A 60,991-nucleotide genomic window follows, 5' to 3' on the forward strand; every position below is an offset into this window, starting at 1 on the left:
CAGGGCACTGGGCAGCCACCACCCTCCGCGGCTGCCTTGTCTGCTCACCTCCCCCAGCTCCCAGCACACTGTGTTCCTGTTGTTTAATTTTGCTGAACACTGAGTCCCAACCCCATGTTAATTGGTTTTACTCCAGCCTTTTGTATCTCCCATTAAATGAGGAAATGCCACCTATAAAAATTTAATTTTAAAAGCCAACTTGTTTGTTTTATATTGAAATTCCCCAGGCAGCTCCAGCAGAGGAAACAGACACATTTTCGTTTCATTAAAGCAACTTGAGTGAAGATAAAAAAGAAGCTGAGAAATTAGATTTAAAAGCAGAGCGAGAAGCATTTAAAGAAAATGAATGAAAATAAGCTGCCGCAGAGGGCGGCAGAGATCTCGCCTCCACCTCTGCCTGCCTGCGCCTCTTGCAGGGAGACGTCGGAGCAGAAGGGGTAGTCAGTGGACACTCTAGGCTGGTGCCCTGAGAAGGCTGGACCATGGACTCTCTCCTCCCTGGAAACTGGCACACTGGGCATCCAGGAAGAAGCAGGCTATAGGGACTCCACCCGGGGCCAGTAGCATCCGCTTCCTCAAGGATGGTTAAACCAACTGGGTGGCCCTGGATCTACCACTTACCAGCTGTGTAATGGAGGGCAAGTGGCCTCAGTTTTCTCATCTGTACAATAGAAATAATAATGTTACTTCATTTAAGATTAAGTAGGATAATTCCCTGAAACTCTTAAAACAGAGCCTGATGTGCAGTAAGTGCTTAATAAATGTTAGCTTGTATTATCTAATCCTGCTGCTCCCCTTCCACTCCATGCTCTTACCACAGTCCCCTCAGCTGAGTGCACCTGCCTTCCTCCCTTGTCTACACATTCCCTCCCCACTCAGAGATCCTTTAAATGATGTCCCTAAGCTAAAGACAGCTAAGAGAGGTTGGGAGAAGATCTGAGGAGAAGCTTGGGGACCCCCCATTCTGTGGCACAATTCCTGTGGCCCAAACCAAGTCATGAAAATTTTATTATAATCCTTCCAAGGAAAGCCAGCTTCCCTGGGTTCAAATCCCAGCTCCACCATTTACCAGCTGCACATTCTTGGGCAAGAATCTTCTGGGCCTCAGTCTCTCCAATAATAAAATGAGAACAATAACTGGATCAGCCCCGGCCGGCATAGCTTAGCGGTTGGGCATCAACCTATGATCCAGGAGATCATGGTTCAATTCCCGGTCAGGGCACATGCCCGGGTTGTGGGCTTGATCCTCAGTACGGGGGTTCAGGAGGCAGCCAATCCATGACTCTCATCACTGATGATTCTTTCTCTCTCTCCCCCTCTCTTTGAAATCAATAAAGATATATTTTTTAAAAAAATAACTGGGTCAGCCACACGTTGGCATGAAGATCCGATCAAACAGGCTCTGCAGAGTGCCCCGCACAGCCGAAGGCCCAGGGAATGGCCACTGCGGCACCTGGTCGGGGCGGCGGAGCCGGGGCGGGGCAGGTGGTTCCATACGAGTGACCTCACCTCCCGCTTCCTGGCTGTTGCCATGAGGCAGTTATTAATGGTGTTCCCTTTCTTTCTCCAAAGTGTCCTAATCTGGATGACTAATTATAAGGTCACCACACTCCAAATCCCCCACCAGAGAGGGAGGCCTCAGAGCTCGCCCGGGGTGTTGGGAAAGGGTCCTAACCCTCGATCCCTTTTCCGCCCGACTGCTGAGCGCTGACCCCGAGCCCTAACCTCACCCTTGGCTCCAGCGGAGGCAGCTCATTGCCTCACTTAGCATGAGAAAGAGACGGGGTAGGGAGAGGCCTGGGGAAAGCCGAGGGTGCTGGGTTGGGGGCTGGGACTGGGGTCCAGTTTCGGCGGCTCAGAGCAATTTACGCAACTCCTGCTCCTCTCCTGGAGGAAATTAGGAACAGTACTGTCTCACCAACGGTTGCAAAGATCAAATCAACCAGTAAGTGGAAGTGAGAGTGTTTTGTCAAGTGTTGCTCACAGTCTGATGAGCATCCTTAGAAAGTCAATGACGTCTGCTTCAGCCCCCAAAGCGGAATATCCAGTATCTGTTCCCAGAGGTGGCCAGAGATGGGGACCTAAAGAGTCGCAAAGAGCCGCAGAGCTGGAAGGGGTAGCCTGCTCAGCTCCTCGGCACCTGAGGTCCCTTAACATAGTCTGTGTCCTGCAGACCTTGATCTACTTCCCACCAGCGCCCAGGGCCTGCCCAGGGCCCCTCCTCCAGGCTGGAGGCCGGCAGGCCCAGGCTTCACCCCGCTGGCTGTGACGGCTGCCTCAGGATGGAAGGTAAGTGGGTGGCCTCATGGGTTGCTTCCCAGAAAAGCTCAGAGAGGACGTCTTAGGGGCTGCAAATCAGCATCCTTTTCATTCCAGGCAAAATCCTTTCCCAGTGGTTCCCAAATTGAACACCAGGACCAAATGACATTTCTGAGAGTGGGACCAAGTGGGTGGGGCTCCAGGTTCTCTCCCTACCTCTTCTGGCTCTCTCTACCTATCTCTCTCCCCTCTGTCCCCTCTGTCCCCTCTCTCTCCCCTCTGTCCCTTCTCTCTCCCCTCTTTCCTCTCTCTCCTCTCTCTCCCCTCTCCCCCCCCCCCACTCTTTCCCTCCACTCTGTCTCTCTTCAACCAGAGCAGCTCTATTTTACATATTCCTTCCAAGGTTTTGCTTGCACAAAAATTTCCATCTTTAAAATGTTTTTTTCAAAAGCACTGTTCTGCGGCTCCTCTTCTCCTCCTTCCTTCCTTCCTAAAGCCATTAGGTGCAGCAGAGCAAGGGAGACATCTGCATGGGGGTGGGGAAGCTCGGAGGACCAGAGCAGGGAGCCAGAGCAGGGGGGCCAGGGGGGGAAACCAGAGGCTCAGCTGGATGAGGAGGGTTCAGCCCAGGGGAGAAGGTAGGAAGGTGTCTCTAAGTGAAGGGAGAGGGTGACCCTGTCTGGGAAGTCACAGCCTGGGAGGGGGCAGTGCAGACAGAGGAGACTTTGCCCAAATCACCCATCAGTCAAGCCTCGGGCTCTGCCTCCTCCGCTGGCCAAATCCTTCCTAAAGCCAAGGAAGACCTGGAGCACCTTCCCGAGTCAACTGAAGTCATCTATTCACTGAGCACCAGTGATGTGCCAGGCAGCATGGTTGGTGCCAGGGAGAGAGCAGGGCTGGGGCACAGCAGACAGCTCGGCGGGGCGGAGGCCTTGGAGCCACCGTCATAGAATGTGAGTGATCAGAGCACTTGGGGGGGGGGGGGGAAATCGCATGGCTTCTGGGGGGAACAGAGAAGAGGCCAGCTGAGAAGCAAAGGAAGATGAGTTTGCCAAGTGGGGATGGGGGTGGCAATGACTCTGGACCCTGCTTCTTCCCCTGCCTGTCCTTACCCACCAGGTTCATCCCATCCCCAAAGGCCAGAGCCACCGAGAACCTCACGAGAGGCCTTTCCATCCCAGGACCCCAAGGACTACGCCCTAGTTATGGCCCCTCTGGAAGACAGGGAGCTCCGGGGGGCTGGGTCAGTTCTTCGTGCAAATCACCCATCAATCACCCACCACTTCAGCTGGGGACTCACCTGGATGGGAAGGTCCCGCCTCTGCTTTCCTCCCTGAGGTCCCACATCGTCTTGAGAAATTCTGCCTGGTGTTTAACTCGGGTCCCTCCTGCTTTTTCTGTTAAGAGGCGTGGCTCACTGAGGCCCTTCACCAGCACCGCTGGGACACCGCTCAAATCCATCGGGGGAGATGAGGGGGGGAGGGAGCCAGCCCACCAGCTCAGTGAGCTGGGGGCTGTACCAAACCCCTCCCCTAGGCAGAGGCTCCCCCATACCCTGTTCTTATTTTTTCCTCAGAAACCCTAGTCTACCATCTTTCCTTTGAGGGTCCCTCTGCCCTTCCCCAGCTTGGCTGAAAGCCCCACTCATGCACCCCCACCAGCACCACAGCCCTCAGTCTTGCTCCCCAAAGGGCGCTTTTAGCATAGAAACCCTGCATAGGTCCCACTCTAGGTGGTCGCCTCCGTTTGGGCTCAAGATGGCCCAGCCTGGACTCCAGACGACCTGATTTGCATGCTTCAAAGGGCCCCAGGAGTTGAGGTTAGACCCCTGCAAAGTACTTTCTTTTGTTCAGAAAAGTGCCCCTGGCGTCCTCAGTGCCTTGCCTCCCTACAGTCACCAGGAAGGGGCGCCACAGGCCAGCCCACGACGGGGTCGTGTGATCTGAGGGCACAGCCAAGTCTCCGAGGAGCGAGGGAGGGTCTGGAGGGCCCTGGAAGCCCTGGGGTGCAGGGCAGCTGGGGGAGCCGTGGGTCCGAGGCGGCACACCCGCACCAGCCTGGACACGAGAAAGGGAGTGGCATCGCTTTTTGCCTAGTCATTGCCTGCGAAGGTTCGTGTCACTTCTGATGTCAGGGCTTCAAGGGGCTTCTTTCCAGCCTCGGGCTCCAGGAAGGGCGTCGCAGGGCCAGAGGTTACACAACTTCCCCAAGGTCTGAGTGGAAGGGAGGGGCAGGCCAGGGGGTTCACGCCCAGGCCGGTGGCCCAGTGGCCGCCAGCACCGCCTGCAGGTGGCCGGCTCCCGGCACCACCCTGTATAAAACCACAGCGGGAGCCCCGGCCTTGGCCTCGCTTCCCTCTTTCTCATCTCAAATAGTCTTTCATGGTAAGATCTCCTTGGCAGCTTTGTAATAAAATAGAGCCTCCTGAAACCACAAATGCTTATTAATGAATTCGGGTCCCAAATTCCGGGGGAAGGTGAGGAGCGCCCTTCCTTTCACTGCGCGAGTCAGAAGTTAGATGTGCGGGCGCCGGCCCGCAGGCCCCCAGAACCGCGCTGGCCGGCCGGCGGCTCCCGCCTCGGGAAGTGTCTCCTTTTGAAAACTCACCGGTCCTTGTGGTCTGAGTGTTTTGAGTTCAGTCCATTATGAGAAATCTCCTTTTGAGGATGGACATTTTCAAATCCAGGTGTTGTCCCTGCAGAACAAAGAGCTCTCTCCAAATTCTCTTTATGGAAAAGCAGCTCCTCATCCATTGAAGGAACAGCATCTCTTGATAAGTGGAATGCTGTATCCCCAAGCCAAGGACCTGCCGCTCTGAATTGATTAAAAATGGCTCAATAGCCTGTCTCTGTTCCATTTCAGATGCAGCAAGGAGAGCGGTGACAAGGTAGACTGTCACGGCTGATGGATTCAATAGATGGAATATGGCTCCACTAAGGAGAGAATGCTGGATTTTTAAAATATACATCATTTATTTGGATGGATTTCTTCTCATTCAAGCCAGATAGTCTAATGGGACAAGTGTAAGATGAAACTCAGATTGTCAAATAACTCCCCGGATCATACACTTCAGCTTGCTAATTCAAAAATGCTTGAATAACAACTTTTCAGAAGGAAGGGTGCATTAAATGTACACATCCCTTGCAAGAAAGTCTCGATTTCAGAAATACTCATTCTTAAAGTATACTTTTAAAGAGGGGAAATACGGATTACATATTTGTTGACTACAATATGCATATATATAGCAAGCAAGGATTTTCGTTGGCAGGTCTAGAACTTTTGCCGAAACCGCGAGCCTGAAGCAGGCGGCCTTTCCTCACAGTCCTTGCCCACCGCTGGCCATGGGGCGCCCACTGCCCCTGGTCACAGTCCTTTACGTAGCGGGACGCTCCGGCTGCCAGAGTCGGTGCTCAGCCCCTTGCTAGCCCCGTGGGCCCCAGCTCGGCCCTTGCAGCCAGGCAGGGTTGTGCTATTTGCCCTGGCCCTGCCCCGCCCCTCTGTCTCTTCTCCAAGGTCAGTGTCCCCAGGTCCTCACTATCCTTTGTCCCCCACAAGCTGGGCTCTGGTTCCTCCTGGTCTCCGCAAAAATACGGCAACCAGCCCCTGCCAGGTATACCTCCAGTTGGTTGGAGTGTTGTCCCATGCACCAAAAAGGTTAAGGGTTCAATTCCCAATCAGAGCACATACCTGGGTTGTGGGTCAGAGTTGGGGCACATGCAGAAGGCAACCAGTCAATGTCCCCCCACATCTCTCCCCCCTTCCTTTCTCGCTAAAATCAATAGAAAGCATGTCCTCGGAGGATTAAAAAAATCCAGAATTGAACATAACCCTCCATCTATCACCTCCCTTATCCTCAACCTTATATCTCTATAGATGCTGCCTGAGATCACATTAGTTTGGAATGAAACTAAAATGTGATGAGATCACATTAGTTTGGGGGCTAAAAACGTGGCCCAGAGAGGTCATGCAAGTTACCCAAGGAGTCAGGGCCAGAAGGTAGTGAAGTCAGGATTCAAACTCTTAACCCCTTCAAGTGAACCCCAAGGGTTTGAGGAGTTTTCCCAGGGGGGATTCATGTCTTTAAATGCAGTATTAGCATGTTTCTACTTACATATTTTAATCAATTAATAAATACTAATTTATTAATTTTTTAAGGGAACTGTTTGAGAGACTCTGAGTGCTTATCAAACGGGGATTCACAGCTACTCAGTCCCTTTTAAAAATATATTTTTTATTAACTTTTTAGAGAGAGAGAGGAAGGGAGAGGGGGAGAGAGAGAAACATTGATGTGAGAGTGAAACATCAATCCATAGCCTCTTACACGCCCCCTACCGAGAATCTAGCCCAAAATAAAGGCATGTGCCCTGACCTGGAATCAAACCAGCAACCTTTTTTGGTGCACAGGACGATGCCCAACCATCTGAGCCACACTGGCCAGGGCTACTTAGCCCTTTCATCACTCAGCCGAACAGTCCCAGCCCCTGCGGTAGTTTTGCCTATGAAACAGTTTTAAATTGTTTTTATTATAATAACAAGTTTATAATCTATACACATAATGGGTCACTGGTTAAAAACACAAATTCTTAAAAAAACTGATGCTGAAATACAAGTTAACAGGAAAAAATTTTTAATGAAAATATTTCTGCAAATTCCCCATATCTATCTCTATACTGCTTACCTCTGATCACAGTTTCACACAGATTTGATAAGTGCTGTTGGGACCACCATGTATCCACCAGGATAACTCAGTTGGGTCCCTACCTTACACCTATGCCCAAATTAATTCCAATAAATACCCAAAAAATGTACATAAAAAAATGGAACCATAAATGTGCTAGAAAACAATGGGAGAATTTGTGTCAGAATCTTGAGTAAAGAAGGCCTTCATAAGGAGCATGGCAAACCCCCAAGCCATAAAGAGAATGATCTGTTTGTCTACCTAAAATTGAAATTGTTTCCTAAGAAGGAAAAGAAAAAAGATATTCATATACAAAACCAAAAAAAAACAATTGACTAACAGGCAAAGAAAATATTTGAACTATATCACAAAGAGCTAATTTCTCATCTTTAAAGACCTACACATCAACAAGGATAAAAGACCAATAATTCAACAGAAAAACAGGCCAAAAATGTAAATAACTGGTCACAAGAGCAATGCAAATTGGTCTTAAAAACATGAGAAAAGTGAAGTTCCAGCTGGACTACAATGAGACAGCATTTTTCATCTACCAGAATGGCAAGGATAAAAATGTCTGATGTGCTGCCAAGGATATGGTGACATAGGCTGTTTTCCTCATTGCTGGTAGGAAGGCAATGGTACAATTTCCATGAAGAGCAATTTAGCAATCCATTTCTAAAATAAATTCTCATATCCTCTTCGTTATGGGTTGAATTGTGCTCCCCCCATCCCAATTCATATGTTGAAGTCTTAACTCTCAATACCCCAGAAAGTAACCTTATTTGGAAATAGGGTTCACTGCAGATGTAATTAGTTAAGATGAGGTCATATTGTAGTAGCCTGGGCCCCTAATCCAATATGACTGGTGTCCTTATAAAAAGGGAAATTAGAATAACACACACAGACACAGAGAGAATACCATGTGAACATCAAGGCAGTGATGTGTCTACAAGCCAAGGAAAACCAAACATTACGAGCAAAATGGCCAGAGACCATGGGAGAGGCCGGGAACAGATTCTCCCTCCCAGGTCTCAGAAGGAATCAACCCTGCTCACACCTTGCTCTTGAACTTCCAGCCTCCAGAACTGGGAAATACTTTTTTTTTTTTTTTTTTTGCTTAACCACCCAGTTTGTGGTGCTATGTTACAGTAGCTCTAGTAAACTAATATACCCTTTGACCCAGCCAGATGAGTTTATCCTATTATGTATTTGCACAGTTTGCAAAAGTGGTGAGTAGTCCAGGGTCTACACTGCACTATTGTTTGTAATAGCTCAATGTTTCTCTCTCATTGATGTTTCTTTTCTTTTTTTTAAATATATCTTTATTGATTTCAGAGAGAGGAAGGGGGGAGAGAGAGAGAGAGAGAGAGAGAGAGAGAGAGAGAGAGAAACATCAATAATGAGTCATGATTGACCGGCTGCCTCCTGCACGCCCCCTACTGGGGATCGAGCCCACAACCCGGGCATGTGCCCTGACCAGGAACCAAACCGCGATCTCCTGGATCCTAGGTTGACGCTCAACCCCTGAGCCATGCCCAGCCGGGCCTCATCAATGTTTCTATCTATCCCTTCTCCCTTCCTCTCTAAAATCAATAAAAACATATATTTTTAAATGGCCTAAATAATCCTTACAGTGGAATAATTTTCAGCTGAATATTTTTCAGTAATGAGGCCATGTAACATGTGTACTTATTGGAATTGTCTCAAAGGTTTATTATGAGTTGAGAAAAGCAAGGTTCAGATGGTTGTAAAGAGGGACTCATTTGTATTAAAATAAAAAGAAACAAAGCAGAATCTATATGTGCAAATATTTGCTTGCAGCAGCATAGATTCTATTGGGAAAGATACATAAAAAACTGCTAACTCCAGTTGTTCCTGGAGAGCAGAATCATTTTAAGGACCATGAAAAGAAGATTTTGGTTCTACTATAAACACACCTGTACTTTTTGAATATTTTACATTGTTTATGTATCACCTGTTCAACAAAAATCTTATGTAGAACATCAAGATGTCTCTGGTACTTCAAAACCCAACATTAGAAAGAGAAAATATAGGCATTTTAGCTTTTCATCTTTTGGAAATAACAGCTATTCATACCTGAAATGGGTTATTTGAAGAGATGATATCTTCTCTCTTATCTCCTCATTTAGAAACAAAGCCCAAAATTTGTTTTCAAAATAACTAGGTAAATCACAAAAATGGAGTGTAAGATGCAAAAATTCTAAACTCCCATGTATTGAAAGCAAGTACATCTATTTTTCTAATTCATAGCATGTAGTTAAATTTCAATCTATAATGATAATTTCAGCATACATTCAGTCCCCAAACCAAGCCTGATGAAATACTTTTAATTTACTTGTCTATAAATCTTGATTTTCCTCACAAAATTATTTAAATTCTATTAAACAGTACGCATAATTTATGAAATAGAAAAAGGTCAAATGTAGCCTTTAAAAATAGTAAATCTTATTAAATACAAACTTTTATTACAATCTTTGGGATCAGACTGATCTAAAATAAATTTTCTCAGGACGGAGGAGGGCAGGTAGGTGGAGGGGGAGAGATTAACCAAAGAATTCATACGCATATATGCACAACCCAAGGACACAAACAATGGTGTGGAGAGGGACTGAGGAGGGGGGTGGGACGGGGTGGAATGGGTCATTGGGGAGAAAAAGGGACATCTGTAATATTTTAAACAAAAACAAACAAACAAAAACAAAAAAATAAAACTAAAAAAATAATTAAAAAAATATAAAATTTTCTCAAGATATTCTTCATCTTACAAAAGCAAAGACATTATTTTTTTATTCACAAAAGGGTTTGTAAGGTCACTGACTGCTGTGAAACCAATCTGAGTGTCCAAACGTGTTGAGAACTGCAACCTGGGCTCGCAGTGTACGGTCGGTTGTGCAAGCTGTGAGCTGCACAACTCCAGGGGGTGTCATTCAGATCATCATCCATATTGTACACTGCACCACCTGTCCAGCTGCACATATCGGCCCTGAGGCTGCTGAAAATGCTGAGGAAACTGTGGAAGGCTCTGGGCAGGGGAGGGGAGGCATCAAGAGCTGAGGACACATGGATTGTGGAGCCAGGATCTCATCCACACAGCACCCCATCTCTCTAGGTCAGCCTCCCTCTTGGAGGCTCTGGCAACAGAAATATCCTCAGTGTTCTCTGAGCTTCACAACCGTGGTTTTCCTAAGGTTGGGAGAAAGGGCCCATCTGCCAGGGCCCACAATCACTTTCTTGGCCCATGCAACTCAAAGTCCTCTAATCACAGGCAGCTGAGAAGGAAGACAGAAGAAGGAACCCACCACGCTCCTAACCTCTACTCCTTCCCTAATGGAGGCAGAAATGGCTGGCACAAGGGGAGAGACAGAGGGGTTGAACCTTAAGGGACATGCAGGACTTTTGGCCTCTGGAACCAGCTCTACCACCGCCTTTCTGTGTGACTTTTGGCAAATCTTTAAGCCTCTCTGGACTCTGCCTTCCTATTTGCAAAATGAAGGGGATTATTGCCATTCTTTCTCTGCCTCTTGGAAAAACAGATAAGAGAGGAAAACATGTGATTTCACAAGGAATGCACAGACATTCGAGCATTTCAATTAGTATCATGAAGCGTCAAGAGTTAATGGACCGAGTCGGGAGGCCCTACTGAGCAGCTATAAAACCTCAAGTAAATCTCATGACCTTTCTGAACCATGTGCCAAACAGTAAAACTAGAACTTGATCAGCAATTTGCTGACCTTTCATCACTGTCTGTTTTACTATTTCTAAATCATTCCCACAGACCTCACATTTTGTAAGGTTTTATCCCCTAAGCTGTACTTAGGTAATTATTATACATTTAATAATTATTAAGTAATTATTGTTACCATTATAAAGGATATTTTTGGTTGTGACAGAATTTATGAACTCACATAGCCAAAAAGTCTAGAACTGGGAATAGTTTCAGGCAAGGCTTGATCCAGTAGCTATTACCAAGGCCCTAAGTTCTTTCAATCTCTTGGCTCTGCCTCCTATGTCTGCCTCCTTCAGTCACAAAGTGGCTTCCTGAAGCTCCTAGCACTACTTGCTTTTCTCATTTGTGCTTGTCAAGAAACAGAGAGCTTGCTTCCCAGTTAGCTCAAAGAAAAGTCTTGGAATTGAGGCTCAGATTGGCCTGGCTGGGGTCATGTCCCTTTTTCCAACCAATTACTACAGCCAGGAAGATGTGATATTCTCATTTGCTTAGGCCAATTCAGTCCCACCCTTAGAATAGGGTCATTTCTGACCAGATCACAAGGCTGGGAAATTCCCAGGACTGTTATGAAGGGGGAATCGGGCAAAGGGTGCTGTAGAAACAGCCAACAAGTTCCCTCAGCATGTTTGTTAGCCAGTGATATCTCCAAGAGCCTGTCAGAACTTCTGACCAGCATGTGAGCTACATACTAGTAACTTCCAGGATCTTGTGAGCTGGTCACGATGACAACCCCGTCTGTGGGTGGCCACACTGCCCACATGAACTGACGTCAGCCCAGCAGGCAGCAAGCTCCTGACTCTGTGGTTAGACCTGGCCTAGTTCATCTGTGTCCTGCTTGTAGCTCTCCACTCCCATCTGACTTCACAGATGGCTCAGTCAGAGGCTGCAGGTAAATCCCGAGCTCCTGAGTTCTTAGGCCGACGCCTGCCCTATTCATACACAAGGAGACATCCATGAGCTGGACTTGGAAAGGTGATGCAACAGACATGTCCATAGCAAAGCATACCTGGAACTACCCAGGTTCACTCCTGCACTGACTCACCAAGCATCTGTGTCAGGTCCTGTCCCAGGGATGCATCTTCAAGAAGCCAGTCTGGTAGGGAGACGGTGGTGCCCTAGACCATTACAGTTCAGATGGGAACACAGTGAGGAGGCAAAAGTGGGGGCCCAGGGACACCGGCAGGCCCCTCCCCTTCCCGGGCCAGAGGGCAAGAATGTCCACACCAGCAGGCTGAGCAGCAAGGCCACCTCAGCTCCACCCCATAGTCTCTGGGCCCTAGGGAAGGCCAGGGTCCCTCTGACAGCTTCCAGTAAGTCACCAAAGTTGTGTCCCCCAGTACAGACCAGGAAGTGTTCACTTCAAGCCTGGGACCCAACCCCTCTGCACACCCTCAGGGCTTCACAGGATTCCCTCTGACCCCTTTGCAGCAGTGGCTCTGGAGCAGGGGAGGAGGCTGGCAGCCTCCTTTTGCCTTGCTTCAGATCCCACCTCTTCCTGGGTCTTCCAAAACAGGTGGGATTTGCTGGTCAACGGAGTACACAGCAAGGCCAAAGGGAAAACTTCACTGCAACCATGCCCTCCAACGGACGCCTGAGAGCCTACCTACCATTCCTTCTTGCTAGGTATCACCTTTCTTGGGTCAGAAGATCAGTCACCAGCACTTCTGAGCACCTGTGTGCATCTGATTCCCCATGTCTGTGGCAAACAGGGCCAGGGATGCTGGGGTAGAGAAAGCCTGGCTGGTCCCATTCTCAGCTTTGCCTAAATTAACTTGCCAGGTAGCCAGGGGCAAGTCCCTCTCCCTTTTTTAGTCTCCCAGCTAATAAAACACAGATTTTGGGCTTCCCCACCCTAACAGTGCAGAATGTGAGCATTCAAGGTTCAGAAAAGAGGGAGCAGCCCAGCCGGCATGGCTCAGCGGTTGAGCTTCCACCTGGGATCCAGGAGATCACAGTTCGATTCCCGGTCAGGGCACATGACTGGGTTGTGGGCTCGATTCCCAGTCGGGGGGCGTGAAGGAGACAGCTGATCAATGACTCTCTCATCATTGATGTTTCTGTCTTTCTCTCTCCCTCTCCCTTCCTCTCTCTGAAATCAATAAAGAGATATTTTTTTAAAAAAAGAAAAGAGGGAGCAGGGGTAGCTGAATTGAAGGAGGGGAGGGGAGCAGGAGGGCCAGCTGGGCAGGGCCCCACAGACAAAGAGTCCCCAAGTTTAGACTTTGGACACTATCTCCAAATGATTCTGTCATTTCTATGTACCAACAGAAATGAACAAGGACATCTGGACCTCTTACCAAAACACACTACCTGCAAGGCCCATGAAATTATATTTTTAAATAAACTTTTTAATTCGGGAATTAACTGTGGATTTACACAGAGGCTGTGAAGATGGTCCAGACCGTTCCCATCTGCCTCTCACTCAGTTTCAGTTTCCCCTCACGTTATCTCACACCACGGCGCTACATCGTCAAAACTAGAAGTAAAAACAGCACTGGTGCCTCTCTGTTAACTAAAATCCAGACCCGACTTGAACAAACCAGCTTTTCCATCAGTGCTCAGTCTGATCCAAAACCCAGCCCAGGAAACCATGCTGCTTCTGGTCAGGGTGTCTCCTGCTGTCCTCTGGCCTGCGACCGTTTCCGTCCCTGCACGATTTGCATGCCCCTTTCAGTTTTGAGAGTCCTGGTCAAGTATTTTATAGAATGCCCTTCAATTGGGGTTTGCCTGATGCTTTTCTCTGGGGATATGGGTTTGGGGGAAGAACACCACCAAAGCAAAGTGGCCTCTACATCACATACTATCGGGGGGACATGATATCCACTTGACTTACTACGGGTGATGTTAACCTCGATCACCTGGGCAAGGTGGTGTCTGTCCGGTTTCTTCACAGTAAAGTTACTGTTAGACGAGGGGACAATTAAGCTGGGGGAGGGAGAATCTGCATATACTCTTCAGAGATCTGTCTCTTCTCCGGTTTGCTCTTTGGTCAATCACTTATTTCTATCAGTATGAATTCACAGATATGTATTTTATGCTTTGGGTTATAATCTAACACTGTGTTGTTTATTTTAGTGCTCTAATTCTTGCAGCTTTGGCCATTGGGAGCTTTTGGTCCCTGGGTCCCTTTGACACCCCTCCCCCATCCTTTTGTGTTTTGAACACTTCCTAACTCTGGTACCACAAGGCGTTCCAGGCTCACCTTTTCCCTGCCCCAGCCCTAGAATCAGCCATTTCTCCAAGGAAGTAATATATTTTAAAAACAAATCCTCCAATTACCTTGTCAACAGTCCAAACATATTGCACTGCATTTGAATACGTGATGAAAAGACTTAATTTGTTCAATTACAGTTTAAAACATACTTCAAGTTCTGTATTTCTACTGTGACAAGTCTTTTTTTTTTAATCCCCACCTAAGGATACGTTTTTATTGATTTTAGAGAGAGTAAGGGGGAGAGAGAGAGAAACATAGATCAGTTGCCCCTCCAGCCCCCATACGCACCCCAACTGAGGATTGAAGCCGCAACCTAGGTATGTGCCCTGACTGGGAATCAAACCTGCAAACTTTTGGTGCAGAGGATGGCACTTCAACCAACTGAGCCACCCAGCCAGGGCATGACAAGTCTTTTTAAAATATACCAGGTGTCCGGCTGGTGTGGCTCAGCGGTTAAGCACTGCCCTATGCTCCAGGAAATCGAGGTCCGATTCCGGGTCAGGGCACATGCCTGGGTTTTGGGCTCAATCCCCAGCAGGGGGTGTGCAGGAGGCAGCTGATCAATGACTCTCTCATTCATGTTTCTATTTCTCTCCCTTCCTCTAAAAATCAATAAAAACGTATTTTAAAATGTATACCAGGAGCCTCAAAACCTGGGAGGGACCTGACCCTTCCTCCACTCTCAGGCTTGTTGAATTGAACCTCAGCAGCTACTCTGCCAAGAGTTGGGGGCAGCCTGACTACCCTTCCTAGGAACTAGAGGTGACTTAGTTCCTTTGTCCTCCCCAGTCTGAGCTGCCCAGTGGAGCTACCAAAGGCCAAGTTAATTAATTCCTGGGACTTTCCCTCTCCAGCCTCCCCCCGCCCCAACCCCACTGAGGGGGTGACCAGTCCTGGAGCTCTGCAGATCTCATCCAGGCTGTACAGGTGCGGGCAGGTGTCAGGAAAGCAGGAAAGTTCCAGGAAGGAAGTTGGCAAGCCCAGCCACTGCATCACGCATGCGACAGGCAGAGGGGGGTGTGGTTGGGCACCATGAGGTCCAGAGGGCTCCTGGGTATTGGGGCCAAGGTTTGCAAAATCCAGCTGTAAGTGGAGCAAGGGTTCCGTGGAGAAGGGTTCCCCGGAGCAGCCCTGGGTTCTGCAGAAGCGATTGGGCTTCTCAGGAAAGAGCAGCCTCTACGAGCCGGAAGAGAGCTAGACTTCCCTCACTCTGCGAGGGCACAGAGCTGCATGACTCATCGCCCAGTCCTGCCGGCTCCCTCTGGCACAGCGCTGGGCAGCGTGGAGCCTGGGAGCATGGGTGGAGGGCCAGCCCGGCCCTGCCCCAGAGGAGATCCCAAGCAGGCAATCACAATCCAGCACGTAGGTACTCACGGGGAGCATAGAGGAGGAAGCAACTCAGCATCTAAGGAGTCCAGGCAGACCTCACAGAGGAGGTGACATCACCAACAAGATGAATGGAACTGGCCAGGCGGTAGGGAGGGGGGAAGGGGAAGACACTCCTGGGCTGGGGCAGCAGCAAATGCAAAGGAACGGAAGTGTCTGCTAGGTGCTGGCACGGTGCCCGCCGCCCGGTGAGGCCTTCATAAATGTGAGGCATTATCGCTGTGGCATTCTTGACTTATCATTATGATGATTAACCTGAACTCGTTACTTACTATTTTTCCTATCTTAAAGGCAGTTACTGCAATAAGTAAATGCCCGGCATCGCTAAGCTTTTCTCAACTCTAAAAGGGACTGTTGGGAAGCTGAAGGGTGCAGCATACACGGTGCTCAGTGGGAGTGGCTATGAGCATGTAATGAGGTTGCTGTGTCCCTGAGGGGCACAGAGGAGGGAACAGCTTCAGGAAGGAACTAGAGATGCATACTCCCTCCTCCCTGGGGTGGTCCGTAGCCTCAGGGAATTAGCAGCTGTCCGGGTGGAGATGGATGCCTTGGAGAGCCCTGTGATTTGCCACTCCACCAGCTCCAGGAGCCTGGGCAAGTGACCTCACCGTCCTGAATCTCTGAGAGTCCGTTCCCTCAACTCTACAACTGCATTAAGACAGGTACAAGAATATCCAAAGCACACTCTCTGTAACAGCAAAAAAGAAATCCTATAAACAACATATAATAATGGATGCAACATACAAGAATGGATAAATAACCAGGGGTATGTTCTAAAATGGAACATTATTCAATAGTAAAATAAATAAATTGTAGGTACATAGCCAACAAAAAATGGATTTAAAGAAACACTGCTGCCCTGGCCAGGTAGGTCAGCTGCTTAGAGTGTCATCCTGATACGCCAAGCCTGGGGGTTTGATCTCCAGCCAGGGCACATACAAGAATCAACCAATGAGTCCATAAACAAGTGGAGCAGCAAATCAACAAATCTCTCGCACGCGCACGTGATCTCTCTCTCCCTTCCTCTCTCTCTCTAAAATCAATCAGTAATTTTTTTTTTAAATGCTGCATGAAAAAAGGAAGTCATACAATCATATAGAACGATTCCATTTGCGCAAAGTAAAAAAAAAAAAAAAGCAAAACTAAACAACGCATTATTTAGGGATTCATGCAAAGGTGATAAAACTTTTTAAAAATCAAAGAAATCATTAGCACAATTAGAACAAAATTCAGGGAAGTGGCTGTTCAGGATGAGGGTACGAGGTGGCAATGGAGATACATGGAGGGCCTCAAGGGTACTGGCACAGGTCTGCTTTTTAAGTTAGGTGATAGTAATTATTATCCATTAAGTTGTAGATGTATAGAGTACCTGGTCTTTTACAATAAACAATTTTTGGTTATAACACAAATAACATGTAACCTTACAGGATACATGCCTATGATAAGGCAGAGAAAATGTAAGTAAAGTATTGGCACACACAGGAAACAGTATTGAGCACTTTGGCTCCCTGGGACTCAGTTTCCCCATCTGCAAAGTGAGCTGGTGGCACTACATGCGTTGATCCTCTAGTTTGTGGGTTCCGTGTTCCCTTTGTTCACACACACACACACACACACACACACTTGAAGGCAGGTTCCAGGCCTCACTCTTCCACCAGAAGAGTCCTCCCTCTGCCCTAGGTGGTTTCCAAAGTGGAAAAGGTGGCACCTGATGCCCTGGAATGGAAGCTCCTGGTCCTGGTTCCCAGTCTTTCCAGCTGGGGCAGTTAAGCCTTTTCTGGATTTCTCTAGGGTAAACTGGGCAAAATAACCTGTGTCTCCCTTAGCCAAGCCCACAGGTAAGACAGTGTAAACTGCTGTGCTCAGTGCGGGATCACGGGACTGGCAGGCCTGGAACCTGAACGCCTCCCGGAGGAGGGCTGGGTGGCCTCGGTGAGCTTCGTGGCCGTGCGAGGAAGAATTCTGTGAACATTCACGTGGTGACTGGTGTGAAGGCACCTCCACCGCCGGCTTTTCCGCCACGTCACGATGCGTCTGCTGGTTGTACCGCCTTTCTCTCCGGGTGAGGTCCTCATCGAGAAAACGCGCGCCTGGCCCGAGCGCCGCCCCGCCTCCGGGTACCTGCCGCGCACCGGTACCTGTGGAGCGCTGCCGTCGCGATCTGAAAAGATCTGCAAAGTGCCTGGGGGGGTGCCTGTCTGTAGAACTCCGGACCTGCCCTACTGGGGCGCGGAGCAAACTGTGTACCTGACTCACTCAGCGCGCCCCGACGGGGCCTTGGGGGGGGCATCCTCGCCCAGCGTCGGAGTGTACGTGGCCGTACCTGCGCTTGCTTCTGCGACTCGGCCGAGTGCCCGGTCCAGCCGCGCTCACCTTCCGCGCGCAGGCCGCGCGCTCCCCCCTCTGCATCTCCTCGCCGCCGGGGCCCGGAGGCGCGCGGGCTGGGCGGTGCCAGGGCGCCCCCAACCCCAATTCCGGAGGGGCCGGGAGCTGCCAGCCGCGGCGGCGGAGCCAGAGCCCGAGCCGGGGGCGGGGGCGGGGCGGGGCGGGGCGGGGCCGGCGGCGGGGCGGGGCGGGGCGGCGCGGGGCGGAGCAGGAAGGGGCGGTGGCCGACTACTCTTCGCCTACGGGCTTCCGCGTCTCGGTCTTCAACGAGACCTGCCCGCCCACCGCCCCTTATAAAGACGCCGCCGGCCGTGCCCCTGGGACTCGGCCCCATGGAGACGCCGCCGGCAGCCCAGGGCGCGCAGCGGGGTGAGTTGCGCGCGGTGGGGCCGGACGCGGGCGCTGGCCGCGGGCAGGGGAGGGGGCGGGGAGGGCTCCGCTGGACCAGCCGGACGCGGAGAGACGTGGGGCTGGTCCCCACCGGCCGCGCAGGTTCTCGGGACCTCCTCCAACTTAGCCCAAGTTGAGGGAACCCGGGGGAAGGGAAACCAAGCTCCCAAGGGGGAGCCTAGGGAGCTCGGGGCCGGGACAGCCGCCGCGTCACCGAGCCCGGCAGCCAACCAGAGTTTCCCAGCAACTTTTCTCGCCGGTGGGTCTCTCCAGAAAGTTCTCCCCCGGCCCTGGAGTTCGGCCACGGGCCCTGCGCCTCCTGGGCCTGGCTCCGAGCGCGGAGAAGGCCTCAGCGGGGAAGCCCCCGCCCCCCCAGCGCAGTTCCAACCCTAGGTTTCCATCCGAGCGCCCCGCCCCACAGCTGTGGGGGCGCGGCGAGGTTTTCTGTGGCCTCCCGGGACATCTGGGTCTGAGCTTGGGGTAGGAGGTGGAGTCAGACTGCCTAAGTTCAAATCCTTGGGACACCAGCCAATCAGCTGGATGACCTTGAGCAAGTTCTTAGTGTCTGTGGCTCTGTTTCATCCTTGGGAATGGTGATCCCTAGCTAGGAGAGCTTTTGAGAGGACTAACAGATGTATGTATAGTGCCACCAGTGTTGCCTCATCCAGTTGGATGGGGCGGGGCTGGAGAGGGATGGAAGAGAGCCATTCCCCCTCCCTAACCCTGTGTTTTTCCTACCAGGAGCTGTGACAGGTGCCTTCCACCAGTCTGATCTGTGAATGGTGGTGGAGAGAGGCCCACCCAGGAAGCCAGCCCCCACCATGAGTCTGTGGGAACCTGAAGACAGCCACAGCTGCCAAGTTATCCCCAGGTCAGCCCAGAAGCCCCCCACTGAGGAGGCCTCTGCTGCCGAGCTGCAGATGAAGGTGGACTTCTTCCGAAAGCTGGGCTACTCATCTGCTGAGATCCACAGCGTCCTGCAGAAGCTGGGGGTCCATGCAGACACCAACACAGTGCTGGGCGAGCTAGTGAAACATGGGTCAGCACCTGAGCGGGAGCGCCAGGCCTCTCCGGACCCCTGTCCTCAGCTTCCTCTGGTCCCCCGGGGTGGGGGCACCCCCAAGCCTCCCACCCTGGAGCCCTCACCCCTAGAGGAAGACAAGGAGGGCAGTGACCTGAGGCCCGTGGTCATCGACGGGAGTAATGTGGCCATGAGGTACGTGTCACTTTTGCAGCCAAGACGTGGCTGGGAATGGTGGCCCTGTGTCTGCCCCCCTGGTAGAGGGGCCTTCAGGAAAGAGTTTGACCTCTTCTCACACACTAGTCTAGAGGAGGGCAAAGCCCTTCTTCACTGAGGCCCTACTGTGTGCCAGGAGGCTTCCATAATCATCGTGGCTTCTTGGAAGTGGTTTTGCTAGGAATGTTTTAGGGATGAGAACGGAGGCTCAAAGACTTGCTGGGGTCACACTACTGGGGAGCAGTAGAGCAAAGATTGGAACTTGGGTCCTCTGTCTCCAGAGCTCACCTTGTGCTGTTTGTGCCTTCCCGAGGGCCAACACTCTCAGTCTGAGACCCTCTCCCATGCCTCGAGGCAGTACAGTGGCAGGGATGAGACTGGCCTCCAGCTCACTCACAGAGGGCCTGGAGTCCCTTACCCTTGCTGAGCCGCCTTTCTTCATCTGCAAGACAAGGCTAACCCAACCCCTCAGGTGGTGGTTGTAAGGAGTCCACGCAGTACCTAGACAGCGTAACTACTCAGGAAACAGCAGTAGTTGATATTACAATTATTCGGGTCTGGGCTTCTGGCACCTTGTTGTCTCAGATCTGGGCTCCTGTGGAAGCAGGCCCAGCTCTTGATAGCTGTGACCAAGGGTGACCTCGAGGATCTGGCTCGATGAGGGGGCGTGACCTAATGCTTTGGCTTCAGGTGAGCTGTGACTTGGGTCCATTCTAATTCAGCTGGAGCCACCTGGACTGGACTGGGTTCTGGGGGCTCCTTGGGGCCAGATCCAGGACTCCACCCCAGTACCCCTTCCCCCCATGTAGGCTTTAACAAGGAATGGGGTGGGATGGGGCCAGGCTTGTCCCTGGATCCTGCTTTCTTCCAGTCCCTCCAATGAGGGCTGGTGAATCAGGGCTGGCAGATGGATTGTTCACAAGGAAAAGTTCCTGTGGGTGTGAATGGGGAGACCCCAGACATGGGTGGGGTACTGGCTGCCCTCGGGGATCTCCCATGTGTGCTGCTTGAGAGACCCCTTGGCCCCCTCAGTCCCTCCCCCTACCCATCTGGGTCAAGTCAGCTGTCTGGTTGGTCCTGGCCCAGGTTAGCTGTCTTTAGGTCAGTCTTCCCATCTCTGAAATGGGTGGAAGGTTGGGTAAAACTGGCTCCCACATGCCAGTGGCAGCTGGTCACAGCCTGTGCTTTGAAAGTTAGGGGTGCCCTCTCAGGCTCCATCAGCGTGTGGCTGGGATGGGTCTGTGACTCCTTCCTCTGGGAGCTTGGGTCGGAGTGCTGAACGCAGCGGCAACCATGTGCTGTGTGTGTTTGTATCCTGGCAGAAGGAGGGGCCTGGGAGGGAGGAGGGGCAGATGGAGGTGGATGGCCGGGGGAGCTGGCTGGAGAGGCCGAGCTGCTGGGGGTTTCTGAGCTCAGGCCGTAGCTGGAGGGGAATTCCAGCCTCAGACTTCCTGTCTCAGCTGTTTCTAGGTTCCTGCCCTGCTGCCCCTCCCCCACAGGGGCAGGCGGGCCAGCCCCCACCATATGCAAATTGTGGGGAAATTCACCTCTGTTTCCTTCTAAGGGAATTTTTCTCTAGCTGGGCCCAGCCCTGGCAGATCTTTTCACCTGGGTAGCCTGGTTTAACCCTGCCCTCTTTGCTAGGGTGGGAGCCGCTGAGCTGGAGCCTCTTACCCATGTCTAGTTAGCCAGGCGGAGGGGCCCTGACCTTCTGGGTAAACAGGACTGCGGTGGAGGTGGGAGGATGTCTAGTTTTCCTATGCTGGCAGAGCTTCCTCCATTGCTAGGAGAGGGACTGAAGCTAGCTGTAGGGAGGCATTTCCAGCCTGGAGGGCAGTACCTGGTGGTCTACTTCTGCCCAAAGTAAGGCTCTGATTACCTGCCCGGGAAATATTCTTAAGGTTAGGGCTGCTGAGAGCAGACTTGTCCCCAGCCAAGGTTTTTGATGCCCAGAGGCAGTAGGCTGTCCTGGAAGCCCTGGCATCCCAGTGAGTCCCAGGGCTTGAAGATGCTAGCCTAGGATGGGGCATATGCATGTACGCACGTGTGTATAGGAGGAGTAGGTGGATGCATGTGCAGACTGCATACCTAAGAGAGGAAACCAAGCCAGAGATGATCACACCCCTGGGGTGTTGGGAAGATAGAGCAGAAGGCCCAGGGAAGGGAGTGCTGTGATGGGGGGAGCAGAGCACCAAGTACTGCCCTCCCAGGCCAGGAGTGCCTCCATACAGCCAACTTAGTCCCTCACTGCAGTGTGCATTATGAGGACAGACCAAGGGCCTTGACCCATCCTGGAAGGTCAGGAAAGGCTTCTCAGAGGTGGTGACACCTCACATGGGACCTGATAGAGGAGAAGTTTGCCAGATTGTGTCATTATTCCTGTCCCCAGCCTGCCTCTCCCTTCTAACACTTGTTCAAACTCAAGTGTGGAGCTTTTTATTCCTAAGTAAACTTCAGATCTTGCTGTTGGGGACAGGAAGGCAATCCAGTGGCCCCAGACTTGGGTTCTGTCTCTTCTCACTAGCCGGGGGATCTTAGATGAGTCTCAGAGCCTCGGTTTTTCCTTCACTGCAGCTAGCTTTGGTAAGGTGGAGGAAGGAGGTGTGTGATGCATCTGGCCTCTGATAGGAGCTGGTACCCGCTGCTCCCTGCTCCATCCCCACCATCAGGGTTGGCAGCTGTCTGAGCATCAGCATAGTGGTTATGAGCACAGGCTCTGGGCTTGCATCTCTGTTCCTCAGTTGCTACTATATGATGCTGGCAACTAGTCGCCCTCTTGGACCAATTTTTTCACCTGAACAAAGGGAAAGGGAGCCTTGAATGCTAGGAGGGTTGCTGATGGTTCTCTGTTAAGCACAGAGATCAGGGCCTGGCTCAGAGCGCTCAGTAAATGTTAACTTTTATCATAAACTTGCCGGCGGATTTACCTGGCGGGGATGAGCCCTGCCTTCAGGCTGGACTTTGTCTCCCCTACAGTTTACAGAGACCTTCAGACCCGGGAGTCCCGGCCTCACCCCCAGACAGCTTCTGTGCCCCCCAGCTGCCCTGCCTCCTCCTCTACCTCCTCTTGTGGCTGCAGCTATCACCCCCCCCCCCAAAGCCACCCGCAGGATGTGGTCGGCCATGGACTTGCCTCTTTTGTGTAACGTTTATTCTGTTTAATTTGCCAAATATGAGAGTCTGAGTTGTTCACTGAGGGATTAGGGAGGGGCAGCAGTGTTGGGGCGGGATCCCCAGCTGGCCTTTTCCAGCCCCTCAGCCTGGTCCAGAGCCCTTCCACCCCACCCAGTATAACCTGCAAGCCCCCATCCCCTTCCATCCCCCCAGGAATCCAACGAGAACCTTCTCTTTTCTTTGGGTCAAGCAAACAGGAAAGTTGTCCCACTGACATGGGCTCTTCTTAAGGAGTCTACAGATGGCCAGGCCCATTTTTCAGATAGAGAGACTGAGCCAGAGCAACCCAGCAGCATCTCAGGGCTTTATCTGGATCCAGCTACATGGAGTGAGGTCTGGTCATGAGACCATGGCAGGGGCATGTCCTGAGCCCCAGCTTTCCTGCTCCCAGAGTCTGCTGCTCTGGACAGTCTGCCTCAGGTCATGCCCTTTTGAGAGGGGTAGACAGAGGGCAGGGCACCCTAGGCATTTTGGGGAATTGGCGGTCTTGAGAGGAAAAGCAGTAAGTATCCTTTCACTTTCAAACCAAACCGAAAGGCTCCTCGCAGCCTCCTCCGTCTGCTGCTGCGCTCCCCTTCACTCTCCTCTGTCCCAGCCCCTGAGTTTAGAACAGGACTGAACTTTAATCCAGCTTTAATCCGGAGCAATCTGGTTTCTCTTCTGTTAGTGGGCGGGTGCCTTCCCCACCCCCACTCTGGACGAGGGAGGGATGGTGACTCAGTCTGCTTGTGTACATCTGTGTCCCCTTGGTCCCAGCACCCCCGGGTGGGGCAGGAACCAGAAGTCTCCGGTGCCTTTTCCCCCACCCCCAGGTGTGTTGCAAGCAGCCTGACCCTCCCCCACGTGGGGAGCGAGTGCTGCCAGATTCCTGGGTGTTTCCTCACTGTTGGGAGATGGAACCTCAGGGAAAGTCCCAAGTCTGGCCATCCTGGGCGCTGTGGGAACCGGGAGGGAATGCAGGCCTTGGGCCCCCAGCCAGAGGGTGGTGGGCTGAGCCAGGGTAGGGGCTGGAGTGTGACCACATCCCTCCTGCCTAGGCTGACCCCCCCTCCCCTCTCCTCGCCTGCAGCCACGGGAACAAGGAGGTCTTCTCCTGCCGGGGCATCCTGCTGGCCGTGAACTGGTTTCTGGAGCGGGGCCACACAGACATCACAGTGTTTGTACCATCCTGGAGAAAGGAGCAGCCTCGGCCCGATGTGCCCATCACAGGTGAGTAACACCTCCGGAACAGGGTGGTCTTGCTGCCCCAGGAGCCCTGGTTCTCCCCGGAACAGACCCTTTGTGTGTGACCGACAACTTCTAGGCCTCAAGCAGGGACCAGCATTTCTTTTCTTGGCTTGTGCTGTCCTCAGCGTCCCTGCTCTGAGCAGTGGTCATTTGAGGTCATCTTGTGCAGCTCTGCCTCTGAGTACTGGGCACCTCCCTCAGCTAACGGTGGGACGCCCTCTCCGCATCCCCAGTGGTACAGGGGCAGCATAGTGGGTGGCTGAGCCCACGGGCTCTGGAATCCTGGCTCTGTCCCTTCTGGGCACCTCACTTGGAGTCACTTGCTCCTCATCTGAGACGGGGGTGGGGGCTGATAATCTCACAGGGCTATTTTGAGGATCACATGAGTTAATGCGTGATAAGTGCTCAGAAAGGTGCCTGGCACATAGTAAATGCTCAGTAAATGCTAGCTATTAACCACTGTTCTTTTAACAAGAGCCCCCTAACGTTTGGGAGTAAACCCTGGGTTTATTTCCCTAGAAGTCTTGAGATCTGGGGACAGGCTGGCTGGGGCCACCCACTGTAGGAGAAGTGGCCCCTTCTGGATGGGCTCTTGTAGCTTTGTCCTGGCTACACAAGAGACAGAGCCAAGACACATGTCCTGCCCCAGCTCAAGCTGGGGCTCATTCACAGACCCCTGCGGGACCAGCTGGGTGGGCACCAAAGCCAGGCCCCTCTGTGGCATGAACATACCTGATGTCCAGAAGGAGAGAAGGACAGGCCCCAGTTCTGTGCTCTGGAGCCTTTGCTGAGTGGACCTACAGGCCCATTCTCAGGCGTTCTTGATTTTTAGGCAGCAGACTGTGTACAAGGCCCAGGTGAGGGGCTGAAGTGTGGCAGTGGCCTCAGCAGAGTCGCTTCCTTCCCCGGAGGCAGGAGCTCCTGTGCCAGCCACCAGGTTAGGGAGCCCAGTGGGCCTGGCTTTGGGTCCAGTCTGGGCTCTGACCTGTGCCCCTGCTGCCTCCCAGACCAGCACATCCTGCGAGAACTGGAGAAGAAGAAGATCCTGGTGTTCACACCGTCGCGGCGCGTGGGCGGCAAACGTGTGGTGTGCTATGATGACCGCTTCATCGTGAAACTGGCCTACGAGTCTGATGGGGTGGTGGTCTCCAATGACACGTACCGGGACCTCCAGGGCGAGCGGCAGGAGTGGAAGCGTTTCATCGAAGAGCGGCTACTCATGTACTCCTTCGTCAATGACAAGTGCGTTCCCGCCTGGGGGAGGGGGGCTCCACCGGCCGATCCAGGCAGCTTTGCTAGGGAGATGGACACAGCACTGCCTAAGAAGGGTCAGGCTGGGACCCGGCTGATGCAGGGGGTTTTGACAGAGCTGTAGCGTTTTTGTAAAATCCTCATTCAAGGATGTGGTCAGTGGTTCCAAGAGAGCCTTCTGGTTCCCAGCACTAAATCTCTGACCAGAGGCCAGTGGACGCAGCATTCGATTCAGATTTTCAGGTTGCCCGCCTACCTATGGCCTCAGAGAGCTCCCAGCATGAGGGTTGCCCAGGGACGTCCTGCTGGATGGGCACCAGATTTAGGAGCTGCCCTCCTATAATTCCGAGTGAGGCTTACCATTGTCCAGCCCCCTCCCGGCACTTGGAAGTCCCCCTCATATCTCCCACCTGTTCTGCAGGTTTATGCCCCCCGATGACCCTTTGGGCCGTCACGGGCCGAGCCTGGACAACTTCCTGCGTAAGAAGCCACTCACAGCCGAGCACAGGAAGCAGCCATGTCCCTATGGTAAGAGAACCAGCTCCACCCTCTCTGACCCTCCTTACTCCTTCCCCTTCCTCTCACCTAAGTTGGCCTGCACTCAAGTTCTTCCTCTCAGGACCACCCACCCCCAAGTTTCCTGTGCCACCCCTGGTCATCAAGATCCCCTGCTCAGAGCCCCCCTTCCTTCTCTCCAGGGAGGAAGTGCACCTACGGGATCAAGTGTCGGTTCTTCCACCCTGAGCGACCAAGCCGTCCCCAGCGCTCCGTGGCAGATGAGCTCCGTGCCAATGCCCGCCTCTTGCCCCCTAGGGCCCCTGGCAAAGACAGAAGTAGCCGGCGGCCTTCACCTCCACCTCAGCCTGGCTCTCTGTCCACAGAGCATAAGCAATGCAGCCTGGAAGGGAAGAAACTAGGAGCCCAGGCACCCCCAGGACCCCACCAAGAGGTTCTACCGCAGACCTTTGTCCCAGCGACCACGGGCAGGAGCCTTCCACCTAGTGGAAGCAGTGGTGGCAGCTTTGGGCCCACCGACTGGTTCCCACAGACCCTGGACTCACTCCCATATACATCCCAGGACTGCCTGGACTCGGGCATCGGCTCCCTGGAGAGCCAGATGTCAGAACTGTGGGGGGGTCGAGGAGGGGGCTCTGGCGAGTCGGGCCCCCTTCGGGGCCCTTACACTGGCTACAACCCCTACGGGGCTGAGCTCCCAACCACTCCAGCCTTCCCTGCCCTTGGACGGGCCGTGGGTTCTGGCCACTTCAGTGTCCCTGCCGACTATGCACCCCCACCCGCTGCCTTTCCACCTCGAGAGTACTGGTCTGAGCCATACCAGCTGCCCCAGCCCACCCCAGTCCTCCGGGAGCCCCAGGTGCCGAGCCCGGGGGCTGACAGGGGCCCATGGGGTGGGGCAGGCAGCCTGGCCAAGGAGCGAGCCAGTGTGTATACCAAGCTGTGTGGTGTCTTCCCCCCACGCCTGGTTGAGGCCGTGATGGGGCGCTTCCCACAGCTCCTGGACCCCCAGCAGCTGGCTGCTGAGATCCTCTCCTACAAGTCCCAGCACCTTGGTGAATAGGGGGCCCTGGTGGCCCTCTGTGGCTGGGCTGCAGGCCATGGAACAGCTGGTTCCCAGCCCCAAGGCCCACCCTGGAGGCTGGACAGAGGGAGGATTAAAGTAGGGAAGGGAACCCACAAACCAAAGATACTGTAGGATTGGTTCTGACCCACTCGGCACCTTTAGCTGCCTGCCTGAGTGGCTCAGAAGCGATCACCCTGTTGATACACATTGTATCTCTGTAGTTTAAGGAGACGCTGCCGGTAACGGCCGTCAGTCCGTGGCTAAAGCCCAAACCCTTTCTCTCAGAGGGCGGGGAGGAAGGCCTGGGGAGCAGAGGCCTGGGCTGGGGGCCCTGTGCACGGCCCCCCACCTCCGCCCCGTCCCTGGGATGCCGGCCTTGGCTGGCTAGTTGGGCACCGTGTGCCTGCCCTCCAAGGGCCCCTCCTCTAAGCCAATGAGGCCTCATCCATGCCCTCTCTCGGGCATGAGGCTTCATGTTAGTAAGCAAGATGCTTCTTAATAACCCACCTTCTATCCACTCAGTTCTCCTATCCCATCACCCCTGCCAGGGGTCAAGAACCCTCTGCCCCTGCCCTCTCTTCCTCCCCCATCCTCTGCACTTGGAGTCATCTCACCCTTCCCCACAGGTGGGGGGAGACATATGTAATGTTAATATGTTAAGTGGAAAGTTCTTGCCTCCCTGACATCAATAAAGTATAATGTGAGCCCCTTTAAGAGGTGATGGTCTTTGTTGTGATGGTCAAGCTTGCAGCTTGAGCTGGCTGTTGGGTGAGGGGAGGTCAGAGGTGTACACACGGACCTGCCAAGCTCCACCAAGAGTGCTCATTCCCTTTGGGACAGAGGCATTCTTGCTGAGGCCCTGGACACAGGCAGGGGTGGGGAAGGTGGGAAGCAGAAGTGTAAAAGAGCCTGGAGTCCTGAGATGTGGGAGGGTGGGGGGAAAGCTTCCCTTTTTCTGTCCTGTGACCAGAACTGGAGATGGGAAACTACCTGGCTGAGAAAATAGCTTCCTTGGGAGCTGGGTGGAGTGGGTGTGGGGGAGCCCTCAGGCTCTGGCCCTGTCCTCCTAGAGATTGTGCAGTCAGAGCAGACAGAGCAGGGTGTACTGGGGCAGAAGCAGCCTGGAAAGGCAATGCCAGGGTAACCCAAGTGGGGAGATAGAGGTCCTGGTCCCCAAACTCAACTGGCTCTGCCACAGATTATGTCACCTGGGGCAAGTGACTACTCTGGGTCTCAGTTTCCTCATCTATGAAGTGGGGATAATCATGGTACCTACTGAACAGGGTTGTAATGAGTACATGAGGTCATGCTGGACATGCTGGGTGTGTAACCCAATGCCTGGCACATAGTAAGTGCTCATTGAAGGGCCTCTGGTGTTGCTCTGGGTGGGTTCTGTTCACCTCCACCTACCATCTCAACCTTTCCATCTGCCCCTAGAAGGAAAGAGGTCACGCAGGAATATGCATCTCTCTCTTTTTTTTTTTTTTTGCAGATAAAGAAATGAGGTATAAATGTTAACTATTTTAAGTGAAAAGCTGGGCTGTCAGATGATCCCCAAACAAATGCCATCAGCAGGGGAAATGGAAAAAATACAGTTTTAATCATTATATCTTTGAATATCTCACCTAATTTGTGCTTATTGTTTGTGAAGCTTTTATAGCATCTCTATATATATTTTTAAGAAACTGCTTTACCACAGAACAGCTGTGCAGCGTGTTGAAGAAAATGCCACTGGGCCCCCACCCCGTCCACGCCGAACCTTCCTTAGCTGCCCGCACTAAGGCAGGGATCTGTGTGCAATCCACAGTGTGCGGCATCAAGGTACCCCGGGCCTGCAGCTTCCGGCCTTCACGGGAAGTTTATCTGCACAAAGAAATACCACTGCCTTATTTATAAAAAAATTTTTCCCAATCAAGAAGTGTACTCCAGGTTAAAAGGCTATTTATGGGCCTTTGTTTGTTTTTATGGGACAGGAAGCTAACATACCGGACGGTCCTGTTCATTATCAGCTACTGGCAATGCTGAGTGACCGGCCCAAGGTCCCACGGAGAGGGATGGACTGGGGCAGGGCCTCAAGTTCAGGTCCCCTGGCCCCACAAGCCTAGGAGGGGACGGCCCCTGAGAGGGATGGAGGCAGTGTGCTCAGCCTCACACCTCACAACCCTCTTATGTTCACATCATTCACGTAGGAATCCCTCCAGCGTGATGACGTGACCACCTCACCCACCTGCTCGGCAACAGGTACCCAGCAGCCCCACCTACCAGGCCTCCTCTGTCTGTAACCACAATGGAGCATGAAGGCGGGGAGGCCTCAGCAGTGGCCTGGAAGCAGAATAGGTGCCTTCACCCCTCTTCCCATCCCACCAGCAGCTTGCCCATAGACTTGAGAGTTTACGCTTGGTCCTTGACCACCAGAGCTGCTCTTGGTCATTTGCTGCTTCTGCTTGAGGGGGGTGGGGGAGGCAGATCCTACAGGAGTGGGCAGGAGGTGGCATGTCCAGGCTGGCTGTGGCTAATGTCTGGAAGCCGAGTCTGTCCCTGCCAGCCTGTTGACAGGCACCAACAAGGGCAGCGGAGCCCATGTGGCAGGTGCCAGCTGGGGCTGGGCTCTGGGGAGGATTGAGCCAGTTCAGTGCCCTGTTGGCCTGAGCTTGTATCCTGTGCTTTCCCGGCAGCCCCATCCAGGGCTTGCAGCCTGCCCTCCAGGTCTCTTTCTCAATCTGACTCCTGGGCAGAGCCACTCAGAGGCTGCCAGGCCCAATGCCCAGGACATCTCTTCCACAAGTTGGTTTTTAACTGGGAAGTTCTTCCCACCACCTCTTGTCCCACCCTCTGAAGCACCTTTATGGATGGGGCCTGTGTCCCCACCTGCAACAGGGACCCAATGATCCTTGCATCTCTCCAGATTTGACAATTCTTCAGTTAGAGTGGCAGCAGCATGAGAGGAGGAAGTCCTGGGTTCCAGTCCCCCTCGCTGGCTGTGTGGCCCTGGGCAACTCCCCGCCCCTCCCGGAGCCCCAGCTCCCTGGCCTGCCTCACCAGCTGCTGTAAGGGCCTCGCCGGCTGTGTGAAGGAAAGGGTGGCAGGGCCTGGACCTGATCCTGGGACAGTAGCTCAGGCACAGAGGCACTAGAGGGGATCAAATGCGGGCAGCTGCCCCGCCTGCTTTCCTCCTCTTTTCCTGGTTCCAGAGGCTGAAAGACTGATGGGGAAACCAGCAAGTATGCAAATTCCTGCCTTGTTGGGAAATGATCCTGGGGAGCTCAGGCCTCCTGCCAGCCCTTCCCTGAACCCCCGCAGTCCCCCCACCCCGGCCTAGGGCTGTCACCAGCACAAGTTGTCTCTCACATGGGTTAACCCCACTGGGGGTGCAGTGACTGTGGAGCCCTCAGCCACCCTGGCAGAGAATGTACTGGCCCATGGCAGGATGAAATTCCTTGCCCTGAATGTCCCCACCCACTCTGTCCCCATATCACTTCACCAGCCTGAGAAAAACCCAGCTGTCCCTAAAGGTCTGGGGACCTAAACTAGGAGTAGGAGAGCTTTGGGGCTCCAGGGAAGCACCTCTCCCAGCCTCCTCCCCCCAATGCTAGCACCCCAAGCATGGCTAGTCTGCAGGGTGGTGTGGAGTGGCTGGGAAGAGGCCACCACTCACCACTGCAGCTGCCACTTCCTTTTCCCACCAGCACAGTTCTGTGCCCTCCTACCTTCCCCATGATTCCTGGAAGCCCCAGTTGGTCTCTCCTACACAGGGCAAGACCCCTGCCTGAGGGAGGTGCTGGGCAGGTCTCTGCCAGTGACAGGGTAAGCAAGAGAAACTGGGATTCAATGGGACACAGGTCTGGGGGCTGGGGAGTGCTCTCAGCCTGAGCCCTGGGCCCAGCTGGGGCGCACTGGGCCCCAGGGGCTTGTGGCTCCAGAGAAGTCTGGCCAAGAATCAGCCTTCTTCTGCCCCATGGCTTCTCAAGTCTCTGGCTCATTTTTTTTCCCCTAGAACAGAGTGGGTGGAGTGGAGGGAGGTGAGTAAGAGCCTCTTCTGAGGACCTCCTAATTCATGGGAAGGGTGTGGGAGATTTGGCTGAAAGAGTCAGGAAGTAGGGCCCTACAATTAAGAAAACCCAAGCCATCCCAGGTCATGGTATGTAAATCCTTCCAGCTAGTTCCTGGATGGGGAGTAGGCACCAGGCTATCACCCTGAGGTGTGGCCTCTTGAAGCCCATCTTCAAGGCAGCTGCTGGCGATTTTAAACAGCTTACTCACTTAAGAAATGGCTGTAAAACCAGGGGGAGAAAGGATCAGGCAACCCCACCCCCACTCCTACTGAGTTGGGCATGTTGCTGGGTGGGCAGGTCACTGGGAAAGAGTTCAAAGGCTCTGATTCTGACTGCTCCCTGGAGAAGAGCAGCAGCAAGGCCGGGCTACCGGCGGTGCTCTGCCTGCCACCTGCCGGCGCCTCCTGGTATGACCGCCTGTGGAACAGGAAGGGGGCTTGGCCAAAACAAAGGATCTTCAGCAGGGAATTCGTAATGGCATCTGCGGCTCCACTCTGGAAAGCAACACCAGAGGCCACTGCCATGCCTACTGCAAAGTTTAAGGTTCCAGAATATTCCAACTGTTCTGGGTAACAAACTACCCAAGTCAAATTCTCAGGAAGTGGAGGAATGGGAAGGAAGGAAGGAAGGAAGGAAGGGAGGGAGGGAGGGAGGGGGGAGGGAGGGAGGGAGGGGGAGGGAGGGGGGAGGGAGGGAGGGAGGGGGAGGGAGGGAGGGGGGAGGGAGGGGAGGGGAGGGGACAGGAGGGGACGAGACGGGAGGGGAGGGGAGGGAAAAGGGGGGGGAAGTATTCATTTTTTTAAAATGATATGAAGATGAATGAAATCCATGTGTTTAAACCCTTTGACACATACCCTTTGGCTCAGCAAACCCACTATTAAGAATTTATCCTACAGGTATTTAAACATACTTGCAAAATGAGGTGTGTAAAACACTATTCTAGTACTGGCTCAGTTGGTTGGAGCATCATCCCGTACACCAAAAGGTTGAGGGTTCGATCCAGGAGGCAACCAATTGATGTTTCTCACATTGATCTCTCTGTCCCCCCTTCCCCTCTCTTTAAAAATCAATGAACATATCCTCAGGTGAGGATTAAAAAAAAAAACCACTATACAACACAGCAAAAGATAGGAAACCACGTTAACGCCACCAACAGAGGACTAGTTAAATAAATGTTGATATACTATACACAATGGAATACTAAATAGCCAATAGAAACGAGGCAACTGCACAGATAGAACATTTTCTAAGACATGTTGCTTACATGGGAAAAGCAAGTATATAACAGTGTGTGTGTATGCTAACATTTTTGTAAGAGACACGTACATATTGCGCGCGGGTGCAAAGTTCCTCTGTTAGGATACACAAAAAAACTGTCCCTGGAAGGACAGCTGGTAGCTGACGGACAGGCAGATTTACTTTACATTGACCACAATTCAGTACTATTTGAATGTATGTCATTTGCATGTATTACTTATTCAAATTAAATATTTTAAAGCCTCCTTGGGGTACAGAACTAAGTTATGGGTGTGGGGGTGGGGATCTGAGGACAGTTGCATTGGCCAGAGTCTCCAAAGTTTATTCTTATACATGAATGGTAAAAACTTAGAACATACATATTCCCACCAGGTATATGTTATTAATCTGTGATAACTGCCATTTTTGAAGATCAAAATGGTTGAATATCAGCAGTTGTATGGTTCAACCTAACATTTATTTATAAATTATCTACCTGTACTAATGAACTAAGATTTGAGTAGATTTTATAACACACTCGAAGTGAAAGTAAATATAAACCAAAGGCCTGATTTGTTCTCCACCACTCCCCATGAGCCACCCTTCACACCCTCCTCCTTGGGGACAACTGCCCAGTGATGTGAGGTCAGGATCACCTGCACCACAGCCCATCTCAGCGGCGAGAACATCTCCTCTACAAAAGTTTTTCAAAGTGAACAGTTTCAAATCATGAAGCTCAGCACTTGTTCAAAATTCAGACATAACTTTCATTTAGATCAACAGGGAAATGAGAGTCCTAATCCCTTCTTCTCATTGTCTTTGCATCTCCCGTGAGCATCACCTTCCCAGGCACCGAATACATCACCAGCCTGGGAGGAGCAAGTGTGCACAAAGCTGCACAATCCGCTCTCTCCGCACTGCGCCTGAAGCAGGGCGCTGCCCCCAAGTGGGGCTTCAGGCGTGAGTTTTTAGTGTAGGGATGCCTCAGTAATTTGGAGTTAAGGTTCAGGGGCAGAAAAATCAGAATAAAAGCAAAAACTAAGTCACAGACTACTTCCAAACAGCATACTTACTGCTTTCAAGCTCAGGCCATTCCACACTTGCTTGACTCCCTTACTTTCTACATGGGTCAAGATGCCAAGAATACTCTTCAGAAAATATTACTTTACATCACCCCAGCACCCAAAGACCCCAGCTTGGAGTTAGAACTAATTCCGATGCCTGCTTCCTACTTTTCAGAGCAAGGGATTGTTTCCTAAGCAAACAGTAGAAACTCAGTTGTGGGGAGAATGTTTGACCTGTTTTTGGTAAGTTCTTAAAGCATTCTGAAGACCCCCATGATAAGTACAACAGCTTTGGAAGTCCATGCTCTCTCAACCCACGCTGGCCCTGTCCAAATTCATGCTTCCCTTCAGCCCCTCTCCTGGCTCCACACAACTTCTAATCTTTCACTTTGTGGGTTTTCCTACAAAATTGCTGTGGACGACTTGTAGGATCTGAGAGTGTTTGGTTTTGAGTCTGAATGAACTACTTCCTCAGCCCCCTGGGAGAGGATACTGGAGACTACCCAGGAAGCTTTGGACAGATACCACTCTACCACGATGACATAAAATTTAACTACAAAGTACCTGGACTTTTAAAAATGTCTAATAACTACCAAAAGGAGCAAAGGACAACCTAGTCCCATCCTAGAGATGAGAAGGCTAGAGAACAGGAAACACAATTTACCCGGACGGCAGTAATCAGCAAGCATGACCGCCCTCAGCCCTCCAGTTCCCGTCTTGTTCCTCTCAAGTACAGGAGAGGAAGGAGGGAGGACAGATCATGGGAATCATCTTGCAATTTGGCTCTAGTTCTTTAAACCAGTTAATTCTGTGTCCCTAAAACCTGAAGCAAAGTCCTACTCCAAACCCAACTAACCTGAAGGCAGGCCCAGAAGAAGTCCCTTCTTGGTGGTCCTGGCAGTCACTCAGTTGAGGGGCTGCTAAGATGGGACAAAGTAGGCCACCCAGCAGACTACCTCTACCCAGTTAGACAGGTACTATGAAGGCATCTGCCACCTAAATGTGCTCCTCCCTGCTAGCACCTTTGTTCTTCTGATCACAGTCATTACCTTATCTTCTTTTAAAGTCAAGCAGCCCTGGCTGGTTTTCTCAGTGGTCAGAGCGTTGGCCTACAGACTGAAGGGTCCTGGGTTCGATTCTGGCCAAGGGCAAGTACTTTGGTTGCAGGCTCAATTGCCAGCCCTGGTCAAGGTGCGTGTGGGAGGCAACTAATCGATGTTTCTCTCTCTTACTTCCACTCTAAAAAAAGCAATGGGAGATTCCAAGATGGTGGCAGATTGAGTGGAAGCTACACTGACACTCTCCCAGGACCAAACCATCCTGAATAATCAACTGCAACTGAAAACAAGCTGGAGAGCAACCTCATAACCAAGGACGCAAAGTGGAGACGGCATAGAGAAGTGCGGAGGCGTGAGAGGGCTGGCTGGGCTCCCACAGGCAGCAGCTGAAGGTCCAGAGGGATATCTCAGCTGTGGGGGGTTCCCACTGAGAACTCTGGGGCCTAAACCCCAGGCTGGGCCTCCCAGCCCAGAGCACCAGAACTGAGAAAGGTGCCCACATAACATCTGGCTGTGAAAAGCAGCAGGGTTTCTGCCTGCCAGGGAGAGATGACTGGAAATGCAGGCACCCTCTTAAACAGCCAACGCACAAAGTTTCCTGTGCAGCCACTTACCTTAGGCTCCGGATGAGAAGGGAGAGTGGACTAGAGCTGTGTGAGGAGAATCCAGGGGTGCTGGCAGCAGGAATAGAGCTCAGAGGGCAGCCATCTGGATCCCTGGTGCTGAGTCATTCCCCCACACGGCTGAGGACATTTTTCTCAGGCAGACACTTACCTTCCAAGTAGCTTTTGCCTGCGGGGGAAGCAACTGCCCTGCCCTGCTGGAAATCCTCTCCCCCGTTTAGTTTCTACAACTTGAGGCTCATTAAGACGCTCATAACAATTAGCCACCCACCCTGTGAAGTTTCTACAGCCTGAGGCTCATTAAGAGACTGAATAACAGCCTCTGGGTGCTTTGAGTCTGCCTGATTTCCTTCTGGACCCTGGGCTCAGAAAAGCAGACCTTGGTGGGCATCTTGGTCCTGTCCAAACACACCCAGCCCCAGCAGAGGAAGCCACAAACTGTGGACTGTGGAAAACTCCAAGCAGGTTACTCAAGGCGAGTCACAAACAGTGTCTGACATTGGCCTGAGCCAGAGATCATCCAAAAGACCAGGAGTCCTCGAAGATCTACCCAATACTAGAAACAAACCCAAACAGGCAGCCAAAATGGGGAGACAAAAAAACATGCCCCAAATGAAAGAACAAAAGAATTCTCCAGAAGAAGAGCTAAATGAAAAGGAGATAAGCAATTTATCAGATACAGAGTTGGGAACACTGATCATAAGGATGATCAACAGCATGAGAAAAGAAACAGAACCCATGAAGGAAATTAAGAATGACATAGTAGAAAGAAAATAAAATAAAACATTGGAAGGAATAAACAGCAGATTAGGGGAAAATGAGGATTGGATCAGCAAATTAGAAGACGGTAGAAAAAATAACTCAATCAGAGAACCAAAAAGAAAAACAATTAAAAAACAGGAGGACAGTTTAAGGGAGCTATGGGACAACATGAAACATAACAGTATTTGCATCATAGATGAGTACCAGGAGATCTATAAAGTAAGCAAGGGTTAGAGAACCTGTTTGAAGAAATAATAGCATAAAACTTCCCTAACCTGGTCAAGAAAATAGTTACCCAAGTTCAGGAGGCACAGAGTCCCAAGCAAGAAACCAAAAAGGCCCAAGCCCAGACACATCATAATTAAAATGCCAAAAATTCAAGACAAAGAGAGAATCTTAAACGCAGCAAGAGAAAAGCAATCTGTTACCTACAAAGGCACTCCCATAAGGCTGTCAGCTGATTTCTCATCAGAATCTCTACAGGCCAGAAGGGAATGGCATGAAGTATTCAAGGTAATGCAAAACAAGGATCTGAAACCAAGACTACTCTATCCAGCAAGGCTATCAGTCAAAATAGATGGTGAAATAAAGAGCTTCCCAGACCAAAAAAAGCTTAAGGAGTTTATCACCACCAAACCAGCATTGCAAGAAATGTTAAAGGGACTGCTATAATAAGAAGTTGAAATAGAAAGAATGAGAAACACAGGCATAAAGAAATAAAATGGCAATAGATAAGTACCTATCAATAATAACCTTAAGGATAAATGGATTAAAAGCTCCAATCAAAGGACATAGGGAAGCTGAATGGAAAAGAAAACAAGACCCAAATATATGCTGTTTACAAGAGACCCACCTCAGGACAACAGTCACACAGGCTGGAAAAAAAAAGAAAGAAAAAACTTCTGGAGGACTTTAAGGGAGAGATTGACAGCAATATAGTCACAGTAGGGAACTTTAATACCCTACTGACTTTACTGGATAGATCTTCTAAACAAAAATCAACAAGAAAACAATGACTCTAAATGACACACTAGATCAGATGGATTTAACTGACATTTACAGAACATTTCTCCTGCAGAATATGCATTCTCCTCAAGTGCACATGGGACATTCTCAAAGATAGACCACGTTATGATATAAAACAAGTCTACAAGTTCAAGAAGATTGAAATCATATCAAGCATCTTCTCAGACACTTACACCATGGAATACTATGCAGCTGTAAAAACAAAGGATCCCTTACCCTTTGAGACAGTATGGTGGGACCTGGAGAGTATTATGCTAAAAAAGTGAAATAAGCCAGTCTGAGAGAGACAAGTATCACATGATCTCACTCATATGTGGAATGTAATGAACAAAATAAACCGATGAACAAGAGAGATCCAGAGTCAGAGAAGCATGGAACAGACTGATGAATCTCGGAGGGAAGGCAGGGGTGGGGGGTGGGAGGGAGAGAGGGAGAGAATAACCAAAGAACTTATATGCATAACCCATGGATACAGACAACCGCATGGTGAAGGCATGGGGGGAGGGGGGAGGGGGGATCAATGGGGGGGGAAGGGACATCTGTAATACTTTCAACAATAAATTTTAAAAAATAAAAAAGCAATGGAAAAAATATCCTCTGGTGAGGATTAAAATAAATAAAGTCAAGCAAACTTAGTTTATAATTGAGGCTACAAGTATAACAAGCATGGTAGACAGGTATCCCCCTTGGCACTTTTTCCTAAACCACCCAATGTAGGGGACCTAAGCAATCTCTCAAGACTTGCAATTCTCCAGTACATCTGGCCAACTTAGAGGAAAACTAGGAGGTTCCCCTAATCAATGATTAAACTTCACCGAAAAAGTGTCAAGCAAGCAGACTGGTTCTACGATCATATATACACATGGGGGTGTATTCACGCACATAGATCTGCTTTTCAATAATACACCTTTTTAAGAGCAGCCCTACTGTATCTCCAGCAAATGTCAACTATGAGAGAAATGCTTTTAGGTTTGCCAGGTGCCTTCCACAGAGTTAAGGAAACTGTAGGTATCCCTCCCCCTCCCTCCGGGAAAGGAGACAAACTGACAAAGGACACAATGCTTCTGGTTTCCATTGTTTTTGGTTTTTTAAAGGAACAATCTAAATATAAGAAACTATTTCCCTGGCATACCCCAGAGTTCTGCTACAAAAGACAGAGCCAAAGACACCTAAATAGCCACAGAGTCAAAAAAAAAAAAAAGTTTATTTGAGAACAAGAGTGAAAGCTTTTGCACATCTGACAAGGTAGAATTATTTTGATAATCGACGCCACCCACATTCAGCTCTACCAATATTCACAAATGGAACATTTTTTCCTAACAAAGATAGAGGCATAAGCAAAGGACTATGACTAAATAGAGTCAAAGGAAAGGTGAGGACCCAAATCTTATCCCATAGACTGATTCACAACACAGGATTTAAATCACATCATCCAGTCTCCTAATGCAGTGGTTCCTGACTTGGTTCCCTATCAGAACCCAGGGACTCTCTGAAAGGAAATCCCCATAACCAGACTGTACCCTGGCCCAGTCTCTAGGGCTGGGACCTAGGCATCAGTATTGTTTTAAGCTTCCCAGTTGATTCCAATTGTGCAGCCGAGGTAGATCACAACTGCTTCACAGGCCAGTAACAACTATAAGCAAGTTCCTGGGCCCATATCTGTCTCCAAGAATGAGGGATCCATTGGGCGCTGCTGGCTCCCATTGATTCTATCTTTCATTTTGCTCAAGAACTCCGTATGGTATCAGCTTTGAGTGCAATTTTGAGCCTTTCCATATGCCTTAGTGATATTTCAAGCCCTATTTAATTAGTAAATACCAGCAAAGAGAGAAAAGATGGCAAAAGAAATTTCCATAAGGCATGATACGAATAAATAAAAGTGAAAAAAAAAATCTCAGGTTTAAAAGTAAAGCATGAGAAGTCAAAGCCTGTGAAATTTTATTTATACAAAAGAATAAAAATATTTTAAAAGGACTGATTTAAGCTTATGCTTTTCAGTTTTTCCTATTCCTTGAACATGAAACTGCTTCCAACTCAAAAAGATTTAAGATAGGTAAATTATTAAATAAACACTCTTTACCTTTCCCCTGCAAGAAACCAAAGAGCCAAGTTCCCCATTGTGTTTATGGTAAACTAGGTCACTTTCAGTTTAAGAACATTGGCAACTCCGTGGAACAGATTATCAGATATGTCAGCAGGAAGGTATGAGCTGTACAAAGTCATTACAAAAAGCCCCAAAAGAAAATAAGACGATAAAAACAATAGAAAAATAATAAAACACAAACAACATAAGAAAATGCTAGGTATTTACAGCCTCCTTCTGAAATGTGATCAGTGCTCTACTTTCATCATAAAACAAAAGCAGAGACCATTCCCTGATGGGTATCACAGATGAAGCTGGTGCCGGCCAGGTTGGGGGGAGATGTTCGTTCCAAGAAGGGAGATTCAGTTAGCAACTTGCTGGGATTATAACCATGTCTTGGTCTTCCTGCAGTTCTGTTACTAAGAATGACACAGGGTAAATGATCCAATGTGGTCTTACAGAAATGACTTGTCACCACATTGCAGGACAACGACTCAGTCACAGGCACCGGGTCTGGGAAAGCAGAGGTGGATGGCCACGCACGCAGGCAAGGGATATTTATCTTTGTGAGGTCGGAGGAGGGAAGCAGGGCTCTACAGCCTGGAAGTTTCTGCACTAACGAGTCTTCTAATAGTCCTAAAGAGAAAAACAAAGCCCTAATTTACTCTCAGCAGAACACTGGTTTGAACCTAAAAAAAAACTGTAAATCTCATAAACAACTCTGCTAGGTGATCGTTCTGTGGCCAAAGATTCTATTTCAAGTGTAATGTACAGTATTTCACACCTGGAAGTGACCTGTCTTCTGAATCCACAAAGGGGCCGAAACACCTATTCTGCCCTAATTATTAGACATCCTGAGCTCACCAGTCAGGAAAAAAAAGAGCTAGTATTAACTCATTATTTAAGCAAAGGGAAGTTCTCTTCAGTATAAATGTATAACTCCTTTCTCTCTCCAATATAAAGAAAGTAAATAACACCTAAAAGTTGAAGTGTATATAGAGGGACACCCTAGATTTTAAAAATTAGAGTTGTGACCCCAAATTGGGGACACTCAAGTTCTGAAGACACTTTTCTAATTATTTTTCTAATCATCAACAATATTACCAGCCTCTCTGAAATGGTCTGGCTGATACTTACAGCTCGTGGTTTTTTGTTTAACTTCAGATCAATCCTGTATAGGAAAGATAAAGATATTTGCATTTCAATTTACAGAAAAAGAATCCAAGAATCAGCTACTGCATAGGGCACAAGCTATAACAAAGACTATTTGGTTAAGTAAAATCCACATTCTTCACTAGACTATGTCATATTTAGTTGTTTATCCAGGTATTATTAAGCAAGTGTTTAAAAACATGAGCAGATACTCCTGCCACAAGGCAAACTTAGATGACTCAAAAAGAAATATAGAGCAGTTATGAAAGCCACATAATTATTAAAAATTATTCCAAAATTACGCATTAAAGAGACTGAATTAAGAAGGCATGCTCTATGTTAACGTGTTAGCTCTGTAACTATATCACTGATAATCACTGAGACACATAATGATTAAGAATAGGAAAGAGACTAGGAGTTTGTATTTCCGGACATGAAACACAAAAGAAATTAAACAAATTTCAATTTTTAAATTTTCCAAAGCAAAATATCAAGATCTTAAACTATTAATCTCCTTATGAAGCAAAGCCAGAAAATCAATTTAAATATGAATTAAAGTTATCTATTTTAAAAGCAATTAAAATGCATAAAAGTGAAGTTTACTTAATTTTGCTGAAGTTATTAAATAAAATGTTACCTCCATCACGTTTTTCTGTTTTTAAAAAAAACTTCCCAGCCTAACCTAATATACATACCTACAATTAAACAGATAAACTATGGGTTAGAAAGGTCTCAAAAAGGCATATTGGTCTCTACACACTAAACAACACAGCACAAATACTAATTCAAATCAAACTTACTCAAAGTCATAATCAAACATGCCAGACGGGCTGAGGGGCAGCATTTGAAAGGAAGAAAGCAATAGAAATTAATATACTAATTGAATAAATTAGTTGATTAGCCACCCTAGCGAGATTTATAGAAACAAAAATCAGTTTTAAGAATCTTAAGCCATAAAGTTTCAAACATTAAAGCACCAAAGATTTTGTGGTTGGGAGATTGCCTTCCCTAAATGGTTTTCATATCAGAAGAACAGACTATGAAAGGAAAAGTTATTTCATTAGAAAACTAGATACCTGCAGGCCTTCTATTAGCTGTCAGATTTAGAGTTAGAACTTGGGAAATATTTAATTGTAATGACAAGTATAATTAGGGCATTAGAAAAAACAGAAAAAGAAAGGTTTAGTCATATAATGAAAGGTGCTTTGAAGACAGTACTAACAACTCAGCAAAATATACTTGCAATAAAACAAAAGATAAAAACGTCATACATTTTTTTAAAAGAAAACATTTTGCAACTTTTAATTCAAGTTATATGCTCTAAACAAGTTATATGTTCTAAACAAGTTATATGTTCTAAACGTGTCCAGGGAACATGGTACTCCTTTTCGACAGCATTCATTTTAGAAGCCAAGGGTCGAATGAATGAACTTCAGTGATAGGTGAGTCTTGTTCCAGAAACTGCAGAGCCTGAATTGGTGATGGCAGTTAACTGTTTGTGTCAGGACTACAGTTATGGAACACCAAGGTCTGCAGCACCCCTATGAAAACAAAGAAAAGTTGACACCCACAGGACCCAAGCCTCAGGAACCCGGATAGGAGCAGTACGAGAAAGTCATTTCGGGCCAGCATTGATAACCATGGTCTGGGCAGGCCTCCAAAGCAAACATTAACCCAGAGCATGACACCACCCCTGCTGGTTCTAACCTTTCAGACTACAGATAGGTGGCAAAGCAATATGCAAAATGGCTATCTTTTCCTCCTGATCAATGTTTGCAAGAATGAAGCTGGAAGAAAGCCTGACGTCAATATCTCTTATGCAACAGTTTCACTCAAGACTTCTGGGAAAGAACATACAGTAAGTATACAAACCAGGAACTATCAAAAATTTAACTTTCAGCCTCGTTTAACTTTGTTCACAAAGTAGACTGTACCTACAAAATGAAAACTTCACAAAGCTAGAATTCTAAGGTTTGGTATAGTACTAAAAACCTAAAAGAGCAGCTGTAAGTTATTATTTCAACTTTTTTCTTTTAAGATACTGAAATTTTTCAGATATTTATAATTTATGTAAAATATAAAATTCAGAACAGTGTGATCATTTATGAATACTAAAAATTTGATAAATTTTCATATTCCTGAAGAGGACAAATTCAAAAGTTATTCCTTTTTGCTAAAGTAACATACTTACTTCCACTTTGCTTTACTCACCATTAACAGTGCCTGGCACATAGTAGGTACTCAGCCATTTGTTGAAATAATTTACTACTGACTTTATCTGACTACATGGGGCGTGGCACATTGGAGGAGAAACAAGCACTATACTGGGTGCGAATTTACAAATATGTACAAAGTGCTCCACCCCCACTAAGGCATTAGTCAGGGGCGAGGGGTTTGGGCCACACACATGTCCTGACTAAAGATGGCAGGAATCTGAGAACCTTCACTGGCCACTGAACTGCCAGTCAGGCATACTCAACCTGTTTTCCCTAGAAAGAAGGTAAATAGCTCTACTCTGCTCTAAGGGGGAAGCCCAGCCAGATAAACCAAGGAAATGGTCAAAGGATCCTGCTTTCCAAACAGAAAGCACCATTTGTGAAAACAATAACTAGCATCAAAGATCTTTATAAATCCTAGTTATTTTTCTAGAAGGAGTTAGCTTCTAGGGCCAGGAGAGAAAAGTGTGGAAAGAAGTGAAGTTCCTACAGAAATCTACTAGAAACCTGCAAGAAGAAAGTTAGGTTCAATGCCTAAGTTCATTTTATCACCAGCTGATCATGTCACTGAGGGAAATGAAGTATTACCTGAAATAAACAACAGCTATCTAAAGAGTGTCTATTGCTATCAGTAACTGAAACTTTCATGGACATTTCCCCATATTCTACACACTGAAATAGGAAAAGCATCATTACTTTAAAATGACACTGGAGTAAATTTAATAAAAGCAACACAGAGCATGACAGTTAATTATCTTGACAATTTTAAAAAATATTTTTAAGAGTATGATTCTCTGTGACTATTTGTGATAAGCTAGCATCAGTCCTATCAGTGATCAAACATGTAGCCTTACAAAAAAGAAAAAGAGATGTAATTTTGCTATTTCTTACTGCTCTTATATGAGATTGGCAAGGTGATCTGTGGTTTGCAGAAAAATGCTAAGCTAGCAGTACTTAGTATTTGGAGGAAAGACTATTTCTGCAGTCTAAAAACCACCACCATCACTGACAATAAAAACTCTTAAAAGAATGAAAGAATCAGTTTATTCCAAGGAGGCTTAGACCAGTCAGAGTTAATTCTGCATTATTCCCGTGTGCCATAATATCCACAGAGCTAACAATTTAATACCCTGGGTGTATGAAGGAAAATCCTACAGTTCTGTAAAGCAACCCAACCTAGAAGCAAACCGGGGGACAGGGAACCCCACCCATCCCTTGCATGCCTTTCATCTCCTCAACATACAGACTCCCAAGAGGAGTAGGACAAAAGCTAGCCTATGGATACCAGGTTTCTATGCCTCCAAGAAGGTCTGAGGCCAGGGCAAGATTCCTCACTCTAGAAACTATACCCTCTCTGAATGCAGCTGTGTAATTTCCAATTATCTGAGTTAATAAGCCCCATATTATCATACAAACCCCAAGCAGAGTGAATGCTAAAATCCTCTCTGGGTGATACCTGACCCCTCTGTCCACTGATGCCATTCCTATCTCATTATGAACTGCAAAAAAACACAGTGGACAAATGTTATCTAGAAAGGCACTCCCATATCTTGCAGACTTTATGCTCTTCCTCTGATATCTGAAATCAGCACATTGCAGATGCATAAAAAGAGAAATCAGACGCAATCAAAAAACTTGCACTTTAAAGAAAAAAAGGCATATCAGATGGGTCCTCTCCATTCACGAGGAAACAAAAGCAGGCAGGGGTTGGGATTAAGAGCAAAGGACTTTATCCCACTATGCAGCCTCCCAACATGGACTAGCGGCATTTTTCAAATACTGTTACACAGACTCCATTCCTTTTTCCCTTTTCCCACTTCTAAAAGGATCCCAAATTCACTGTATTAAACAAAATTTTTATGGGATAAAATTCTTCCACAGTAGAAACAGTGAGAAGGCTGTCCTCCTGCATGGTAATGCTAAAGCCCACTAATTCCTCTCCTAGAAAGAGAAAAATTAGTCTGTTCATGTGGACCAATGGAACTTCTTTCCAACAGCACAGAAGGACTAAACCAATCCTGAAGAATTTATATTCTAGCACATGCCTGGGTTGTGGGCTTGATCCCCAGTTGGGTGTGTGCAGGAGGCAGACAATCAATGACTCTCTCATCATTGATGTTTCTATCTCTCTTTCCCCCTCTCCCTTCCTCTCTCTGAAATCAATAAAGATATATTTAAAAAAAGAAAAGAGAAAAAAAAAGAATTTTTTCTAGTAAAATTCCTACACAGCAATGGTCATGGAAGCTGTGGGCGGATGGGGGTAGGTTGGGGGCGGATCTAGGGGTGGGAGGTGGGAGGTGGTCCCTACCACTGACCTGTGTCGGTTTTTATTCTTTCGTTTTTTATGGCTGCTGTGATGACTCCCTGAGGAAGTAGAAGCAGCCTTCTGAGGTTTCACTCCCTGCACAGATCCATCCAGATCCTCAGGGTCCTCCTGGGTGGGCTCATTTTCCTGATTGTGGAAGTCTGGAGAAGTATCACTTTCTGTGCCACTTCCTGGTTCCCCTGGAGGGAAGAACACAAATCCCCAGAGGCATCATCAGCACTCAGGCAATCTGTCAGTCAGGAAAGATGTTTTGAGCAATAATATATGGATAAACTCACTGCATAAAGGTTATTTAAACACAGAATATACTACTAGGGTTAATAATTATACAGGAAGGTGAGAGATGACCTTGGAAAAACTTCCTATAGTTGGCCCTGGTTCCTTCCCCAAATCATACAGGAACCCATCTTTCTATCAAGAAAAGAGACCCATGAGAAGAGCCCCATTACCTAAATTACTCTCAGAAATCTTAAGATTATTTTTAAAAAGAGTAATAATATTCTTCAGCTGACACATAGTCCCAATTTTACAACATCCCTTAGAAATATTAAATATGCAAGGTCAAGAACAATTTGTATAAATATATATATTTTAAGAATAATTACAGCCCAGCCTGGTGTGGCTCAGCAGTTGAGCATCGACCTAGGATTCAGGAGATTAGGGTTTGATTACCGGTCAGGGCACATGCCCGGGTTGCGGGCTCCATCCCCAGTTAGGGGCGTGCAGGAGGCAGCCAATCAAAGATGACTCTCTCATCATTGATGTTTCTCTCTCTCTCCCTCTCCCTTCCTCTTCCTGAAATCAATAAAGATATATTAAAAATAATAATAATAATAACAATTACATATATTTTGGTAAATGTAAACTTTCTTTTTTCCTAAATTTCTTGAAACTCTAAATAGAAAAGGATGGGTGAAGATTTTCACCTTACTCAACTATTGAAGGATCCTAAACATGTATACTAGCTGTTTCTAAAATTTGTCAAAAGGGGTTATGTAGACAGTAGGAGGAGGAGCCAGTTTTCTTCTTTTGATGTCTTTATATTATAAACTGCTGGGAAGAGACTTTGAACTGAGTAGCATATGGACACAAGAAGTAAAAGAAGAGATGGTCCCCAAAAAGCAAGAGAAACAACCAGATCTCAGAAATCATGAAATCCTATTTTTGATCACTTCATGAAAGCAACAGAAGAGGGAGCTCTAGGGCTATAAAGCTAGAAAAAGTATACTGCTCAATCTGGGCCTTCTACAATTCAGGAAAAATGGATTTCATATAAAAATTAGCAAAAGAATTTCAAAACTTATCACATAACACTACAGTAACCAAGAGCGTGTAGTACGGGCATAAGAACAGACATACAGAAACCAGGGAAGCTAATTCAAAGGCCAGATATAAACCCTTAACATTTATGATCAACTGATTTTCAACAAGGGCCACACACATTTCCTGACTAAAGCTGGCAGGAATCTGAGAACCTTCACTGGCCACTGAGCTGCCCGTCTAATCTGGCCCTACCAAATTTGATGGGGCAATTCAATTAAAAGACAATGATGAAGAAAACAAACTATTTATTCATTGTGGGCCAGGTGCTTATGGGAGTACTGAGTAAATGGATGAATTGGTCATATTCTATAAGGTAAACACACAAGTGCATACAAAACAGTGTAAATCAAATCAAAGCCCTATGGATGGAGAAGGTAACATGCCAAGCAGTAACTGATACACCAAAGTACTGATGTGGCTATTAGGTATCATAAGAGTCAGAGAAGAAAGAGTGAATTACTCAGGAAAAGCTTCACTGAAGGGGTAGAATTTAAACTGGACCTTGAAAAATGAGAAGCCAAAATAAGTACAAAAAACAGCACAAGCAAAAGCGTAGAGGTGAGAAAACACAAGGTATATTTGGGACAAATGAATCAAACAACATCATTTAAACAGAGAGCTTAAGAGATGAGAGGTGAAATGGAATGGCAGGCCAAGAGGACTCATAAATGTCAGAGTAAGTAAAGGGTTTCATCTAGGGAGACAGTACAAGGTGATAGTAAAGAGAACTGACTTGTGGCTTAACCTTTCTAAGCCTGTTTCCCCATTTGTAAAGTAAGAATTCTTTCTTTCATGTGCTGAGTATCTCTTATGGATGAGGCATTGGGCTAGACAGTGGGCTACCACAATGTTCCCAATTTTCAAGGATTAGCTTTAAGGACTAAATGAGATAATGAAAGTAAAGTGTTTGCTTGCTGTCTGGAACATAGTAAGTGTTGAATCTCAATATCCTTGAGATCTACAAGCATGCAAGTCAAATTTTAAACAAACAGTAAAGACTACTTGCAATAAAATGGTTGTTAGCAGGATATAACAAGGCAGAGCCATCAGGAATCTCTGAACAGAGAAGTGACATCCAGCAATGAATATTTATGGAGATCTCTGCACAAATCCGTGTTTTAGGGTTATTAGGCTAGAAGTGGTTTATAAGAGGAACTGGAGCCAGGGAAACGAAACACTGTTAAAATACAAAGTGAGACCATAAAGTAAGAATAATTTTCTTCCTTGGCTCAAGGAAGCAGAAGAGGAGTGATGGCAAAAGGGCTGGGTGACAACATCTCAAAGTGCATCAGCGAGTCAGTTAACCAGATGGGGCTGCCACCATGGAAGAACACATAAGCTTGTTTCTCACTGACATAAAAGTAAGCAACTTATTTTTAGAGGGAAGAACATCAGATTTTGACTAAGTTTAATAAATCTACAAACGAGACACTCTACTTATTAAAAGACAGAAGTACCCATTCAATAGTGTCAAGGCAATAACTTCTGAGCAGCACGAACGCTTAAAGGAGGCAAGGAAGGTGCCCAGAACAAGGCTTCACGCAGTCGTACACTTACGCACTGGAGCGGCATCAATGCTGAGGGGATCTGGTTTGACGAAAGCTCCAGAGGAGTCCAGTGAAACAAACATTAGAGACTGTGCTGCTCCTTTAAAGGAAACTGGATAAAATCTGCCTGTTTTTTCTTATTCTTTTTAAAAAATATACAATGGGCCTGGCCAGGCGTGGCTCAGCGGTTGAGCATCAAAGTAGGATCCAGGAGATCACGGTTCAATTCCCAGGTCAGGGCACATGCCCGGGTTGCGGGCTCAGTCCCCAGATGGGGGCAGGCAGGAGGCAGCCGATCAATGACAACTCTCTCATCATTGATGTTTCTATCTCTCTCTCCCTCTCCCTTCCTCTCTCTGAAGTCAATAAAGATATATTTTAAAAATAATATATACACAATGGTTCACAAATCTGCATAACGTTCCCCTTTAGGGACCATGCTAATATACTTTATTATTCTAATTGGGTACATCTGAAGCCAAAGAAAGCAGAAAGCAATGCATTTCTGAGGAAAATTTTCAAAATGGTTTGAAAATAAAATGCCAAAAGTGCAAAACTCTAAAATCCTTGAGATCTAAGGATATGCAAGTCAGAATTCTAAGAGAAAAGAATGTTTGCTTCATTGCCACCAAAGATCAAAAACAAAAATCATTCCACAAGATTTGTTATACAGAAATTCTGAGATTTATCTGAGATAAATTCAGAGGTTATTAGAGATTCTGTACAAAGGAAAAGATATGAGGCGCAACATAGACCATTCCTTCCTCTCAGGGAATTAAAGCTTAGTTTGAATCACCTGGGCCATTCAGGGACACTCAAGCCTTGAACTTGGTTTAAAGAGGTCCCCACGCCTAGCAGAAGCAAACATTAAGTCTTCTCTGGAAGACAGTACCTTCACCCTCGCCCTCAAATTATTCTATGAATACTTTTAATAATAATGAGCAGCACACTAAGATAACCAAGCACACAGGGAGATTAGATTTCATGAGTAATGACCAGTAGAAACAACAAACAAAAACAGGTCATTAAGGACTTCAGAAATTGAAATTAAATACAGACTATAGAATAACTATGCTTACTAGACTTAAAGAAGTAAAAGTTTGAAAATAAATGCAAAGAAAACTACTGCAAAATTACATAGATCTTAAAAATAATTAAGTAGAATTTATGACAATAAAATTGTAATAACAAAAGATTTAAAATCAAGGGAAATCAGATTTAACTGAAAAGAGAATTAGAAACTGGTAGGTCAGGAAAAAAATTACTCATCCGCAGCACAGAGACAAAAAGATATAAGATACAGAAGAGATAATAAAAGACGTAAAGGTTTAAATGAGAAGGTTTAACATGCAGTGAACCAGAGTACCAGAAGGAAAGGAGAGAAAGCATGTAACAAAAGCAGTATCTGAAAAGATAACAGCTGGGAATTTTCCAGAAATGATAAAAAATACCAAACACAGTTTCAACAAGTCCAGTGAAACCCAAGCCAGATAAATAAATAAAAATTCATACTTAGACACATTGTAGTTAACTGCAGAAAATCAAGACAAATATAAAATCTTATAAATAGCAGTGGGAAGTGGTAATGATAAAGGTAGTGAGATAAAATGCAAAAGAATTACTTTAAAGGGGCTCTGACCATTTGAATTAACAAACTCCAGAATTTGTGTAATTCTCTACACTCTGCTTTATTCCAAAAAAAATTCCAGGCAGCTTGCCAAGATTCATATAATGTAATCCACTAAAATAAATTTAAAATGAGATAAGGCAAAGAAGAATAGAAGAGGAAAGTAAGCTGGATATAGTACTAAGATTCAGCCTAAAATGCATGCTATAAATTCCTCTTTGCTTTCTAGAGGGGCACCACAAATTCAGCTTTAAGCATTTTAGCACCCATACAAAGAGGGGCAGTCAAGTACAAGATTTTCAGTAAAAAACTAGTCCTTCAGAGAAAACAACAATTTCTAAAGAAGATGATAATCAGAATGACAATAAACAACATTTGCAACATCTCTCACAGTAAATAGAGACACATTTTACAAGACCAAATGCAACTTTATAGGGAAGACCAAGGAACACAAATATGATATACTGCCGAGGTGAGGTTCAATCCAGGAGGAAGATCTTAGGGTAGGATGGTCTGCACACGCTTCAGAAACTCTGTAATACGTAAGTACTTTCTCAGGAAAGCTTCTGAAAGGAGTGGCTTTAAAAATCTTTTCCTGACAGCTAGCTACTCTGTGTGAATAACTAGGTACAGAGCATATATACTAAACTACCTACTAAGCCAGGGGCAGGATAACAGGCTCTCTGTGAAAACTGAGGAGTCAGACATCATTCCATCTCGACTCACAAGAGTAAGATCCACAGTGTTCCTTACCAGTCTCATACTCTACAAAGCAGATGAAACGGCTCTACATTCTACAAGTGGCATTAACTGGAAAGCAATAAGATTTAACTGACAGTCATAGCAAAAGAAAAATAAATTTTAAAAACTTGGTACAATTGATAAGGTTGGCAAAAAGAAGCAGAGATGCCTGCAAAGTTTTGAATGATGGAGAACAGAAAAACTGGGCAGACATGTTTTAAAGGAAACAGAACACCTCAGTTTTAGACAAAATGTTCGGGTTTGAATATCTGAATGGAAATGTATAGAACACATTTTCTAGAACTGTATCACTCAAGCTGGGGAAAGGGGTTAAGGATAGAGCTAAAAATTTAGAATCTGTACACAGAGATAAAAATTGAAGTCGTTGAGTGGTTCTAATTCCCAAACCACCAAAATCCCTTCGCCTCAAACCACTGCCCCAAGGCAAACAAAAGAACTGAATCCCACAAGATATGCCATCAGAAAGAAGTACATGCAGCCACAGTACAAAAAGCAGGCTATATTTAAAAATTTTTTTTAATCCTCACCCAAGGATATTTTTTCCATTGCTTTTCAGAGAGAGTAGAAGGGAGAGAGAGAGAGAGAGAGAGAGAGAAACAGAAACATCAATGTGAGAGAGACACATGGACTGGCTGCCTTCCTCTCTTGCACCGAATGGGCCAGGATTTGAGCCTGCAACCGAGTTAAGTGCCTTGGCTGGAATCAAACCCTTCAGTCCTCGGGCTGGCACTATAACCACTGATCCAAACCAGCAGGTTGTATTTTAAAGTGACCCAGTGCACAGGGAGAACATTCAATTCAGCTACAGAGTCTGACTCTGGATAAATGTACAGGTCTATATCCCATAACTAGAAATTAGAACATAATTACGCTGTATGGCTCACTTACAGAGAATGACACAATTTCTCTACAAAGTAAACACCATCCACTCTCTATTTTATATTGAAGAACACACAGGTATGTTCTGTTTTCCTAAAAATTATTAAGTTGAGAATTTCCTAAAAATTATTAAGTTGGGAACATGGGGATTTATTAGATATGTCTGAAATTTTCCATGATAAAAGGTTTTTTTAACTTATAAAAATTCCCAAAGACTTAACAGGAGTGAAGACGTATCTTTCTGTCTTTGAGCAGCTAACATCAACCTTCCTGTGATACAAGAGTCAGGAAGGAAGGACATGGTCATCTCTTTCTCGTAAGAAAGACATGATTAAAGATACAGTAAGAGGTTATTAACTTCTAGAAAGAAGACGTAAAAGGGTATGTAAGAGATGCAGTCTTCAGATACACTGCTGGATAGGCGTAAAAGATAGGAACTATGGTAGCTTCAAAATAAACTGATGAAAAAGTAGAAAAGTAAACTTACTCTTTTCAATGAGCTGGTCCTGAACTCCTGCCAGTGCACTTACTGCCTAAAAGAAAAAACCACTAGTTATAAGAAAAATTATCACAGGGAGAGCACTCACAGACAGAACGGAAAGAGAAAACTCACAGAAATTTAACTGAGGCTTTCCTCAACAAGAGGCCACATAAAGATCCCTCCCACTTTACTTACAGCTGCTGAAGTAACTGAGGATTTACTGAAGAGCCTCTCAGCTTCCTTAAACTTCCGGTTCCTTCGATCGTTTTTGCTATTGGAGTTTCTAAAACACACACAAGGATTCGTCATGAGCACCAAGCTTTGTCTATGGCTCAGAAACTCTTTTATTACCTCTATACCACTTGGATTGACCAAAACAACCTTTACACTGAATGCCTATGTGGGGAGACAACAATGGTTTCCAATGTATAGAATGTGCTCCATTGTGGTTGGTTCATAATCATTTTCATTTTAGTATGTATGTATTTGAATGATTAAAAAAAACCCCACCAAACTAGCATAGACTAGTGGTATGAAGTGTCTGTTAAATAAATTTTAAAAATTTAAAGGAGCCCGGCTGGGCGTGGCTCAGCGGTTGAGCATTGACCTAGGTTCCAGGCGATCAGGGTTCGATTCCCAGTCAGGGCATATGCCCGGGTTGTGGGCTCGATCAATGACTCTCTCATCATTGATGTTTCTATCTCTCTCTCTGCCTCTCCTTTCCTCTCTTTGAAATCAGTAAAGATATATTAAAAAAAAAAATTTAAAGGAAAAAAAACAGGGTTCCTTAGAAAAATGGTCTGGGACAAGAAAAGGAAAAGGTGACAGAAAGGAACAAGGTGTTCAAACTAATAGAATCATGTCAAAAGCACAAAGGAATCAGCTTAAGGAGGCTCCCTCTGGCCACATTTGGGATAAACTAAGCATCAAAAAGCATGATGGGCCCAGCAGGTATGGCTCAGCAGTTGAGCACTGACCTATGATCCAGGAGATCAAAGTTCAATCCCCAGTCAGGGGCGTGCAGGAGGCAGCCAATCAATGACTCATCATTGATGTTTCTATCTCTCTCTCTCCCTTCCTCTTTCTGAAATCAATAAAGATATTTTTTTTTAAAAAAAAAAAAAGAATGATGGGAGTCCTGGCCGGGTGGCTGGTTGGTTGAAGCATCACCCTGTATACCAAAAGGCTGCAGGTTCAATTCCTAGTCAGAATCCACCAGGTTGTGAGTTCAATCCCTGGTTGGGGTAGGTACAAGGCAACCGATTGGTGTTTCTCTCTCTCTCTCCCCCCTCTCTCTTTCTAAAATCAATAAACATATCCTCATGTAAAAATTTTTAAAAAATGATGGATATGTCAGTTTTTGCACTTCTCTGTATATATTTCAATAAATTAATTTATCCTAAAAAATAAACCCCTATAATAAAAAAGTGACAGTGCTAGATCTCAAGAGTAATTTTTTTTATATATATCTTTATCGATGTCAGAGAGAGGAAAGGAGAGGGACAGAGAGAGAGAGAGAAACATCAATGATGAGTCATTGATCGGCTGCCTCCTGCATGTCCCCGACTGGGGATCGAGTCTGCAACCCAGGCATGTGCCCTGACCAGGAATAGAACCCCGATCGACTGGATCCTAGGTCAACACTCAACGGCTGAGCCATGCCCAGCTGGGCTCAAGAGTAATTTTTAAAAAACAATCCATGAATATCTGGTGCTACAAAAGAGAGAGATGAAGAGGATGAAAGGGAGAGAAGATAAAAAGGGAAGGCTCTTCTTTCAGAATACCAGTAATAAATGTAAAAGGAATAGTAAAATTGGAATCACCATTTTACAACCTCCATATAATAACTGATTCAGGTAGAAAATCAACAATGTAGACTAAAACCACTGAATAAAAATGGGGGGGGGGGGCAGTATATTCCCACTTTCTAAAAGTATAAGCTCCAAACTTATATGTTAATTACAAAGAAAAGAAATAAACTTTACAATGGAGAAATCACATGGTCAAACTTAGCAGCACCAATAATGGGACATTCTGACACTATGTGCTTACTGATAAAATAGAGGTAAACAAAAGAGGTACACAAATCACTAATGCAACATTTCTACCAAAAATAGTTAAAGGGTCTCTCATGAGGTCGCAATAAGAAAAACCTGGAATTGGGACATTCTACAAGACAATGTCATAAACAACTACTTCACCACCAAAAAGGATGGGAGACACTCCTAAATTAAGAGACCAAAGGGATATCACAGCCAAATGCAATGAAAAATTCTGACTGGATCAAAATAAGGTAGCAAACCATGTTGTGGACAATTAGGGAAAATTGAATAAAGACTGTATATTAGGTGATACAATTATTAATGTAGTGATAATTTTCTCAGCATAATTATGGCTAGGTAAGAAAAATGTTCTTATTCTTAGGAGATAATTACTGACATATTTAGGGGCAATGTGTCATGAGATCTGCTTCTAACTTTTAAAAGGGTTAGCGAAAAAACCCAACAAAGTATAGGGGGGAAGGGGAGACACAACCATAAAGGAGTAGCATAACAGAGATCTTTATGGTGATGGAACAGTTCTGTATCTTGATTGCAGTGGTGGTTACAGGAATCCACACATATGGGGAAACTGGGGGAAGGGTACATGGGACCTCTCTGTATTTTATTGTAACTTCCTATGTACTTATAATTATTTCAAAATTTAAAAAAAATTTAATGCAGATATAGGTGTATGTTTATATATATTATAGAGAAAGAGAAGAGAGAGGAAACAAATGTGGCAACAAGTTAACTAACAATTGCTGAATTCCGCTGAAGGGTATCAAGTGTTCATATACTATTCCTATTCTTTCACTTTTCTTCTCTTTTTCCTTTTTCAATTTTATTGATCTTTAGAGAGAGGAAGGGGGAGAAAGAAACATCAATGTGAGAGAGAAACATCGATCAGTTGCCTCTGGCACTCACCCCAACCAGAGATCAAACCCAAAACCTAGGTATGTGTTCTGATTAGGAATGGAACCTGGCACCTTTTGGTAGGTTCCAACCAACTGAGCCACACCAGCCAGGGCTCTTTCAATCTTTCTATAAATTTAAAAAATTTCAAAAAGTTTAGAAAGTTTTCAAGAATACTATTATTAAATAAATCATGGTACAGTTGGTAATAGGTATGGCAAATATTGTGAGGGTGGAACTCATGACTGATTAAAATGTGGAAAACACTACTAGAATGCTATTGTGTAAGGTATTATATGCTGTATTTCATTTAAGCCTCACACACTCCTGTGCCATAGGCAGGACTTTCCCTATCCCACAGATGTAGGATTTGTTTAGGATTACTCAGTGAGTGAGGCTGAGGCTGAGGCTGAGTGTGAGTCCAAGTTCAAGCCCAAACCTCTTTCCACACTACCACTTACTATAATGCCTCCCTGCAAAGTTGCTATCAAAAACTTAGAGTCCTAAAAACAACTATTAGTAGATCACAATACAAACACCACAGGCTTTTGACACTCACTTTTGGTTGGTTAGATACCTATCCCAGCCACGAATGATATTGCCATACATCTGAGTGTCTTCCAGGTAGCTTCCTTCAAAAGCATAGATCTGTCTCTCCAAGTTTGCCAGTGTTTCCTGAGAGATGAAAAACAAAGAAATGGATGCCTTTTAAATGCAAACATTAAATCTGACCAAACTGAAATCTTGCTATTAGACTTAAAAACTCAAGCACAAATACACTAAATTACCCTTGTGGAGAGATGGATGCTATGGGGAGGAGCAGGCAGATTAAAGACAGTCTAGAATTGTCCTGTTGGGTCCCTTTGAGAATAGAATGAAACAGAGAGAGAGCCTGTCCCCTGAAAAATGTATGCACGTGCAAAATTTTGTATATACTTCAGGGGGTTCACGGAAACCCAAGTGTGAAGAACCCTGGCTCATGCTGACTCCACTCCCATGCAGAAATGGTATTGCTGGAGGAGAGGGAAGGGTGAGCAGCTTTCCAGCGCCAGCCAACTCGCTCCCCTCCCCTCAGAAAGGCCGCCTGCACTGGACAGCCAGTTGCTATGGAAACCTGGGAGGACAGCTTCAGGTGAGATGGGCCTCCCAGGTGCCCAAGCCAAGACTCCGCGGGCAGTGAGGGCTCGGCCGCCAGGGCGCACGGGACCCTGAGTGCCTGTCACAATTTGTAATTCCCCAGACTGAGTCGGCATCCCTCGCCCTTCCTCTGCTAGACGTCCCAAACACATCGCATCCCTGCCCATCAGAAATCCCATTCAATGCATCTACTACTAGCCCCCCAAAGGACCGCGCTCCTCCAGCCTCCAAAGGCGAGACTGGATGACGGAGTCCCCCTCCCACCCTGCCCCGCCGAAGCCCACCGGCCAGCCCGACCCAGTCTCCCTCAGCCTACCGACACGCCCGCTCTCACCCACCCTCCGAGGCTCCCGGCGCTCGCCTTCCCGGGCTGCCACACGCGAGCCCCGCAGCCGCGGCGCCATCCTCCCTCCACGCCCCCGCCCGCCCGCCTCGCGCCCCTCCCGCCCCCGGCTGCCGCCCAGCCGGGAAGCCGAGGCGCTGGCGGGCCGCGGAATGCGCAGCTCTGCGTCGGGCCGCCGGGCTCCGGACCGCCGCGCAGCGCCCGCGAACTAACGGCCTGGAGCGGCGGGGCAGGGGCCTGGAGGCGGGGGCGGGCGCGGGCCCCCCCACCCTGGCTCCCCGGGTGCCAGCCCCTCACCGCCAGCTCCTGCTTCCGCTTCACGAGCTCCGCCAGCTCCCGCCGGGTGTCCGGGATCTGCGGTGGCGCTGCCTTGTTGTGCATCGCCATGTTGGGCTGAGGCGGGCAGCGGTGGCGCCGGGCTGGGGGCGGGCCTGCGTGCGGCCGCCGCCAGGGGGCGCCCCGCCGCACTGCGCCTGCGCGCGCGGCTTCCGGAGACGCGGGCCGCGCCGCGCTCTGGGCCTTCTGCTCCCGCGCGCCCTGCCCGGGGGAGGCGCGCGGGCTCTCTGGGCTCCGTACCACCTGCAAGTCCGCCCCTGGTGGGCGGTTTACCTTTACAGGCGCCGCACGCGCACCTTGCCGGCACCAGACGCCTGTCCCCTCAGTGAATGACGCTCACAGCCCACCGAGTAGCCCAAGTCAGCAACCTGCGTCCCTCCCTCTCCTTCTCACCTTAATCCTGTTCGCAGCCCGTTCCCCGGCCTGACCCTGCAAATCCCTTTGCTGTGTTGGCCACCGCCCTCCCGCCCTCCCTATTTTTGGCTACTCTATTCCAACAGGCTCCTGTTTCCACACTAAGCTGCATTTAGTCCATGATCCACAATGGTGCCAGGATAATTTGATCTTGGAAAACAAATGTGGTGTCATTCCCCTGGTTGTAACCTTCAATGGCTTCCCACTCCCCTTTCTAGAGACAAATACTAAGAAACGTATGTGTAGTGGTTACCATCCCAAACGAGCCAGAACTACCTTGTTCGAAATCCGACCTCTACCACTGATGAGCTGTGAGACCTTGGGCAAGTCACCAAAGTTCACGTGTCAACTTCCTCATCTGCAAAAAGGAGGTGATAATAGTACCTATCTAAACAATTGCTGTGATGAGTAAATCACTTGTCTGTCCAGGCTTGGCAAGGACTGTAACACTACCTGTTAGCTTTTAACATTAAGTCCAGGTCCCTAACTTCCTTTTCACTTGGCCCCTGCTTGCTTCTCCAGCCTCAGCTTTCTCCATTTTTCAGGGTCCTGCAAATTTCACTCTCATGAGTCTAGGTAGGATATTTTCTCCCTTCCTTCCTTTTATTACCAGAAAGGGGACCTGGCCTGTGTGGGTCTTCCAGGGCCGGCTGGCGCCTGTGGGTTCTTGACTTCCTGCAGGAAACATTTCACAACGTGAATCCACGTTATTTTTAGAGTACATTTATTAAAGCTAGGGACAGTGAAACAAGGAAGGGCCTAGGGTAGAAGAACCAAGCGGAGAGAGACTAGGTGGGGAAATAAGCCTAGGCTGGGCTGCTTTGACTCACTAAGAAGTCAGAGAAAAGGGAGCTTTGGGGACAGGGTCAAGGGGGTTAGCCCGGGATGGGCTGCAGCTGCCCATTGCTCCCTGGCTGCAAGCTTGGCGGGGTTCCTTAGAGTTTAGGAAATGTATGCCTGTGGGAGAAGTGGAAGGGAAAAGTGGGGGCATGCTCCTGAGAGGGAGAGTATGCACTGGGACTTCCATTTCTGGGTTTTAAAGGCTGGGAGTTTAGGAAAGGTCTAGTAGAATATTCATCAGTTTTATGCTGATGTGCCAAAATGAGATTTATTCCCTGAACTTCATCTGTCCTTGGGTGGGGTTGGCAAATTGGATTTCTGCTACCTGTCTCCTGGAGTTGGGTGATTTAAGCTATTTACCCTCTGGCTGGGGAGGAGTGTAAACCATTTACTCTCAAGTGTACTTGGTTACAGAATCTAGGATTTTTCGATTTACTAGATGGCTGTAAACTGCTTAGCCATTTAACTATTCCTCTTGTCCTGGCTTACTAGCCTGTCTTCCTTCCTTCCTCCCTCCCTCCCTCCCTTCCCTCCTTTTCCTTGTTAGGAAGTCTTTGGGTTTCTACAATCTGTGGAAATAAACCAGTTCTGGGAAATTCTCAGCTATCTTTCTTCAGATATGCCTCCCCCCCATTTTCTCTCCCCTGGAATTTAGATTAAATCTAATAATCCATCTTTTTGCTTTTCTCCGCTGCATTCTGCATAATTTGTTTTGTGTGTTGCTCTTTTAACCTGGGAAATTGCTGAACTCTCTTATTATAGGAGGGTTTTTTTGTTTTGCCTTAGATTCCTTGGGATTTTTTTTACATAGACAATCATTTCATCTTCAAACAAGGAGCTTTATTTTCTCCTTTCCAATCTGTATGCTCTTTATTCCTTGTCTTATGTTACTGCCCTGGCTAGCACTTCATTCTATGTTGAATAAGAGTGGTGGGAGCGGGAAACCTTGACTTGCTCCCTATCTTAGGAGAAAAGCATTGTCTTTCACCATCAAGCATGATGCTAGCTGTAGGTCTTTTGTAGATGCTCTTTATTAAGTTGAGGATGTTCCCGTTCCTGGTTTACTGACAGTTTTTCAGTATTGAATTTTGTCAGATGAGTTTCCTACATTAATTGACATGATCGTGACTTTTCTTCTCTAGCCTCTTGGTATAGTGGATCACATAGGTTCATTTCCAAGTGTTGAACCAGCCTTGCATGTCTGGAATAAACCTCATTTGGCCATGTTGTAGAATTCTTTTTATATATTGCTAGATTCAATTTGCTAATATTTTATTGAGGATTTTTGTAGCTAAATTCATAGGATGTTGGTCTGTAAGCTAATTTTTTTTGTACTTTCCTGTCTGGCTTCGGTATCAAAATAATGGCCTTGCCCTGGCCAGTTGGGGCATGTGCAGGAGGCAGCCGATTGATGTTTCTCACATCAATGTTTTTCTCTTTCTCTCTCCTTTTTTCCTCTTTATAAAAAAAAAAAATCAATGAAATTATTTTCTTAAAAATAATGACCTTATAACATGAGCTGGGAGATGTTCCTTGCTTTTCTAATTTCTAGAAGAGGTAGTATAGAATGGTGCTAATTCTTCTTGAAATGTTAGCTAGAATTCTTTAGTGAAACTATCACCATCTGGGCCTGGGTCTTTCTTTTCAATTACAAGTTCAATTTCTTTAATATTTATGGGAGTATTTTGATGATCTATTTCATATCAGGTGAATTTTGGTAGCTTATGGTTTTTGAAGAATTGGTCCATTTAATCTAAGTTGTTAAATTTATATGCATGGATATTTTCTTTTTCTTTTGGTCAGTCTTCCAGTTCATTAATTCTCCCTGAAGCTTCTGTTAAAGTCATCCACTGATGGCTTTTTGTATATTGTATTTTTCATTTCTAAAAGTTTAGGTTGGTCTTTTGAATAACTACCATTTCATTTGTTGCCATTTCTTGTTCCTTCTGGGTCTTTTCAAGCTTGTCATTTATTTCTTAGAAAATAGTAACCATGCCATGGCCAGTGTGCCTCAGTGGTTAGAGCATCACCCCATGCACCAGAGGGTCTCAGGCTTGATTCCTGGTCAAAAGCACGTACCTGAGTTGTAGGTTCAATCCTGTCCTGGTCAGGGTGCATGCGGGTGGCAGCCAATCAATGTGTCTTTCTCACATCGATGTTTCTCTTTCTCCCTCTCTCCCCTTCCCTCCCTCCCTTCCACTCTCTCTAAAAATCAACGGAAAAATATCCTTGGGTGAGGATTAACAAAAAAAACAAAGAAAAGAAAATAGTAACTGGGAACATTTTATAGTTATCTTGTAATTCAAGTATTTGAAGATCTTTGAGAATCAATTTCTGTTATCTGTTATTTCTGCTGATTCGCACCTATACTGCCTTTTATTGTGTATTTAAAAAAAATTGTGTCATTTTGGGGGAAATTTGGAAATAATTGGAGGGGAGTTAAAAAGTCCCTCCAAAGAGTAATTTCACCTATTTCTATCAGACACCTGAAGGAACTAATAGTACAAGGTAATCTTAAACGGAGTTCAAGGCTTGATGTTTCCTGAGCTCCCAGGCTACAAATATCTGGGAGGATTCAATTGCTAATTCACTCTTTTATTCTGAAAATTATAGCACTTTGGCATGCCAGCTTTTTCTAGGAAACATCTAATATACTACCCATTGTGTGTGGGCTTTGGGTTTTGACTTCTATCTCATGCAACCTAGGGTAAGGTCTGATTTGCTAGAATCAAATATGGTTTGTCTTTAGGCCAAAAGTGGTTTCCAGGCATCTATGCTCCATTTCTCTCTGGATTCTTGTTTATCTTCACTTTTGGCCTGATAACTTTTTTACTAATTTGTCAGTTCCTGGATGCTTTAGGAATTTTTTTTCTTATATTTTATCCAGAATTTTGTCTGCAGCTTTTAGAAAAATAACTTAGTCCTTCATTATAAGAATCCAGAAGTCTCTCACCCTCTTCTCCCTAATTGAACTTTAAGTGCTTCCAAAGCCTCATTAATTGACCCCTCATGTATTTCTGAGTGCTAGTCTCTTTGCCTAGAAATATATGTTCCTTTTTCATCCCCACTGGCCTCTTCTGAGTAACTGCTCATTCTTCCCTGACTACTGAGGCTTTGTTGAATACTATTTCTCTGAGCTTCCATAACCCCCAATACTTCTATAGAGCACTGTCTTTAGCTCCTGGTTATATTGCTCTGTGAGGGCCAGGCCATGTACATCTCATAACTCTAAGAGGCAATATATCACAGTGGTTAAGAATGTGGCATCTGCAACCAAAGTGACTGGGCTTGAATCCCAGTCCTACCTACCACTGTGACTATAAACTCTCTGTTTCCCAGTTTTCCCATCTGCAAAGTGGAACAATGAAAGAAGCCTGCCTCAAAGGATTAGCCTCAAAGGATTAGGAGAAAGAAATTAGTTACAGTATGTGTTGGTATACATGTAAAATGCTTAGAACTGTGCTCATACATAGAAAGTGCTCCTAAGTATTGGCCAGTTTTATTATTGAGGTCTTGGTACTTAGCACTTTTTAGGCACCCAATTATTGAATATTTGTCTATTTTTATAATCAACATGATTTCCAAGCAGCTCTGGCTATGACTTGGTGGGGTAAGGATTTCCCTAAGCCACGCTTTACCCCTGAAAATCCCATCCACTGTAATTTCCTTGAACCCTCTATGAATAGGACAGCCTATTTCTCTCAGGTCTCTCCATGAAGCTCTGCCAGGGAGGTGAAAAGCAATAGTCCAGAGGAAAAACCACTGGACTAAGGTTCCTAGCTCTACCACTAACTTCAGCTAAACAAGTTAATTTTCTAAGATCCTTTCCACATCCTGCAGTCCCCTGGACTCTCAGTCTGAAATAATGCCCTCCTCCACTACTGGTCCAAAATCCACTTAGTCTCTTAAATGCCATTTCTCGCCCACAGTGCAGCCCACCTCCATATTATTGCTCCCAGCTTCTAACTCATAGCTATAAACCAAATGCTAGCATAGCAAGCTTATGCAACCATTGCTTTAGTGAATTAATTCACTTTAACTTCAGAATACATATGAACAAATCAACTGTCTTAATATTGTTGCCCATTTGACACTGGCAACTTCACCTAAGAGGCCAAATGAAGCTTTCAATTTCAAAGCTTTCCTTTAAATCAAGTAGCCTTTTCAGTTGATATAAACTCTCATTCCCAGGAACACTGGGCTCACAAGTAGGCATTGC

The 60,991-nt window shown here is 47.1% G+C and overlaps 2 protein-coding genes across 6 annotated transcripts; one reads left to right on the plus strand and one right to left on the minus strand.

The window, feature by feature from the left end:
• Positions 1-17,954: 17,954 nt before the first annotated feature.
• Positions 17,955-27,245, plus strand: ZC3H12A (zinc finger CCCH-type containing 12A). The gene is made up of 6 exons (XM_081144916.1): positions 17,955-18,039; positions 18,802-19,276; positions 23,541-23,680; positions 24,706-24,940; positions 25,371-25,477; positions 25,648-27,245. Exons 2-6 carry the CDS (start codon positions 18,840-18,842, stop codon positions 26,526-26,528), a joined length of 1,800 nt encoding a protein of 599 aa, XP_081001042.1. The 5' UTR covers positions 17,955-18,039; positions 18,802-18,839; the 3' UTR covers positions 26,529-27,245.
• Positions 27,246-37,537: 10,292 nt separating this feature from the next.
• Positions 37,538-55,645, minus strand: MEAF6 (MYST/Esa1 associated factor 6). 5 transcript variants are annotated; one of them, XR_013999375.1, is made up of 9 exons: positions 55,480-55,645; positions 54,262-54,377; positions 50,944-51,031; positions 50,755-50,800; positions 44,119-44,308; positions 40,388-40,417; positions 40,225-40,282; positions 39,573-39,606; positions 37,538-39,071 (listed from the first exon to the last, which is right to left on the minus strand). XR_013999375.1 is itself a non-coding variant. In XM_081144938.1 (8 exons), the coding sequence occupies exons 1-8, from the start codon at positions 55,567-55,569 to the stop codon at positions 39,063-39,065; spliced, it is 603 nt and encodes a 200-aa protein (XP_081001064.1). In that variant the 5' UTR covers positions 55,570-55,619; the 3' UTR covers positions 37,538-39,062. The 5 variants fall into 5 exon arrangements, 2 of the variants coding, with proteins under 2 accessions (XP_081001064.1, XP_081001065.1); XR_013999376.1 differs by lacking the exon at positions 40,388-40,417 and having other exon boundaries at positions 55,480-55,612; XR_013999377.1 differs by lacking the exon at positions 40,225-40,282 and having other exon boundaries at positions 40,388-41,128; positions 55,480-55,612.
• Between the last annotated feature and the right edge of the window lie 5,346 nt (positions 55,646-60,991).

The sequence above is a fragment of the Miniopterus schreibersii genome (assembly GCF_964146895.1).
Source record: "Miniopterus schreibersii genome assembly, chromosome: 8".
Taxonomy (NCBI): Eukaryota; Metazoa; Chordata; class Mammalia; order Chiroptera; family Miniopteridae; genus Miniopterus; species Miniopterus schreibersii.

Bases quoted from the DNA above. Each gene is read 5' to 3' on its own strand.
- ZC3H12A (XM_081144916.1), top strand. From the start codon at position 18,840: ATGGTGGTGGAGAGAGGCCCACCCAGGAAGCCAGCCCCCACCATGAGT. The intron at 19,277-23,540 runs GTACGTGTCACT...CCTCGCCTGCAG, and splicing joins GGGAGTAATGTGGCCATGAG to CCACGGGAACAAGGAGGTCT. The intron at 23,681-24,705 runs GTGAGTAACACC...GCTGCCTCCCAG, and splicing joins GCCCGATGTGCCCATCACAG to ACCAGCACATCCTGCGAGAA.
- MEAF6 (XM_081144938.1), bottom strand. From the start codon at position 55,569: ATGGCGATGCACAACAAGGCAGCGCCACCGCAGATCCCGGACACCCGG. The intron at 50,801-50,943 runs GTAAGTAAAGTG...TTTTTCTTTTAG, and splicing joins CCTCAGTTACTTCAGCAGCT to GCAGTAAGTGCACTGGCAGG. The intron at 40,418-44,118 runs GTCAGTGGTAGG...GCTGCCCCTCAG, and splicing joins AAGAATAAAAACCGACACAG to CCCGTCTGGCATGTTTGATT.